We start from the raw sequence: 72,089 nt of genomic DNA, 5'->3' as shown, positions 1-72,089 counted from the left end.
CCTCGGTCCAGCTAACATGACGGAGTTGGTCGGCTAGTGACGCCGAAGTCTCCGGAGTAGGTTGATGAAGAGATGGTGAAGCCTCCGGTCCAGCCGAGATGTCGAAGCCTCGATGTCAGCCGATGAGTCGAAGTAGGTCGGCGTGACGGACACCAGCTTGAAGAAGCAATAGTGCGGCCCTGCCGATGCAGGTCGTGACGTGGTCGATGTCGGCTTGATGAAGTGACCGTGCAGCGATGCCGGTATGCCCGCTCCGTGTAATCCGTGGGGCGGCGATGTTTGTGATGATTTATCCTTCGCGATGGCGAACTCTTGTTCGGCTTGCCGAGATGATGATCCGAAGAAATTGAGCTCGGCTCAATAAAGTGACAGCGTGTCTAGCGTAGGTCGGCAGCCGTAGAGCAACGTTATCAGGCTGGTTTGACACCAGCGTGATGGTGAAGATCATATTGAAAAAATCTTCAAAATTAGCGGGATGCGTTTGGGAACAAAACACAATACCCCATACAAAACTTCCTTCAAAAAGGATGTCCGAAATCCCGTTCATAAAAAAGATGAATTCGGGTCGGATTCGTTGTCGCGCAGAAAAGAGATCCAAAAGTGATGCATTAATCGGAAGGTTCCCGGAGTTTGGACGGTCGGATCGAGCTGAAATTTTGAGGGGTGGTAGATATAGTAATTCCGCAGCCGATCAAAGGTTGGATCTTCCAAAGGACGACCGAGCTAGAATCTGGACATCACGCCCTAAACTCGTCCAGATTCCCGTCCAGATTTGACACGGCTCATAATTGCCAGAGATTCCTCCATCGGAACTCGATGAAATTTTGCATGGTCTTTGAAGACTCAATTCCGCACAATTCCACCAAAGGGATCGTCCAAGCGATGCACTAAGAGGTGGTGGCAGCGGATACAAGTTCGCTGTTTGGAAAAACATCACAGTCGCTTAAGGGCAATGTTGACGTTGAGCCCCCGAGCTCCAAGGATGATTCCTCCATGATCTTGATAGAGATCGGAGTTGATGTTTGATGAAGGCCCTTGTCCGAACATGGTGATCCGAACACGGGGCACAATTCTTGGTCGAACCAAGGTGACCAGTCGAGCTGGTGACGAAGATGCCGAAGTCGCAGTTGATCTGCAGGCGAGCCATCGATCCTTTTGTCGATCACACAGCGGAACTCTCAATGAAAGCACCAATGTCAGTGTCAAAACCGACGGATCTCTGGTAGGGGGTCCCGAACTGTGCGTCTAGGCCGGATGGTAACAGGAGGCAAGGAACACGATGTTTTACCCAGGTTCGGGCCCTCTTGATAGAGGTAAAACCCTACGTCCTGCTTGATTAATATTGATGATATGGGTACTAAAAGAGTAGATCTACCACGAGATCAAGGAGGCTAAACCCTAAAAGCTAGCCTATGGTATGATTGTTGTATGATGTCTATCGACTAGCCTGGCCCTGGTTTATATAATGCACTAGAGGCCTAGGTTAACAAGAGTCCTAGCCGAATATGCCGGTGGGGAGAAGTCCTTGTGTTGATCGCCAAGTCTTGTGGAATATTCCTTGTATGCGACAGCTGTCCGAACTGGCCCATGAGTATACGGCCACGGGGGTCCTCGGCCCAATCTATCAGATTGGGAGATGACGTGTTGAGTACCCCCTAGTCCAGGACACCGTCACCGCCTGTACCCAGCAACCCCCCGAGGGTTGTCCACTGATTAGCCCGACGACACTAGGGGTGGTGGTTAGGGAAGGTATGGTGGGCTCACTACTGCCACCCGCCAAGAAGCAAAGGAGGAGACCGGACAAGAAAGGCCCTAAAGGCGCCATAGCTGCTTCAAGCAGCCAGCCGCCTCTGAAGCCCCGGGTGGTAGACAGAATACCTTTCGAAGGTGCGTTGCCTTTCCATGTCGCTGGCGAGTCGATCCTACCCGCCAAAGCGCTAGAGCACATACTGAACAATGATCTAAGGAGACTCCATGAAGATGTGCTAGCCAGAGAGAAAAGCCTTCTGATCGCGGAAAAACCAGGATGCCCGCTTTAAGCGGCTAAGGTGCCGTCTAGGAAGTTGTACATCAAGAACTGGCCTGCGAATCAGTTCATCATGCGATTCTACTACATCTACGACATGTTCCACATGACCAAGCTAGATTTCCAGTTCATCCGCATGTATGCGCTGTATCTCAACTACTTCATCAGGATGTAGAACATAAAATATATTTGTGTCGCGGACCCGTACTATATGCGTGAGAGCTTCTTAGCAGTTTGCAAAGAGCACCATGACTATGCGAGCAAGTACCTCGGCGGATTCATGATCGCTAATAAGGACAAGGAAGTGATTCTCTTGCCTTACCATCCCACGTAAGTCATCGGCACATATCCTTTCGTAAGTGTTAATCATTCCTTTGTAAGCATGGAGGCTAATTTGAGGTGTACTTAATTTGCACAGTGGGGGGGTCCTACCACTTGAGCACTTGCGTTGGTTTTCCCTTGAAGAGGAAAGGGTGGTGCAGCAAAGTAGCGTAAGTATTTCCCTCAGTTTTTGAGAACCAAGGTATCAGTCCAGTAGGAGGCTAAGTGCGAGTCCCTCGCACCGGCACAAAGCAAATAAATCCTCGCAACCAACGCGATAAGGGGTTGTCAATCCCTACATGGTCACTTACGAGAGTGAGATCTGATAGATATGATAAGATAATATTTTTCATATTTTTGTGATAAAGATGCAAAGTAAAATAAAAGCAATGAAAATAACTAAGTATTGGAAGATTAATATGATGAAGATAGACCCAGGGGCCATAGGTTTCACTAGTGGCTTCTCTCAAGAGCATAGGTATTTTACGGTGGGTGAACAAATTACTATTGTGCAATTGACAGAATTGAGCATAGTTATGAAAATATCTAGGTATGATCATGTATATAGGAATCGCGTCCAAGACAAGTAGACCGACTCCTGCCTGCATCTAGTACTATTACTCCACACATCGACCGCTATCTAGCATGCATCTAGAGTATTAAGTTCATAAGAACAGAGTAACGACTTAAGCAAGATGACATGATGTAGAGGGATAAATTCATGCAATATGATAAAAAAACCCATCTTGTTATCCTCGATGGCCCACGAGGGTGGAGGGCGCGCCTGGGGGGTAGGCACGCCCCCCTACCTCGTGGCCTCCCTGTTGGTTGCTTGACGTAGGGTCCAAGTCTCCTGGATCATGTTCGGTGAGAAAATCACGTTCCTGAAGGATTCATTCCGTTTGGACTCCGTTTGATATTCCTTATCTTCGAATCCCTAAAGTAGGCAAAAAAACGGCAATTCTGGGCTGGGCCTCCGGTTAATAGGTTAGTCCCAAAAATAATATAAAAGTGTATAATAAAGCCCAATAATGTCCAAGACAGTAGATAATATAGCATGGAGCAATCAAAAATTATAGATACGTTGGAGATGTATCAGGGGGCGCCGTCCTCGTCGTTCTGTCCCCGGAATACTCCCATGCTATGTACTTGGACTTAGCGAAGAACCTCAGGAAAAAGGATTACAAGCACATAAAGAGTGTTCTCGATAATGCCCTGTTAACCTTCAGCCTATCTAGTGGATATATCAAGGTGAAAAAGTACAGGAATTGCGGGCTGGCTTTCGGTCATAAGACCGACTTTTGCTGCATCCAGTAACCACACACCAGTATGGCTGATGGATTCTACCTCATGCATCACCTGCTTGAGTACAGAAGGGATAATCAACGCCTTCACATGTCACCTACTACCAACGATGCCGAGATTGTCAACTGGGCCACAAGCATAGGAAGGACACCAAATCATCGAATCAGAGCTGAGTTTTATCACGTACGGTGTGAACTTGCCCAAGTGATCATGAAGCAGGTCCTCGAACCAATAGGGATGTTCTACCATGGGCCAATCACGCGAGAAGATGTCCAAGCACTGCACTCGCTCAACATCTGGACCTGAAGCCTTTCAAGAAGCTTGGGTGCTTCCTCCCTGACTATGAAGATCGGACCGCCGACATGGAGGACTGATTGTCGATGACAATGTGTCAGTACTGTCTTTCTATGGCAAAACTTCAAATTTATGCACGGCGAAACTATGTGACGTAACTAAACCGTGGTCCTGAACTAGCGTAGATCGCTCTAGTTAATTAGTTTGGGTATGAGGAACTTTGTCATTTATGTTTACTATTGGTTGCTTGTATTTTGCTAATTATGCCTCTTTGTTTTCTTAAGTACATTATGTTGCATATTATCGTTCAATTCATCAACTCATGATGCAGGTACATAGATCGAAGATGGCGAAGAACTACTATGCCGTGTACGTTGGGAGGGTTCCAGGAGTCTACGGCCACTAGCCAGCCGCTCAGGCCCAGGTGCATAGGTACCCAGGTGCTAGCCACAGAGGGTTCGACACCAGAGCCGAAGCGGAGAGTAGTTACTTGAGGTGGACACTCCAGCATGAGCAGGGGCGGGACTGTCGGTACTACATAGTCGCGCTCTTGCTCATGCTGAACGCTCTTCTCTTCTACATCATGGTTTAGATAGAGATGATGAAACTTGTGTGTGTGTGTGTGCCATGACCATGCAGTTGCACTTATTCGAGACGTGACATGATCGCACTTGTGTATCGCTATTTTTGAGATGTGATGATATTTGTGTTGAATGATGATGATTATGGTATGACGAGACTACTGTATGCCTATGATATGTGAGAATAGTGTATGTTTAGTATGATGTGATGAAACTATTGTATAGAGCCTGTATAAATACATCACAAATACGTAGAGGGGTGCAAATCTATGAAAGCAAGAGTATTAGCAGTAGCGCTGGAAAGCACCTACTAGAAGCGCTAGCTTAGCAGCAGCGCTTCATCTGAACAAGCGCTACAAATAGTTATCAGTAGCGTTGTTCGGGGAAGCGCTACTGCTAACAATACTTACCAGTAGCGTTGTCCGTACCAGCGCTACTGCTACAAACTTAGTTGTAGCATGGTAGCGCACAAACTTAGTTGTAGCATGGTAGCAGTAGCGCTGGACCCAGCGCTACTGCTATGCATATTTCAAGTGCTACTACTAGGGTTTTCCCTAGTAGTGAATGACGCATGTTACACCCATTTCCCACCCACCGCCCTCAATTTTCACCCAGTTTCCTGCCGGAGCATGCCCTTTCATGGGTAGATAAAGCAATACACCCCCTCAGGGTGCCACTAGTCACCCATTTTGGTCGTCACCACCACATCTTTTACTCACTTGTCCACCTTTTACTCAATTTTCAACCTTACATGTCTTCGGCCAACATGATTCGATGTTGGAAACAAGATCGATGGTGGATGGGCCAAAAAATCGACGTCCTTTTCAGGCAGCTCCAAGATCTTACTTGATATCGAGATCTGAAGATTTGGCATCTGCTACTCCTGGATCTGGCAAGGTGCCAAACCAGAGAAGATCATCCCTCCTCAGCAGTCTGGGGTGTACTCCATTTTGTTGAATCTTATTACCCGGACTAGAGAAAAGGCCTCGGCCTGGCCGAGGTGACCACTTGAGTTGGAGACAAGGGTGACGCTGCAGAAGACGAACAATTGGCCCTGCACGAAGATCGCAGCGGAACCGATCTGACCATTCATGTGCACTCCCCACATGCCACGACATTCACCTAGCAGGACCTACAAGGGCCACCACTGTCAGAGCTAAATCTGGCAGACTCCTCGGTAGGGTATCCTTAGTATGGTATTTGTCAAGATGGTAACAGAAATAAGGGTTTTTACAAGTTCAGGCTCTCACATTGGACATAATACCCTACATCCTTCTTTTGTTTTATTGCGCTGGGGTATATACAAAGTACAAAGTATCGAGAGATTGTCAGATGATCTACGAGAAACCCAACCCTCAGCATATATAGCATACCTAGAGTCCTCGAGTTTCCACAACTAGGTCGGCTACGTCTAAGGAGGTAGAACTCCCCAAGACTTTGTCTTCTTGTCTTGTATATCAAGCCTTTGAGGAATCACCAAGTATATCGTCATGGCCTGCCCAAAGTGGCCCAGGATGGAACCGACAAAGCGGTACTCAGACAAGCCCACCAGACCGGGAACTGATGCCATCAGAGGCCCCTTAGACAGGACATCATCACTCAGTAGTGCATGTTACTAGTTTGATATGGAATTACTCTATCAACTTGGATATATTTTTCAAGTATATACCAGCATCTTGGATGTAATGTTTATTTACTAATAATGCATGGGTGAATATACATAATTATTATGAGGATAGGATTCTCCATCCCTCACGGCATGGGTGGTCGTCTGATCTAGCCTACCTACATAATGGTGTTAAGTGTTGATTATAGAATATGCTATAAAAAACTACATCAGTTATTATAGGTTGATATGATCTCTGTTACTTTGTTCCTCCAATTATTTTGAAGATGAAAATCATATGTGAGCCCTCTTTTTTCCTTGTAAAATCACTTAGCAGACTTTATTAAGCTAAAAAGATATGTGTTTTGTGCAAAGCTATTTGGGTGAGTTTTATTTTTGAATTGTGCTAGTTTATTGATGGATATTTTTTTAATTTAGAATTTTGGTGTTAATCTATCTGATAAAAAATAGTTTCACCAGTGTACACGTTGGGTGTCATGCGCTATACATTGCCGGTAGTCGGTAGAGGCCACATGCCAAGTTTTCCTAGGGAATAGGTCGCCTTGCAAGATTCAAAAGGTATTTGCGCGCCAAGATAAATAATAATTGCCATTATGGCCTTTGAGAAGAACTTGGTGAATGTTATTAAAGTAGAAACTCGATTTCTGCTAAAATACGATACATATTCAATTCCACCTCAATGAATGTAAAGATCTTCTTGGAGGGAATTAAATGTTTATGTTGTTAGTACGATTTGAAAAATTAATGAGCATATATATCTCTTATAAGTGGATATATATATATATATATATATCTGTGTGTGTGTGTGTGTGTATGTGTGTATATATGTGTATAGTTACTGGGGTGTGTGTATATATATGTGTGTAAATATATGCTATACTAAGTGTGAGTGTAGAATAGCTTATTCTACACCCCAGTAACGATACATACAAAATGTAGTAACGCAATATATAAAATATAGTGATTTTTCTAAAAATATAGTAAAATACAAACTTGGATAGTAAAACTAATATTTTTAAAATTACTATAGATTTATCTCTATACATAGTCTGCATCTTTCGATGCTTTCGCAAAAATATATCGGCAAAGCTTTAGTTGTCAACCTGAGCTAGAGCACCAACAATGGCGAGGCATACTACCCTCCTCCTAGTGGCAATAGTAGCCATACTCGTCACTGCCACCGCCGCCACCCTGGTCAAGGCCCCAGCCCCCGCAGACAAGCCGATGGCGTACGAAATGCTAGGGCGATATGGCTTCCCACCGGGCATCCTCCCGGAGGGAGTGCATGACTACGAACTCCGACTGGACGGCTCCTTTGAGGTACACTTCTCCGATGAATGCAAATTACGTATCGACAGCCAGTACGACGTCCACTACAACACTCGGGTCACCGGGAACATAAAAAATGACACGATCAGCGGCCTCAAAGGCATTGAGGTGAAGGTCTTTATTGCGTGGGTCAGCATAAAGGAGGTCGGCCGCGATGGGGATGAGCTTAGGCTGCACGCCGGGATGATATCCAAGTCATTCCCGGTCGACGCTTTCTCCTCTAGCCCGAAGTGTAACTGAGGCTCGACTGCAAGATCGACACAAGTGTCGCCACCCGAGTCTTCCTCTTCGATCATGTTGCTTAATGTTCCCTTCTTTCTTCGTAGGATTGATGATGCATGCGGCTGTCGCTGCTTGTTTTGCAACCCCATGCCATCTTGCCAATTCATGTAGTCCCATTGTTGTATGGGTTGAGACCAAGTGATATTAAATGGTGCCTTTTGTTCGTGATTGCAAAATTCATTTGTGAGATTTCAATTAACGAGGTGCTGGACGGTGAATGCGTTATCTGATCAAAGAAGGTATAATGGTATTGTGGCACAAATGGAAACTTCACTTAATTAGCTCTCGGCATCATCTTAGATATAATTGGAATTTATTTCGATCTTGAAGATAGCTTTACGGCATTTCCCATGTGGTATCTTTTCTGCGATAAAACTTTTGATCTATTAGTGCTGCCATGTCAGCATTGGAGTGAGCCAAAGGGGCGCCGTCGTCATCGTCCCTTCCTCACCGGAGTCAGGCCAAACATGTTTTATTAGACAGTCGGAAAGTCATGGTATTAAGGCCCCACAGGATCAACGCACCAGAACAGTAAACATCGCCTATGAAAAGAACTATAGATTGAAAGGATCCAACATAAAGACACACGAACGAAGATGAACACAGACTGGATCCATGTAGATCCACCAAACACTAGCACCGATTGAAACTCATGAGATCTGCCAGAAACACACCACCACATGCCCTTTGATGATGCTAGATGCATCTGCCAAAATGGGCGCTAGGCAGGGACAAACTTATTCCATCTTCAGAGTGACACCGTCATGGTCTTTCTGAGCAAGACACAAACCTAAGCAAACTCACAAAAACACCAGATGGGGCAAGATCCCTCCCGCCGGCAAGGGCCAGGGTCCACCACTCCTTCATAAAGATATTGATAGATACTTGCATATAGAAATTGACAAACACATGTTGGTGTGTGACCTTGAAAAAATAAACATAGAATATTCTACACACTCCCTCTATTTTAAATTAATTAAAAATGTAAATTCATCCTAATTGAAAAAAAATGACCAAAAATTGTATCATCATCTACAACATGATATTCTAAATACATGTCCGTATTGCATATATTTGATGGTGCATATTTTAGCACATGTTTCTGTAGATTTTGTCAAAAGTTTAACTTGGAATATATCTAGATCTTTAATTAATTTGAAATTGGGTAAGTAATATTTAATGCTTGCATGCAGTGGCGGAGTTTTGGGATTTTTTTTCTTTAGAAGACTGTGGTAATGGGCTGATTCAATTTCATTCCTAAATATGTTGGCCAATTGGCAAGCGGTACATTTGTTCTTATTGGCTGGTGGGGCAGGTGGGCAGCCAAGACTTCTAGAATGTCTGCCACAGCTTGCATGCCTCAAAAAAATGAGTTGATGAAATTTAATTCCTCTAGAAAAATTAAATGCAATTGTGAGCCGTGTGAAGAGGGGTAAATATTTCGCATGTAAGGCTGGGTGTGTCAACCTAAACACGCATTTCCCGTTATTACATGGGCCAGCCCACTCGAGACACTGTATTGTTTCCTGCTTCCGTTGTTACGAATGTCTTGGTTTATTTGGGCTTTTCTGTTCTTCTTTCTTTCTCTCTTGCATTTTTATTTTGAATTTTTATTTTCTGTTTATTTTAGTTTTTTCTTAGAAACTTTCCTTTTTCTGTTTTTTTTGCGAGAAGAAGACGATTTCATTGATGCATTGTTCTTACAGAAAAACCCAGGAAACAAAGGAAATTACAACGAAGACCTCCTGAGCTCCAGCTTCGCCGTCGACCAGAACGAGAGAGAAACGCGCCGCTGCCTTTGCTCGTCCACACGCCAAGGATCGACGAAAGCATCCCCAAGGCACCCGGGAAGTTCCTACTCACCGCCCCCGGAGGGGTAACGCCCTGGACCAACGGCTCCGCCCCAATGCACCACGCCGCCGTCTTCAACAGCTTCGAAACCCAGATCTGCCGCACAGGATCTGGTCGGGGAAGACCGCACCGCACGGATCCACCGATCCGCGAGCGGTGAGGAAGCAGGCGCTTGACCACGGAGCTCCGTCGAGCGCCGCCGTCGAAGGGGTCGCGGACCTGCACCAAACACTTCACCGGCGACTCCACCACCTCCATGGCTCCGCCGGCTGCAAACCCTACAGATCCTACACTATATACAACCGCGAAACGGGGATCCCCCGCCCTCCCGCCTCCGGAGCGGCCGGCGGAGGGCGAGAGATCCGGCGAGACTGCGGTGGTGAGGTGGATCGGCGGGGGGATTTCAGAAATCGCCCTCTGTTACTGTGCGGGAGAGGGGAGACGTCCTTGGCTCGTCTGGTGCCGTAGCAAACAACTTTGGGAGAGGGGAGACGTCCTTTTTCTGTTTTTTATTCGTGAATACCTTTTAAATTTTAAATGCTTCAACTAAAATTGGAAATTTTGTTTCTAGTTCATGAACATTAGTTTTAATAAATTATTTAAATTCATGAACTATTTTAAATTACCTAAATTTTGAAATTTTCAATTATTTTCATATTGGTGAGCTTTGTTGAAATACCTTTTCATTAAAAAAATGTGAACATTTTAAAAAAATTAACATGTTAAATTTCTGTAATATTTTACAATTATTGAACACTTTTGTACATTGTTTTTAAAACTCAAGAACATTGTAAAAAATATCGTCACCATTTGTAAAAATTAATGTAGTTGCAAGAAGAAAAAACCAACTGAAAAAATTGTTCAGCCCATCGCTAGCATATAATAAAACTGACCGAACTAACAACCCAAAGTACGTAGAGTGGTAAATGGTCTGGTTCACAACGCCAACATGATTTTCTGTTTGGTCAACGACCCGATCCCTATGTGCGGAACGTGACGTCTCGTGAAATGTTTGACATGTGGCACAACTGAGGACCCATGGTAGTGCAACACTATTTGGCACCTGTACGTGACCACATGTACGATTTTGTGACCATTTTCATCGTCTTAGTTTCAAAGTTCTACTTCCCCTTTAAACTCCTTTACTAGCACGGACAACTATAATGTATGCAGTTTCACAAAAAATAATATAATGATTGTACTCCCTTCATTCCGAAATACTTGTCGCAGGTATGGATGTATCTAAATGTATTTTAGTTCTAGATACATCCATTTCTGCAACGAGTAATTTGGAACGGAGGGAGTAGATATTAGTGTAAACAAAGGAGCCTACTCAAAAAAGGGGGACATGAGGAAAAAATAATGGCAAAGAACTGGCGGTCTTAATGAGATCATCTGATAGCTCTAGCAAAATCAAGTCATATGTACGCCGATCACAATACTAACCGTTGTTTTTTGTTCGAGGCCCAAAATTAAGTCTTGTAGAATTGCCATAACGACCTTGGCCTCCATACTTCTTGCAGGCCGCTTCAAATCGAGCATGCGAGCCTATAAATTTGTTGACTGGAGGGGTTCTGATATGGAGCGGGCACCAAACCCAACCGCTCGCGAAGGAGTGAAGTTTGATGCCATCTTCTTCCTTCTGTATCCAGTCCTGCCAATGATGCATTCATTCGTACGTCTGCCACCTTGACTCCTGGCAATAACACAACAACTTTTGCACTGAGAAGAGCACCCATTAATGACAAATGATGTATGTTGCACCCATTTACCAACCATGACCGGCAATTCTAACCCCATTTCCTCTCGAAGCATTCCCTTTTGCGAGTATATAAACCGGCCCACCCCCTCAGGGCGCCACTACTCACCCAACTTTGTCGTCGACGCCACAACCACCCATATCTGCCATGTCGGGGAAGTGGAGCCCTCCTACAGGATCTTTCCCCTGCGAGACCGAAGAGGACCGTGTCGAGAGAAAGTTTTGTGAGAGGGCCTGGTCGTGGTCTGAGTGGGTCAAGGAGGATTGGCTCGATCAGGCTGAATCAACCCTTGGGATGGAGCGCTTCCCCGCCGCCACCGCTACCTTGCCTTCATGACACTACGGTCTTGGTAGAATGGGAATCCGCACTCGCAGGGATACAATGTTGTAGCTTAGTCCCGCAACAATGACACACATGTGTCCATAGACCGCCTGACTGCGGAAGTGGAAGAACACGAAGACCTCATCTCTGATGTCACTTCCAAATAAATGAAGAGGCCGCCCTAGATATTTACGATTCAATAAATTAGTTGTATTTTGATTTTGTTATTTGAAATCATGCTAGTAAGAATTGTGGAAATCAAGTTCAAAGCAAGCTTGAATTTCAATCAATTGTTGTTGATGAGATGCAGAAGAAAAAGTTCTTATTAGCCCACGACAAATGTGTACCACCAGCAACAAATTTTGGAAGGCTTTGTTTAGAGCATCTACAGCCGGGCCTCTCATACTTGTCTCAAACACCCGGACAACCCGTCCGGTCACTGACCGGTCAAAAAAAATCGACCCAACCAAAACCTCTCAAACCACGGACAAATGCCCGGGCTGACTAGAACCCCTCATATCCGGCCCAACTATAGGGAGGATATGGGGACGCCCGGGCATGCCCGGTGCGCCCGCCTGATAGGCCCGGCACACCAACGACCCCACAGTTGTCCCACAGAAAACCCCAATCCGGTCACCTCGCTCCAAACCCTAGCTCACCCTCTCTTGCTCCGTCCACTCCTCTCCCTTTCCGATTCCGATCCCATCCACTACGATGACCAGCTCCGGTAGCGACTCCGGCTTCGACCTCGACTACAAGGATGAGATGGTCCTCTGCATTGCACTGGAGTGGTCCAAGGTGGAGACTGGCGGAAGCTCTGGATCTGGAGCGTCACCACAGCTCCCGCCCCAGCACAGTGCGGACGCCGGAGCTGGACCCTCCCAGCCCGCACACAGCAACGCCAGGATAGGGTAGTCCGCACAACCCCTGCGCTGTCTCCTACCCCCGTCGGCCGCTCCTCCACGTGGCTAGCGGTGGGTGCTTGTGGCCACGCCGTCGGTCGCACGCGCACTCCGAAATCAAAGGTGTGCACTGCACGCCACGAGGGAGTGCACGGGAGGGACGCAGCAGAGCAGTCCACACACCGTCGCCATGGGATGGAGGCGAACCCTGATGAGGACGTTCGTCTCGTCGCATGGGTGTACCGCCGGTCCCTCGCGACGGAGGAGATGGATGCTCGCCACCTCCGACAGAAGAACGCCAAGGTGCTCCAGCTTGCTATTAAGCAGTCGGAGCGCGAGACGAAGGAGGCAGCGTGGGAAAAGGCTCGGGTCGCCAGGTGGAAGCGGGAGCAGGACAGGGTGGTCCGTCAGACGTAGGGGCTCATCGTCTGCTCCGACTCCGACGACGGCGACAACTGTACCTCCTCGTCGGACGACCAAGACCCTCCACCAGCCGCGGACGACTACAACTGCGCCGGCAACCGGAAGGGCAAAGGCCATGCGAGGAAGTGGTGACCCCCCCCCCCCCTCCTTAATGTTTATATTTTTTTTTAGTTGTAGAAGTTTAAGAACTTGCCCGATGACGAACTATGATCTTTTTAGTGTGGCGGATTTTGTTAATGTACGTTTGCAGTCGAGCTTGTGTTCCTTTGCAGCCGATCGTGTGTGTTGTATAGATATATGGTGACGGATATGAGATATGCGGATGCAGAGTGGAAAATATGAGGCGTGCCCGGTCAGCCCGCGGACGCGCCCGTCCGCTGGCGTTTGAGGGGTCGGATTTGTCCATGGCAGCTGTAGATGCTCTTATAGTGGTTCCGAGTTCGCACGTGGACTCTCGAGCCTTCAGAATTTATAGCGATCACATCCATAATGATTTTGATGATTGAAAATATGATGCATCTGCTAGAGTTGCTCTAAGCTAGCCAAGAAGAAACCAAAAGTATTCAACCAGGCTCGGAAGTAGGCTCCAACTTGTGATTCTTTTAGCCCACATCATTAAAGGTAGGATGGAGATAACTGAAATACAAAAGTTGGAAAATCTATAATATTAATTGATATGGCACATCACGAATGTTAGCTCAAAATGATGGATATGGGAAATGGATAATGAGCCGAAAATGAAAGAAAGTGAAATCTCTCCAATACTTCAAACCAACATGATTGTTCTGGATACATCCATGTTTATTCACTTTCTTTCATTTTCGACCACCTCTTTTCATGTGTAACATAGGTTGCCCATAACACCGGGGGCGCCGTTTTTTTTTGTTGGTTTAGAGGGTGCATACGTGCATGTTTATTCATCACATGATGGCACTGGTTTAGAGATCGATTGGACATAGACTGCTAAACAGAAAATATTTGAAAATAATGTCATGTGTCTCTTTTTTTCTGCTGCAGAAAATTTGGTTGTTCTGATGTCTGGTTCACAAAAGCTACTGTTTAAGGTATGCCGTACTCTCGGAAAAAAATAAAAGGCCTCCACGCCAGCGCAACGCGCGGCTCCAATCTGCCTCGAATGCCCTCGGAGGGCGGACGCGATGCCACAGAGGATGTTGTCGCCAATAAGGAGTTCCGCCCCCCCCCCCCCGGGATCTGAGCCCCCCCCCCCCCCCCCGGTCGGCGTCCTCTGCTGCCTCCGTGTCGGATCTGCGGGCTTCGGCCGTTCCTGCGTCATCCTGCTCCGCTCCGCGGCTGCCGCGCCTGTCCGAGGATCCGGGCGAGATGGTGCCGGATTTGCTGCCCCCCTCTCCGGGCCTTCATGGCGCTCTGGCCCCCGATGCCTGCATTCAAGGCGCCGAGCGCATTCAAGGCAAGGTGTCCTCGCGCCCACCGGCATCTGCGACGACCGACGCCTTCAATGTGGCCTCTCGCCTCCGATCAGCCATTATCATCCCGCCCGGCTGCGACCAGACCATCTTCGTGCCTCTAGGCTGTCCACGCGCACCGGACGACGTCCCATCCTCGCCTCGGGAGGAGGCCGGATTGACTGCTGCGCGCCGCCTGCGCCGTCCACGACGGGACGCGCCTTCAAGCCGGCCTGTTGCATCCCTTGCCCATCCCGCGTCTCGCCACCTCGAGGAGCAGCGTCGGGCGAGTCAGCTCCGCTTCAAGAAGCGCACGGAGGGCCTCCGCTCTCGTTGCCTTGCTCCGCAGCACCATCGCTCCGTTGCTTGCAGAGATCCAATCCGCTGCCTGGCCTGCAAGCTCTCCGGTCATACCGAGCGCAAGTGCCCGCTGCGCTCCAAGCCAAGGCCTCCACCACCCAGGCTCCCCCCCTTCCTCGTAGATCGCCCTCGCTCATCGCCATCTTCGCCGGGCACGAGTTCCTGGGCCGCCGTCGTAGCCGCTCCCCCCGCGCCAGCCCATCGTACTTTACGCCAGCCAGCGATGGCCCGCGCCTCTGCTGGTATTGGGGCGCCGGACGCTCGCCCGGAGGAGGACTCCTGCATCATCCTGTCCTCCTTCGACATGGACAGTGACATGCTCGATTGGAAGCAGACTGCCGCCATCGCCTGGTCAGTCAACTCGCCACGGCGCCTTGAGGCGCTTGATGTCGACCGCGCCATCCGGAAGCAGTTCAGGCTGAGTGAGGGAGTCCTGGATTAGGGGGTGTTCGGGTAGCCGGACTATACCTTCAGCCGAACTCCAGGACTATAAAGATACAAGATTGAAGACTCCGTCCCGTGTCCGGATGGGACTTTCCTTGGCGTGGAAGGCAAGCTTGGCGACGCGGATATTCAAAGATCTCCTACCATTGTAACCGACTTTGTGTAACCCTAACCCTCTCCGGTGTCTATATAAACTGGAGGGTTTTAGTCCGTAGGACAACTTCATCATACAACAATCATACCTTAGGCTAGCTTTTAGGGTTTAGCCTCCTTGATCTCGTGGTAGATCTACTCTTGTACTACCCATATCATCAATATTAATCAAGCAGGACGTAGGGTTTTACCTCCATCAAGAGGGCCCGAACCTGGGTAAAACATTGTGTCCCTTGTCTCCTATTACCATCCGGCCTAGACGCACAGTTCGGGACCCCCTACCCGAGATCCGCCGGTTTTGACACCGACATTGGTGCTTTCATTGAGAGTTCCTCTGTGTCGTCACTTTCAGGCCCGATGGCTTCTTCAATCATCAACCACGATGCAGTCCAGGGTGAGACTTTTCTCCCCGGACAGATCTTCGTCTTCGGCGGCTTCGCACTGCGGGCCAACTCGCTTGGTCACCTTGAGCAGATCGAAAGTTACGCCCCTGGCCATCAGGTTAGGTTTGCAAGCCTAAACTACACGGCTGACATCCGCGGGGACTTGATCTTCGACGGATTCGAGCCACAGCCTAGCGTGCCGCACTGTCTCAATGGGCATGATATAGCTCTGCCGCCGAACAGCGCCTTGGAGGCCGCACACGCATCGGTTCCGACCATTGATTCGGAGCCCACTGCGCCAATCAAGGATCAGCGGTTGGACGCTGCCTCAGGGGCTGCGATCTCAGAGGCGATCGAGCCGAACTCCAGCCCCGCACTCCGCATGGCCCGTGACTCCGAGGAGCCGGATTCCTCTCCGAACTCCGAGCCCCCCGCGCCCCCGCCGATCGAATCCGATTGGGCGCCGATAATGGAGTTCACCGCCGCGGACATCTTTCAGCACTCGCCCTTCGGCGACATCCTGAATTCTCTAAAGTCTCTCTCTTTATCAGGAGAGCCCTGACCGGACTACGGTCAGCAAGGTTGGGATACGGACGATGAAGAAATTCAAAACCCACCCACCACCCACTTCGTAGCCACTGTCGACGACTTAACCGACATGCTTGACTTCGACTCCGAAGACATCGACGGCATGGACGACGATGCAGGAGACGAACAAGAACCAGCACCTGTAGGGCGTTGGAAGGCCACCTCGTCATATGACATATATATGGTGGACACTCCAAAGGATGGAGATGGTGATGGAACAGCGGTGGACGATACCTCTAAGAAACAGCCCAAGCGCCGGCATCAGCGGCGCCGCTCTAAATCCCGCCAAAGCAAAAATGATGATTCCGGCACGGGAGATAATACTACTCCGGATAGCGCCGAAGAACACCCCCTCCAGCAAAATTCAGCACAGGAGAACAGAGAAGCCAGCCCTCACGAGAGGGCGGCAGACCAAGAGGTTGAGGACGATAATTATACGCCTCCCTACGAAGACGAGGCAAGCCTCGACGACGACGAGTTCGTCGTGCCAGAGGATCTTGCCGAACAAGAGCGTTTTAAACGCAGGCTCATGGCCATGGCAAGCAGCCTCAAGAAAAAGCGGCAACAGCATAGAGCTGATTAGGATTTGCTAGCTGACAGATGGACTGAAGTCCTTGCGGCCGAAGAGTACGAACTCGAACGCCCCTCCAAAAGTTACCCAAAGCGCAAGCTGCTACCCCGACTAGAAGAGGAAGCACCTACATCACCAGCGCATGACATGGCCGACCGGCCACCTCGTGGCCGCGACAGAGAGGCCTCTTGGCCCGCCACTCAAGCCATGCCCCGGCACCGCGTCAAGCATACTAAGGCACGGGAAAATGCGCCCGACCTGCTCGACATCCTGGAGGACAAGGCAAGGCAAACAAGATCGATCTACGGATCGCGCAGGCGCCCCACGGCACGTGACGGTGATCGTCACTCCGGACGCAATGAATCCGGCCGGGCCGAACTCAACAGACAAAGCTCCTTCGAGCTGCATCATGATATAGCCCAATACAGAGGCGCCGCACACCCACTATGCTTCACAGATGAAGTAATGGATCATAAAATCCCCGAGGGCTTCAAACCCGTAAACATCGAATCGTACGATGGCACAACAGATCCTGCCGTATGGATCGAGGATTATCTCCTTCATATCCACATGGCCCGCGGCGATGATCTACACGCCATCAAATACCTGCCACTCAAACTTAAGGGACCAGCCCGGCATTGGCTTAACAGCTTGCCAGCAAACTCAATCGGTTCTTGGGAGGACCTGGAAGCCGCATTCCTTGACAACTTTCAGGGCACTTATGTGCGACCACCGGACGCCGATGACCTAAGCCACATAATTCAGCAGCCAGAAGAATCGTCCAGGCAATTCTGGACACGGTTCCTAACAAAGAAAAACCAGATAGTCGACTGTCCGGACGCAGAGGCCTTAGAGGCCTTCAAGCATAATATCCGTGACGAGTGGCTGGCCCGGCACCTGGGATAGGAAAAGCCGAAATCTATGGCAGCCCTCACGACACTCATGACCCGCTTTTGCGCGGGAGAAGACAGCTGGCTAGCTCGCAGTAACAACTTAACCAAGAACACTGGTAATTCGAATACCAAGGACAAAAGTGACAGGTCGCGTCGGAACAAGCAAAAGCGTCGCGTTAACAGCGACAGCAACGAGGATACGGCAGTTAATGCCGGATTCCGAGGCTACAAATCCGGTCAACGGAAAAAACCATTCAAAAGAAAAACTCAGGGCCCGTCCAGTTTGGACCGAATACTCGACCGCTTGTGCCAGAAACATGGCACCCCCGAAAAGCCAGCCAATCACACCAACAGGGATTGTTGGGTGTTCAAGCAGGCAGGCAAGTTAAGAGCCGAAAACAAAGACAAGGGGCTGCATAGCGACGACGAGGAGGAGCCCAGGCCGCCGAACAACAGTGGACAGAAGGGATTTCCCCCGCAAGTGCAGACGGTGAACATGATATACACAACCCACATCCCCAAGATGGAGCGGAAGCGTGCGCTACAGGACGTATATGCGATGGAGCCGGTCGCCCCAAAGTTCAACCCATGGTCCTCCTACCCGATCACCTTTGATCGAAGGGACCACCCCACTAGCATCCATCACGGCGGCTTCGCCGCATTGGTTCTAGACCCAATCATTGACGGATTTCATCTCACAAGAGTCCTCATGGACGGCGGCAGCAGCCTGAACCTGCTTTACCAGGATACAGGGCGAAAGATGGGCATAGATCCCTCGAGGATCAAGCCCACCAAAACGACCTTTAAAGGCGTCATACCAGGTGTAGAAGCCAACTGTACAGGCTCAGTTACACTGGAAGTGGTCTTCGGATCTCCGGATAACTTCCGAAGCGAGGAGTTAATCTTCGACATAGTCCCGTTCTGTAGTGGCTATCACGCACTGCTCGGGCGAACCACATTCGCAAAATTCAACGCGGTACCGCACTATGCATACCTCAATCTCAAGATGCCAGGCCCTAGAGGAGTAATCACGGTCAATGGGAACACTGAACGCTCCCTCCGAACAGAGGAGCACACGGCAATGCTCGCAGCAGAAGTACAAAGCAGCCTCTCTAGGCAGTTCTCCAGTTCGGCCTTCAAAAAGCCGGACACTGTCAAGCGCGCCCGGAGTACCCTACAACAAGACCGCCTGGCACGTTCCGAGCTAGCGTAGCAATGCGGCCCCAACCCTAGCCCTCGCGATATAGCGAAACCAGTGCTTCGCGTACATAACTACGCTCTTGAAATACCATGGGCACAGGGGAAGGGGCACTATCCCGGCATGCCCCAAATACGGCTTAAACCGCACCAGGGGCTGCCGGATTCCTTCTTTTTTTTCTTACTCTCAGGACTCCATACTTCGGACGACCCGTTCGGCAATTCAACTGCCGCACAAACGATGCAAGATCCAGGGAAGCAGACAAGCCACGCCGCATTATGGAACTTCAAGGTGGTCTCTATTGCGAGCAGTATACCTGTTTTTTAATACAATTCCGCGGCCAGCCCCTGGCCAGGACATGTTAAATAGTCCAATTTATTTTGCTTATCGCACTATTTCTATCGTTCCGCTTTCATAGCAGCCTTTCTATAAACAATGCATAGCTTTTTTGTCTATTTTTTGCATTACTCTCTTTTTATATATATGTTTATTAATAACATGTTGCATCCGTACACTGTGGTACGACAAAATACGCCAGGGGCTTCAGTACCCATCAATATGGCGTGAGAAGTCTGTCCACTTTCACAAGTACGGCACACCGAACTTATAGCATTATATGCATCGGCTCCGAATCATGATTTGTGTCAATAGTTGGGTTTGCCCGGCTCCTATGTTTTGGTGCCTTACGTTCCACTATATCGGCTAAGGTAGCACTAGGAGAACCACTGCGATTGTGCCCCAGTTGAGCTGGGCCGAGCACCTCAGTGGAGAAAGCTAAAACTGACTGTCATGATGAGGCGAGAGACTGGTCGCTGTTCGAGAGGTTTTTCGAGTCCTTAAAGGCTTATGCCGCTTCGAGCGAGGAACCGGCTTTGTCCAGCCAAGGCGTGGATAGCGCCCCGAACTCGGTCTTCCGAATACTAGGGGCTTCGCCGAAATTTAAAATTATAGAGTTCTATGGCTAAGTGAGAGTGTTCAAGCATTATAGTCCGATTGCCTTGTTCGTTGTGCTGACCGCCTCCCTCGACGGACCCAATCATGGGAAAAAGAGCGCTCAGGTTTATCCCGAACACCCCAGCACTAGTGGCATGGGGGCAGAAGCCGACGACTGGCCATCTCTCAATTTTTTGATAAACGGCCGCACAGAAAGTAATATTTTAAATTCAAGCATTGCTTAGCGCATATGAACAAGTTTTCAGTGCACAGGATAACACGAGCGAGTTCATTCAAAAATTACATCCTTGGTACATTCATCCGCCACAAGGCGGGCACCAGCAAGAACATCCTTGTAATAGTTCTCGGGCTTGCGATGCTCCTTCCCCTGCGGCGGCCCGTCCTTCACAAGCTTCTCACCGTCCAGCTTACCCCAGTGCACCTTTGCACGGGCAAGGGCCCTACGGGCACCTTCAATGCAGACGGAGCGCTTGATGACCTCAAGCCTTGGACAAGCCTCCACCAGCCGCCGCACCAGTCTGAAGTAGCTCCCAGGCAGGGCCTCTCCAGGCCACAGCCGAACTATGAAGCCCTTCAGGGCCTGTTCGGCCTCCTTGTGGAGCTCGACCAGCTGCTTCAGCTGGTCGCTCAAGGGCACAGGGTGTCCGGCCTCAGCGTACTGAGACCAGAACACCTTCTCCGTCGAGCTGCCTTCCTCGGCTCGGTAGAATGTGGTGGCATCGGACACGCTGCGGGGAAGATCTGCGAATGCCCCTGGAGAGCTCCGGATTCGGGTAAGTAACAAGTAGTTTACTTTTATATGTCTGCTTTGCATATAGAATGCCTTACCCGCCGCTATCTTTTTCACCGCATCCAATTCCTGGAGGGCATTCTGGGCTTCGGCCTGGGCAGATTTGGCAGTTTTAAGGGCCGCAGCAAGCTCGGACGCTCGCGTCTTCGAGTCGAACTCCAAACTCTCATGTTTTTGAATGAGAACCTGAAGCTCTTGCCGCACCTCGCCGACCTGCGCCTCAAATTTCTCCCGCTCGGCGCGCTCCGTGCCACTTTCTTCTCGGCCTCGGACAGCGCCTGCTTGAGGGTCGCCACCTCAGTTGTGGCCCCTACAATAAGCAGTATACTCCTGTCATTTATTGCAACTGCGCCTTCTTGTAGGCATTTTTCCTATAAGGTATCTCTTACCTTCTTTCTCCTCGAGCTGCCGTTTGGCAAGGCCGAGCTCTTGCTCGGTCCGCTCGAGGCCCTGCTTCAGGGCACCCACCTCCGCAGTCAGTGCGACGGTGGCCAGCAGCGAAGCCTGCATACGTATATTGACTCCTTTTTAGTTAGACTCCTGCGATATTTAATAGATCCTCTATTCGGCTTTTCTTTCAGAACGCCAAACAGAGCATCAGGGGCTACTGTCTATACGGTAATATTTTTACATATTTTTACTTACCTCGAAGCCTGTTAGAAGGCTAGCAAGCTTCATTTAGTCCGTTTATGGCGGACCGAACCTTCTGGACCACCGTACTCATGATGGCACGGTGCTCCTCGTCGATGGAGGCGCCCTTAAGCTCCTCCAGCAGATTGTCCTGCGCCTCCGGTTGGACGGAGGACGCCGGCTCAGTAGGCTTGCTCCTCTTGGCAGGAGTTCGCCTACCGCGGTCCGGAACCGTTGATGATTCCGGCGCAATGTCTGGCTTAAAGCCGGACTTGGGGCCCAGGGGGTCTTGTCCCCTTCACTCCTGGAGTCCGGGAGGTCGCCTCGCGGCTCCTCCCGGACCACCTCCTCTCGCCCCGGAGCTGGTTGCGACGCCACTTCGGCGTCATCCGCAGCACAGGGGGAAGCAGCGGCCGGAACTGAATTCACATCCGATGAATCCAGGGAGCCACTCGACGACTCGTCGAGCCCGTCCTTGGGCGGACTGCATGTTCATATCTAACATTAGGGAAAGCTGTGTAACAAAAGGAATATCATGAGTTACTCTGGTATCCGAACACTTACGATCTCGCCGGACGCTTGGCCCTGTCCGGCCACTCCCCTTCGTCCTCATCGGCGTCGGGGACATAGTCCGGCGGAGGGGTTTTCCTCTTCTTGGACCCTTCGGCCTCCCCTACTGGGGCGTCCTCCCTCTTCTTTCCTCCCCAAGCTGGAGGGGGAGAGGTTTCTTCTTCCTCCTCCTCGCCTTCACGGGAGGAGTGCGCCTCGGACTCGTCGGATGACGAGTCCGACACCACCATATGCCGGGAACTCTTTCGAGTCCCCGTGGCCTTCTTCTTCTTGGCCTTCTTCTCTGGCACCACATAAGGTGCCGGAACCAGCAGCTACTCTAGGAGAGCAGGGGCTGGGTCTTCGGGAAAGGGAGCCGGACAGTTAATCTGTCCATACTTCTCTCGCCAATCCTGTCAAAGGTGAGGGAGTTTAGATCCCGCATAGAGTCAAACTATGAAAAAACATAACATCCTATAAAAGATGGAAATATCTTACCTCGCCAGCAGGACGCTGCAAGCTGAATCCGCGGTCTTCAGAGGAGGATGTGGGAGCCTCGGCGCCTTTGGTTAGCCCCCTCCAGACATCTTCGTACGTCATGTCGAAGAGCCTGCTCAGAGTGCGGTGCTGCGCCGGGTTGAACTCCCACAAATTGAAGTCCCGTTCTTGACACGGAAGGATCCGGCGGACGAGCATGACCTGGATTACGTTGACAAGCTTGAGTTGCTTGTTCACCAGGGACTGGATGCATTTTTGCAGTCCGGTCAACTCTTCTTCGTCGCCCCACGACAAGCTCATCTCCTTCCAGGACGTGAGCCGCGTAGGGGGTCCGGATCGGAATTCAGGGGCTGCGATCCACTTCGGATCGCGTGCCTCGGTGATGTAAAACCACCCTAACTGCCACCCCTTCAAGGTCTCCACAAAGGAGCCCTCGAGCCATAGGACATCGGCAATTTTGCCCGCCATGGCACCTCCGCACTCCGCCTGGTTGCCGCGCACCACCTTTGGCTTGACGTTGAAGGTCTTGAGCCAGAGGCCGAAATGGGGGCGAATGCAGAGGAAATCCTCGCACACGACGATAAATGCCGAGATATTGAGGATGAAGTTCGGGGCCAGATCGTGGAAATATAGGCCATAGTAGAACATGAGCCCGCAGATAAATGGGTGGAGAGGATAACCCAGTCCGCGGAGGAAGTGGGGAAGAAATACTACCCTCTCATGGGGCCTTGGGGTGGGGAGAAGCTGCCCCTCCTCGGGAAGCCGGTGCACGATGTCTTTGGACAAGTATCCGGCCTTCCTTAACATTTTGACATGGCCCTCTGTGACGGAGGAGACCATCCACTTGCCTCCCGCTCCGGACATTGTTGGAGAGGGTTGAGGTAGGAGGTGCGGGCTTGGGCGCTGGAGCTCGGGTGCGCAGAAGATGGATAGGCAAAGGAGGAAGAAGGCGTAGGTAAAAAGGTGGATCCTTATCCCCTTATATGGGCGGATGCGACTATGCGTCCCCACCAGCCTAGTAAAACTCGCTTGCCTCCCAAGAGCCGTGATAAGTGGCACGGTTGGGTTACCCATGTCCGTATTAACGAGAATCCCGTAAACAAAGGGGACACGATCTCTGCTTTGACAAGACGTGCCAAGGAAACCGCCTCGCAAAACACGCTGAGGTGGAGAAGTGAAGACGATTTGAATAAAGGCTTAGCCGTAGTGTGATGTCACGCTGCGGAATACGTCAGCGGATTAGATTGGTGTTAATATTATTCTCTCTATGGCAATACGTGGAAAATTATTTTGCAGAGCCGGACACCACTCTTGGTGTTTACAAAACTTTTATGAAGAATTTGGAGGAGGAACCCGCCTTGCAATGCCGAAGACAATCTGCGCGCCGGACTCGTCGTCATTGAAGCCTGGTTCAGGGGCTACTGAGGGAGTCCTGGATTAGGGGGTGTTCGGGTAGCCGGACTATACCTTCAGCCGAACTCCAGGACTATGAAGATACAAGATTGAAGACTCCGTCCCGTGTCTGGATGGGACTTTCCTTGGCGTGGAAGGCAAGCTTGGCGACGCGGATATTCAAAGATCTCCTACCATTGTAACCGACTTTGTGTAACCCTAACCCTCTCCGGTGTCTATATAAACCGGAGGGTTTTAGTCCGTAGGACAACTTCATCATACAACAATCATACCTTAGGCTAGCTTTTAGGGTTTAGCCTCCTTGATCTAGTGGTAGATCTACTCTTGTACTACCCATATCATCAATATTAATCAAGCAGGACGTAGGGTTTTACCTCCATCAAGAGGGCCCGAACCTGGGTAAAACATTATGTCCCTTGTCTCCTGTTACCATCCGGCCTAGACGCACAGTTCGGTACCCCCAACCCGAGATCCGCCGGTTTTGACACCGACACTGAGCCACGCGGACGTGGCCGTTACTCCGTACCACCCCGTCGAGTTCCTCGTCAAGTTCAACCACAAGGCGCATTGTGACGAGGCCCTCGCCGTGGGGCGGGTGCGCGCCGGCGGTGGCATCGTCCACATCCGCCCATGGCGGCCGCTGGAGCGGGCGCTTGGTGCGACGCTCAACTACCGGGTGCGCCTCTGCCTCGAGAATGTGCCGGACTACGCCTGGACCCCGTTCGTCACCGAACGCATCATCGGCCGATGTTGCTCCCTCGACCGTCTTGAAGACAACTCCGCGCTCAGGACCAACTCGGAGACGCTCGACCTTTGGGCGTGGACGGCAGACCCAAACCTGATCCCGAAGATCATTTGGCTCACTTTCACCACGAGGCCGTCCGACGGTCTTCAAGTCTTCGCCAACGAGGCCAGGCCGTCCGGTTGCAAGAGAGGCGCCACCTTCACTACAACAAAAATGCCACGCAGAGACGCTAAATGTAGGCGTTAAAGACGCACTAAATCATCTCTAGCTGATTTTAGAGTCGCTCATTAAAGCGTCCTAGGAGCGTCTCCTCACGCACCATCTCAAAGACAATTGAGACGTGGAGGAAGCGTGTCTACACAGAAATGAGACGTTTAAGAGCATCCTTACAAAGCGTGTCAACATGGATATGAAACGTTTTAAGAGCGTCCTAAAAACGTGTGTCAACGTGGATACGAGGTGTTTTGAGAGAATCTTTATGCCCCTAGGGATGCTTTGATAAATTCATGCTAGATGCAACTTCATATATCCTCTTTCTATTGTGTAATTTTTTAATCAACTGCGCTTAATAGAATTACTTGCTCCTATGAAATACTTGGATTCTCATTTACATATCAGAAAATATTCAAAAATTGTATGGCATGGCACAAAATAATAACATTGTATCACTGAGAGTAGTAGTAGCTTACAAACTTAATTGTAGACACATCACCTATGAACAATTACATGTCACAAAGTAGGTGAAACATATCTATATGATTTTTTGTTTCTACATGCTGATAATGGAACAATGGTTCCTTGCTTTCTCTGCTTCTCTAGTTCATCCTTGTGGCAACTGCCTTCAAAATCCGCACATAGAAGTTTTTCTGCCAAGAAAGCCCAATGAGATATACATAAATTTACTGGAACTTCTATCAGTAAGTTTTCATTTGCTGAACATACAGCCATAAGAATAGAGAAGAACGGTATTACATATACCACATGAGTAAACATGCACTTCAGAATTTCAATCTAGCCGTGTAGATTTCATGTGCCCATATGAAATATAGATACATAGGCTGCGTTCGGTTTCTCTCCACTCCTTTAACTCCGCTCCCGGAGGGGAACACACTTTAGCCTAAATTGCCGGAGTTGCCAAAACCCAGCTCCCCAACTCCGCGGAGTGGGGAAGTTCCGAACAGGGCCATAATGTATTAAGAAGAAAATGATTATGTCATCGATAGATTGGCCAAGGTGAGAATGCTTGAAGTGTATTTGTTAGAAAAATAACAATTAACTAAGTAAGTATTACCATACGAAGCACATATATTGTAAAGAAATAACAGCAGCTTAACATACAGGGACTGAATTCTAATGGTTGTTGACACTGGTAATCTCTAAGCCTTAATACTAGCTCTACTTATTAAGGGGGCGGGTTACCATAAAAAATACTGAATTCTCATGGTAGTTCATATTAATTATTTTCAGTCTAACACAATATCTACGTATTTAAGCGAGCATGATACCATTTAGCTGCTCTAGACATAGTGCAACACACGTGATTAAATCTTATCAAACATGATAATATATCCATCCACGGTGCTCTTTATCAGATAACAGGAGAAAAGTTTCTGCAGGTGAGAAACTGCATGTATGTGTTGATCTCTCCGTTTAGAGTAGAAGCCATATTAATTCTAAGAAATGTTAGAACGTGGGTGCAAAGCTCTTAATTTTAGTTATGGGAGGGGAGGAGGGTGAAGGTGATTTGATAGTTGATACACGAGCATTATTAACTGCATGAAAAAGAAAATGTGTTAAGAACACTGACCATCTTATTCTATCAGGATATTCTCAGAGGCTTTTTATCAAGAACCTGCATACGTGAGTGCCAATAATTTGGGAGCAAACAACGAAGAAAGCTATGTGTAAGGTCGACTTTAAATTGTAGTAGTCTAAATGTTTAATCAGTAAACAGACGAGAGTTCAGAAAAAAAAACCCGGCAAAGCAGCGTTGTCCTATCTTAATAGGATAATCTAAATTACAATGTCAAGATTCTCCTCCACACTTAAGTACGCATCATGGGAGCAGCTCCAATTCTTACTTGGAACGAATTGATAGAAAAACTAAAATAAAAAAGTAGATCGACTCACATATAAATGAACTTGCCGCCTTGCTGCTGGTCGACAGTGGCAAGCACGAGGTCAGCCTACCTGATGGAAACGAGCTTCACATGGCGGAGGACACTTGGAGGATTTTTTGGTTGCAAGACGTCGGGTTCTTAGAGACAGAGGATGCCGGCGAGCAAATGGAGGGCCGGGTGGGAGTCGTCACAGGAGTAACATTGATGCAGTGGGCGACCAAGTAAAATAGCAACATACCGAAAGGTGGATCTCAATCTTAGTATGAACGACAAGGACAGCGAACATACAAATAAAAGAGTGCCTAACTGATCAATACTTTTTGTCCTCCTCGTCGATCTTGTTCATCTTCTACCATGTTTCCTGTCGGGTCGTATGTCACTACGATCTCAGCAGGAGAAGGTGCGATGTCCAGTTCGGATCTGTTGCCCACTCCGCCACCTGTCATCTTCCCTTTCAGCCGGAGTGCACCGTGTGCCGGAGCTGCAGGTCGAGGCGGCCGGAGTGGGGCTGGGCCGCCGCCTGGAGGCCGGCGTCCCCGGGCCTGCTGTTGGATGCCGACGGACGAGGGGGGTGGACCTGCTACAGCGAGTCTGAGCCTCTGAGGTGAGGAGGAGCAGGATCTTGGCAGAGGCGGCGGTGTGGCATGGCGGTGCTAGGTTTAGGCTAGAGATCGCACCCTTTTACATGGTAGTTACTATTTTCTTGGGACATCTCGCACGATGGGGGATTATGGTGATGGTGGTGGAGCAAGATATTCTGAACCACCGGGATCTTTTTTTTAATTGGAATCAAGGGACGATGTCCTTTGCGCCTCATAAATCGTCCCTATGCACAAAGTGATTTTGAATAATGAGATGTATATACAAGCATCAACACGAAAACGTCCTTACATGCCTATTTTGTTGTAGTGCTTCCGCGTGCTGGTCCATCTGGATGCGGTGGAAGACCATGCCAACGCCCCACTGGATTGCTACGTCACCGACAGCCGCGCCGCCCCGTTCAGCCCGCCTCGGTCGGACCTGGTATGGAACCGGGGCTCTGTCGACAGCGTTCCCCCGCCGCTCGGGGCGACGCTGGCTGCACCCGGTATGATCATCCCCTCCCGGGCTGCTGCGCCTCACCGCCGTGGGCAGGGGACCGACGACCACCCACGCCAGCTGCATTGGCGCCGCGACGACGGAGACGACTCCGACGACGACTGGCAAGGGGGCGGTGGAAGAGATGTGCGCGGGCGCGATGGCCGTGCCCGGAAGACCCGCATGGAGGTGCATAGAGAGCGCACCCGTTCCCCCCGTTGCCGGGACGGGGCGGCCGGACGACACGGACGACGCCGGGCGGGGTCTCCTGCTGCTGCGGCGCCGGTCTCCCCGGCGTCGGGGTTGGGCTTGGGTGCCTTCTGTCAGCTTCGCCCGGCGGCCTCCGACGGCGGGCTGCAGTTCGGAGGGCAGGCTCGGGCGCTCCGGGACGAGATGGCCTTGGCGCTCGAGGCGGCACTAGCTCCGCTGCGCTCCGAGTTCTCTGCCATGCGTCACACGCTCGTCGGGCTCGTCGACAAGGCGGAGGTGCTCTTCTCCAAGTTGAGCTCGCCCGCGCGCGCCATCAGCCCGCCCCCTCGCGGTGCATGGAGGCGTTGAGGCAGACAAGGATGCGGTTCTTCCCCTTGCTGTTGGCCTAGCGGGGTTGGCGCTCGACTCACCTCGGCTCGGCTCGGGCGAGGCCACGAATGAAGCCTGGTCCGTCCAGACCACAGACACGCCTCAGCACGCCCCTCCCATCACCGGGCCGGTTCCCACGACTGCTGCGCCTCCTCCTGCTTTTGTTGAGCCACTGTTGTCTCCTCCGATGGACACCGCCTCGCCCCCGCCTGTGTCTGCTGATGGCCTGGAGCTCTAGGATCCTGCCATGGCTCCCTTGGAGGAGGCTGTCTGCGCATCGGCCGCCGCTGCTGATTTGCTACCTGCTGTTGACCTGAAGCCCGTTGCTGCTGTTGTGCTAGCCGATGAGCTCGTGGCTGCTGTTGTGTTAACTGAAGATGGCCTGGTGCCCGCTGATGTTGTTGTGCTATCTGAAGATGGCCTGGAGCCCGTGCATGGAGTTGGTCTATGGCCCGTGCATGTCAATGTGATGCCATGTGATGGCTTGGTGCATGCAAAGGTGCTGCCAACTGCCGCCTTGGCGGTTGGGTTGCTCTCTGGTGGGCCGGCGGAGGCTAGTCAGGTTACCAGCAACGAGCCGTCTGCTGCAGTTGTTCTGCTGCCCGACGACACCCACGCTGTGTTGCTCGCTAACGACCCCACTTCGCTGGCCGTCGTGGCGGCACCTGAAGACGGGCAATTTCCTTCAGCTGCCCTGGACACGTTCCTCGATTCCGTCGCCATCTGCGCCGACGCTCCGCTTATGCCCACCCCGGCTCCACGCAAGGCCAAGGCTGCTGTCTCGGTTACTCGTCGCAGCGCCCGCCTAGACAAGAAGAAGGCTCTGCTCCCGCCGGGCGCCGGCTCGGACGCGGTCCAAGAGATCATTGCCAGGGTCTGTGGCGTCCTTGATCCATCCGTTGGCTATGACGACAAGGCCAAGCAAGCGTACCTTGACTTGTTTGCCACTCCGCTAGCCGCTCCTGTGGTCCAGGCGATTGCGGGGCTTGTTTCGCATGCCAAGAACCTCATACAAAAGAAGTTAAAGAAGGGCAAGAATGCAACCGTGGAATCTCAAGTTACTGATGTGTAGGTGTCCTAGTAGTTCTAGTGGCCCTTGCGCCCGACGCTCGGCCAGGGAGGTCTCCCGTCCCAAGATATATCGCCTTCTGCTTTCTATTTTCCGTTTTAGTCTCCAGACGCTGCGCATCGCCGCGGCTCGAGGTCGCCTATCGTCTCACCCCTGGGGTGCTTCATGTTCGTCTGCTATCTTCTACAACATGTGTGTTTGCGTCAACCATCCATCTACCGGCTTCTCGGCTGTGAGAAGCCGCTCCTGCCGTGTTCACTCAAAGTTTCCTTAATGGCACAACCTAATGTCAACATCATCTATTGGAACGTTCGAGGCCTAAACTCGCGTGCACACCGGGATGCCGTTCGGGACATCGTCCGGGACTCTCATGCCTCCATTGTCTGCCTCCAAGAGACGAAACTCCAGGCTGTTGATGACGCCATCATCCGCGAGATGCTCGGCCCGAATTTCGTCGCGAACTACTATATCCTCCGGGCCAACGGCACCCGCGGGGGCTTGATTCTGGCCGCGTCGGATCGCTTCTTCACCCTATCCGGCTTCCATGCGACTCCGGGCTCCATCTCCGCCACCGTCACCATGCTCAACAAGCGCACTTCATGGACAATCACGGGTGTCTATGGCCCGCAGGGCGAGCAAGACAAGTTGGCCTTCACTGAGGAGCTTAGGACTCTCAAGACCGTGGCCAGAAGCGAGTGGCTCCTCCTAGGGGATTTCAACCTCATCACTAAAGCGGCGGATAAGAGCAACGCCAACATCAATCGACGCCTTGTGGGAAAGTTCCGTGGGGCTCTTGATTTCTTGCAGCTAAAGGAGCTTCACCTAGGCGGGCGCCGTTTCACCTGGTCAAATGCACAGGCCAACCCGGTCCTTACCAAGATTGACCACGTGTTCCACTCCGACGATTGGGACATGCTCTTCCCCAATGCGCACCTTCAGGCCATCACCACAACTTGCTCGCATCATGCTCCGTTATATCTTCAGGGGTGCGTCGACAACTCAAGAAAGCCCTCCTTTAAATTTGAGGAATTCTGGCTTCGTCTCCTGGGCTTCAATGACACCGTTTCCTTGGCTTGGAGCAAACATGTCCAGGCCCGGGATGCCATCCGCAAGATTCATATCAAGCTCTGTCGGACTGCGAAGGCCCTGCGTAACTGGCAAAAGGAAAAAGTCGGGATGCTCGGCTCCCAGATCGCGGTAGCCAAGGAGATCATCTGGCGCCTGGATGTTGCTGAGGAGGGAAGACCGCTCTTAGACTTAGAGTGGGAATTGCGTAAACAACTTAAGGCCTCGTACCTGGGCCTCCTCACCATTCAGAAAATCAAGCTGAGACAGCGTTCTTGACTCAACTGGATCCGCCTGGGGGATGCCACCACAAAGCTTTTCCATGCTCGAGCGAACGGAAGAAGGCGTAAGAACTTCATTCATACATTCACCATCACCTCGGGGCTGGCAATTACCAGACAGGACAAGGAACGGGCCCTTCTGGACCACTTTCAGGCTAACATCGGCACGCCTGCCATGCGCACCAAGTCCATTGTCTGGGAGAACATCGGGATGCAGCGCCACGACCTTTCGGCTTTGGATGCTCCATTCGACAAGGCGGAGATTAAGGAGGCGGTATTCTCCTTACCTTCGGTCAAGGCCCCGGGCCCGGATGGTTTCATCGGCGCCTTCTTCAAATCTTGGTGGGAGATCATCAAAGGGGATGTCGTGACTGCGATGATGCAGGTCGCGAACCTGAGAGGTGACTGCGCTGGCCTGATCAATTCTGCCAACATTATTCTGCTCCCGAAAAAAGCCGGCGCATCCTCCATTGGCGACTACCGCCCAATCAATTTGATACACAGCATCCCCAAGATCTTCTCCAAGCTATTGGCTAACCGTCTAGCCCCTTTGCTTCCGTCGCTGGTTTCCAAGTGCCAGAGTGCCTTTGTGCAGAAATGGTGCATCCACGATAATTTCCTTCACGTGCAAAACTTGATCAAAGAATTGCATAGCTCTTCAACGCCGGGCCTTTTCCTCAAGCTCGACATTTCCAAGGCTTTCGACTCTGTGGGTTAGGCCTACCTCCTGGAGGTGCTGCAACAATTGGGATTTGGACATCGCTGGCGGGACTGGATCTGCATGACCCTCGCTTCATCTTCCTCAAGGGTGTTGTTAAATGGGGAGCCGGGAACCCATTCATGCACGGAAAAGGCCTTCGTCAGGGTGACCCTGTCTCGCCTATGCTCTTCATTCTGGCCATTGATCCTCTGCAGCTTATGTTCCGGGCGGCTTCCCAAGCCGGGATCCTCAAGCCCATTAGGGCGCGGACGGCCTCCTACAGGGTTTCTCTCTATGCAGACGATGCTGGCATTTTCGCCAACCCGATCAAAGAAGAGATCGACGCAATCGCTAGGATCCTTGCTTGTTTTGGGGATGCATCGGGCCTCATCACAAATGTCAGCAAAACTGAGGTGTTCCCCATTCGCTGCCAGGACGTCGATCTCCCGGCAATCCTCTCGGCCTTCCTGGCCAAGCTGGCCTCGTTCCCCGGCCGACACCTTGGTCTCCCACTGCATACCAGGCGGCTCAGAAGGGTTGACCTCCAACCTCTTCTAAACAAGGCCATGGGCAGGTTGCCGGGCTGGAAGGGGAAGAACCTGGCGCGACCGGGCAGGGTCTCCCTTGCAATGTCCGTGCTATGCGCCATCGCAAATCATCACCTCACGGCTTTCGCGCTTCCCGCTTGGGCAATCCAGAAGCTCAGTAAGATCACTCGCAACTTCATCTGGTGTGGGGAAGACTCAGAAAACGCATCTAGCGGACACTCTTTGGTCAACTGGAAGACTGTCTGTCGGCCTAAGCCCATAGGGGGCCTGGGAATCACGGACCTCGAGAGATTTGGTAGGGCGCTCCGACTTCGCTGGCCTTGGCTTATGTGGACTGATCCTGGCCACCAATGGGTGGGCTTTGCGGTGCCCTGCGATGACACGGATATGGCGCTCTTCAGGGCTTCTACCACCATCTCCTTGGGCAATGGGAGAAAATCCTTATTCTGGCATGACGACTAGACAGGACGGGGCCCCTTGTCCCGGGCCTTCCCAGAGCTGTACAAAATTGCCACCAGGAAGAGGAGAACTGTGATGAAGGAGCTCTAGGAGGAGAACTGGATCAGATCGGTGGCCCGTCTTTCGTCGCCTACCCACCTATAGGAATTCATTGCCCTCGCATCAGTTATCTCCCAGGTTGTGTTGAACCCGGACCAGGAGGACTCCATCACTTGGCGGTGGACCCCCAATGGCATATACTCTGCTGCTTCGGCCTACGCGGCCCAGTTCTCTGCATCCTACCCCAGGTTCTCCCAGCCAAGATTTCGGAGGCACACGCTGAGCCAAAATGCAAGTTCTTCGCCTGGCTTGTGCTCCACGGAAAAATCCTCACGGCCGACATGCTTGCCGTTCGTGGATGGCCGCACGACCCTCACTGCCCCCTTTGCCTGGGGGCACCGGAGACGGCCACTCATCTCTGCAAGGACTGCCCGTTTGCCGCCGCAGTTTGGTCTCACGTCCAGGTGTGGACAGGAGAGGACTTTGGGGCAACGCCCATGTTGCCCCCTTCGATGGGGATTTCGGACTGGTGGGATTCGTTCACTACCAATTTGCCCAAGGATGACAGAAGAAGGCGGAGCGGGCGTTTCCTTTACACCATCTGGAACATCTGGAAGGAGCGAAACCGACGCATCTTCAATGAAACTCGCCTCACGCACCTTGAGGTAGCAGCTATTTCCTTCGACGACATCAAGCAAAGGACTTTGGCCTTTGGCCATGCACAGGTGGCAACCGGTATCGGTTGATTAGTGCCATCGTGTTGTTTTTTTCTAGGGGGTTTTGTCCGGTTCCTCTCAAAAAAACGGATCTCTGTTGTATATAAACTATCTTCTTCTTCTTATATGAAAAGGCAGTGCTCCTGCCGGTTCCTCAAAAAAAAAGGAGTTCCGCTCGGATTGTGATGGGTCACTTTGTGGGTCGACGACACTGGGTCGTCGTGATGGACGGTGCCGCTGCCCGACGAGACGCCGCCGAGCCGAATGTCCTGCCACGAACCGAAGCACAGGGAAGGCGAGGTGCACGAGTTTTGCTAGCCACGAACTTTCATAAAACATGATATTGTTTTGCTATTTCATAAAAGTGTTTTTGATGGTTGCGCTAATTTCAAAACTTATTTCACTCGTTTAAAAAGAACTAATTTCACTTCTCTTAAGCATTGATTTCACTGATTCTAAAACAGATATTTCACTCATTTTCAAATGAAGAATTTATGCTAATCAAAAGTGAAATCAGTTGTGTCAAATGAGTGAAAATTATTTCACTTATTTTAGAAAACTGATTTCACTCATTTGATACAATTGATTTCACTAATTTGACACACTGATTTCAGTCGTTTCAACTAAAAGAAAAACATGTTTCATAAAACTAACTTCACTATTTTTGAATAACTCATTTTACTTGTTTCCAAAAACTGATTTCACTCAATTAAAAAATTATCAATTCAGAAAATCATCTCGGTTCATAAAACAGATTTCGCTCGTTTCAAAAATTATATTTCACTCACTCAAACAATCATTTAACTCAGCACAAATATCAGTTTCAAACATTTAAAAAACCTATTTCACTTCTTTCGGAAAAAAATTGAAATGTATTTCACTCAGCACAAATATCAGTTTCAAACATTGAAAAGGATGTTTCACACCAAAAAAATATATTTCATTTTTTCAAATAGCTTATTTCACTCATTTCAGAAAATACATTACAGTCGGGCAATTGAAATATTATATTTCACTTGTTCCAAAAAACTGATTACACTCATTAAAAAATAGATTTCACTAGTTTCAGAAAAACACATTACAGTCACTCCTTTGGAGAAACAGTTTAACAAGCTGGAATATGAAACTCACAAAGAAAACTATATTCAGAAAAGTGGTTTCAATCATATCAATAACTGATATCAAATTTTAGAAAATTGTAATTTGAAATTAGTGAAATTAATATTTTGATATGATTGAAATAATAAAAATTAACCCTCCAAAAAAGAAATAGTAAACTAGTTTAAATATATTCAAGATTGGTCTTCTTCTAAAGATATTATGCCCAGGAATTTGAATATTTGAAATTTTTAAATAATAGAACATTACTGTAAAAAATATTGGCCTTCCAAAAATGTAAACAAAAATAAAATGCATGGATTTGTTTGAGAGAGAGAGAGAGGAGAGATGCCCCATGCATGCGTACATCTCACTGTAAAAAGTACTGCATTTCCTGCCATGGGACCTATTGATCTGACATAGATTTACCTATATACAAAAGATTACCTGACACAATACATGATTATATATATGAGTGGGGCCTACTTAGACACAGATCATAAAGCAGTTGAACGGTGGATGCTATACCGGTACATCCCGGCTCCGGTAAAAAGGTGTTTGCGAGGAAGGCCCCCACGCCATGGAGGTCGTAGTCGACATCGGTGACATCGAACGGTCGGAGGCTGACTTTGTCCGCGCTCTCCGATGTTCTGGTTTGCTGGATCTCAGGTTCTCTTGCATATTTGCGTAAGTCCATAGTCTCCAGCTCTCTTTTCACTCCTCGCTTCCATCCATGGGCACCACCAGATTTCGGGCCTCTAGTTTGTGTTTTTCAATTGCGCCAGGGATCCGCGTTGCAACTGCTATTGGCAAATCTCCAGTCTCGGCTGATTGGTGCAGTCCTTCAGTTTGTGCTCGTGCCAGAATCGTGGTGTTTCGACGGCTGCTACCGGCAAAATCTCCAGTGCCGACTAATTAGTGCAGCCCACGGCGTGTCTAGCTTCCTGGAGGTTCACGCGCTTACAGCAGTGCCATTAGATTAATTTATATGATAATCCCCATGGTTTTGTAGGTTCATACGCAAGGTGTCGCAGTTGGTAGATCTGTGGATATGTCAACGTTCAGTGACTATGATAAACTCATAGTTGAGTTAGACAAGATGCTAGAGTTTGACAGTGAATTAATGTCTTCAGACTGAGGCAGATTGTGTATACTGATAATTAGGGTGACATGATGCTGGTGGGAGCTGATCCGTGGGAGTAAGCCATCTACCTTGGTGCTTGCTTTGATATGTATCAAGCAAAAATCCCATTCCTGTTAATTACTACTTCCTTTGTAAACTTCTATAGGACGTTTTAGCTTACACTATATTGTGAGCAGAGAATTCTACAGCATAGTGAGGATTTTCATTTACACCAAGAAGAAGATCCAGGAGATGAGACGTAGAAGGAAATCTGGCAAGACCAACGTCGACAATGGTGGCACTTTCGTGTATAATTCTATTCCCTTCAAATCGCAGTGTGCATTCTTGACTGACAGTTTGGCTATATGTTTCCCTGAAGAAAAGGACTATACGATTGTGTGAATCGAGTTGCTGGTCATTGCTGTAGATTAAAATTTCTTACATCAAGATTCTTTGCCTGATGCTAGAGAAAAAATATATGTACTGTAACACGATTCGTGACCAAATATGTCTCTCTCATTGTAATAAATTTACTCTGCTATACTTCATTATCAAGCTCATATATTGCATGAGACCTACTGATGCCACCTGCTGTTGCCACGTCAATTTCATATAGACTGACAAGCTTATCATGCATAACAGGTAGATGTTGAAAAAGCAATGACAGAAAACAGCACCTTTGCTTCTCAAGCTCATAGAAGACTTATTTTAATGACTAGCTTGATTCAGTGTCTCCTTCCTGTTCTGCCAACAAGACTTCTTGCACTAAAAGTAACTGATTCTGTGAAACCATTGTGTACGGCATTTGTAAACAGGTGCTTAGTGGTATGTTTGACCCACCTCATGTATATCTTTTGTCAGTGACACTAATGACTTCTTGCAAAGTGAAGACAACCATATTTTGGTTTTAATGTTCCCTATATAACATACCAGCCACCTCCTATACTTTTTGGTGCATTGGGGGTGGGTTATGCAGAAATCTAGCGGAAGAAATCTTAGTTCAGTCAGAGTTCTATATCCCTGCCATAAATAACAATTTATTTCTCCTGGTTTCTACGAAGCGTTAGCATGACTCCCATCTTGCATTGACCATGTAAATCTTCAGCTCGTGATTTTTGTCTAGGCCACTGACTGAAACAAACACCTCTAGAAAGGATGACCATAAAACTTATTCAAGGTTCTGGAGACCTTTGACACAATATGAAATTTCTGTTACAAATCCAAGCAATTTTTTTAGAAATGAAGGAGGACCCCCGACCTCTGCATCTGGACGATGCATGCAGTCACTTTATTAATTATTCACATAAGACCTTACAAAGTCATATAACAGTAAGACTAAAGCCACCGTCTAGCAGTACTGCCGTCTAGGCAACATCTGTCGCTACTCCTATCCAGTTGATATAGGGATGCTGATAGTCTGGGCCTAATACCAAACAGACCTCGCAGCCAAACCTAACATCTAAGACTTAAGGTCCAAGCAGGACGCCTGCCGGGTATGAGTCACCCACCAGTCCGGTGCATTCCTCAACCAGGACGCCTGCCGGGTATGAGGCCGCCGCAGCCACCTGCCACCAATCCATTTTTAGTGTTGTACTGCTGCATCTACCTTGCCCGGTCTAGCTGCCATCGACGCCATCACGACGCCAGACAACGCCAGCATCCTATGCTCGTCCATCATCACACGCCCACCGGCGAGACCTCGTTGCTCCATGTCATTGAGACCCGCCGTTGTCGACGTGCCAGATGCCACGCCGCTCCTCCGACGCGAAACACCACCTGCTGCCTCTGGTCCCATCCCCTCCGCATGCAGTTCCTCAAACCGAGCACCCAAACGCCCTAGACGGCGCCTCCAAGAAGAGCACGACACACCCAGTGCCGCCGCCGCCAAATCTAAGGAGATTTAGGGTTTTCACCAAGCAATACCTCTACATAATCCTAAGTCCCAAAATTGCATTTTATGTAGGTTATTACTATTAAAAAATTCATGTTTTTACGCCCACCCTCATGTGTTTCAGAATTGGAGAAGTCACCCACTCACTGCAGAGACTTACGGCGAGGCCGGATGGGCCGTGGCCTGCCCAGGCACTGAAGCAAAAAATGTTATATATGAAGCCCATCCAACAACAATGCATTGATTTTTAGTTTGATAGCACATTTTGCAGTCTAAAAGCTTCTTGGTTCCGTGGTCCTGAAACGGGCCGGGAGAAGGAAGTGGAACAAGAGGAGGCCGAGGGAGAGGCCGTGTAGGAAGAGGACGAGGCCGTGCAAACCCAAGTGATCCGTTTCATGAACACAATTATGAGTTCTCAGCTCAGGAGAAGGATACAGCCATGGATGATGGAGCAAATAACAGGAAGAGGGGATCGTCTACGCCGGGCGTTCCAATATCCAACCAGCAACATCCAACAGCCATAGCACAAGGGAGGCAGCCGTTGATGCTACTTCCTGCAGAGTTGCCGTCTAGTCCCCCGCCGAAGCATGATCCAAAGAGAAACAAACCAAGCCCACCGACCCCGAACAAGGATGTTGCTTCTGCAAAACCTACTGATGCGCATTTGGCGGGCCCCCATGAGGGGTCGCGCCTAGCGCAATGAGTATACTTAGCTGGAACTGTCGCGCGGCTGGCAAACCCGTGACGGTTCGAGAGCTTCGTGAGCTCACGAAGCAACATGCCCCCTCAATGCTTTGTATTGTAGAAACTCAAATTGAGGGAAGTAGAGTCAAAAATCTAGCTGGTTCTCTAGGGTTTGACAAGAGCTATGCTGTTAGTAGTGTAGGAAGGAGTGGAGGTATTGGAATTTTTTGGAATGATTCAATAAAAATTGAAATAATTGGTTATTCTGAGTATCATATTGATGTGGTAGTGGACGACTTGGTTGAAACAAGAAACAGAGTGACTTTTGTCTATGGGGAGGCCCAAGTTTCAGAGAGATATAAAACATGGAACATGTTAAGAGGTATAGCAAGCACTAGCACTCTTCCCTGGGCAGCCATAGGAGATTTTGATGAGGTGCTACGCCAGGACGAGCATGATGGAGTTGGCGAACGAAGCCAAGCCCAAATGGATGCGTTTAGGGATGCGATTGACACATGCAGCCTCCTGGATATTGGATATACGGGGAAGCCTTGGACTTTTGAACGGAAAGTGGCTGGTGGTTCTTTCACACGGGTAAGGCTGGATAGATGTTTAGCTACACCGGAGTGGTGCGGTGTTTTCCCTGAGGCTGTGCTGGAACACCATGCGGCAGCTTCATCCGATCACGAGCCGATCTTGCTTAGGTTTGGAACCGACGGGCATGCATGCAACAGGGCCCCACGCTCTTTTAAATATGAAGTCATGTGGGAGCGGCACCCGGAACTGATGAATGTAGTGGGAGAAGGATGGTTAAAGAATCCGGCGGACACGGTGACCGAGTTGCAGGCAAAGCTACAGAACCTGTCCACTGATTTGACTGTGTGGGACCGGACCCAGTTTGGGAATGTTCGCGCTGAGATCCAGAAGCTGAAAAGCGAACTTCAATCATTGCGTGCGATCCCAGGAAGATATGCGCCGACGCATGCTGAGGTAAAAATAGCAGACAGGCTAGTAGAGCATTTTCACAGAGAGGAAATATTGTGGAGGCAAAGAACAAGATTAGAGTGGCTTGCTCATGGTGATAAAAATACATATTTCTTCCACCTTAGAGCAAGCCGACGTCGAAGGAAAAATCAGATAAAATCATTGCAATTACCTGATGGAACAATAACAGAAAATACAGCGGAACTTGACGAGATGACAACCAGTTTTTACTCTGACTTGTACACTTCCGAAGGAGTACAAAACATGGAAGAGGTTTTAAACACAGTCCCTCGCCGAGTGACACAGGAAATGAATGATAGTTTAAATGCACCGTACATACAGGAGGAAGTGAAGAAAGGATTGTTTCAGATGTTTCCCGTTAAAGCACCAGGCCCAGACGGTTTCCCTGCTTATTTCTTCCAACGGCACTGGGATGTGTGTGGAGAGGAAGTCACCAAAGTTGTTCTGAGAATAGTGAACGGTACAGAATCGGCTGAGTGTATTAACAACACCTTGCTGGTGTTGATCCCAAAGGTAAAAAATCCCACATTACTGTCTCAGTTCAGACCAATCAGTCTTTGCAATGTTCTTTACAAGATAGCCTCGAAGGTGATATCTAACCGTCTGAAACTAGTCCTTCCTGAGATCATATCGAGCGAGCAATCCGCTTTTGTTCCAGGTAGACTGATCACAGATAATATTATCGCTGCTTATGAGTGTTTGCATTTTATGAAAAGGAACAAGGCAAAGAAAAACCAACATTGCGCTTTAAAGCTTGACATGATAAAAGCTTACAATAGAGTAGAATGGGATTATCTGAAGGCAATTATGATCAAGTTGGGCTTCATGGAAAGGTGGGTTAGAATTGTGATGAATCTTATAAACTCTGTCACCTTTTCGGTTTTGTTCAATGGAAAGAAATTAAAGGAGTTCAAGCCATCAAGGGGTATTCGCCAAGGGGACCCAATCTCTCCATATTTGTTCTTGATAGCAGCAGAGGGCCTTTCGTGCCTATTAAAATCCAAAGATGAGTCATCTAATTTGGGTGGATTGCAAGTGGCTCCTACGGCGCCACGAGTAAACCATCTTCTATTCGCTGATGACAGCCTGCTGTTTTTTAAGGCTAATAGTATGGGAGCATTGGAGGTGCACCAGGTTCTGGATACCTATTGTCAGGCAACTGGGCAAAGGATAAACTATGATAAATCATCTATCATTTTCAGCAAAGGAGTTCCGGAGAGTGTAAGGGATGAGATCAAGGGACTACTTCATGTGCCCAATGAGACACTAAATGAGAAATATCTGGGTATGCCTTCGGATGTTGGATCATCAAAAAATGGCGCGTTTAAATATTTGAAGGACCGCTTGTGGAGCAGAATCAAGGGATGGATTGAGAGAACAATGTCTTCGGCGGGGAAAGAAGTTCTGGTCAAAGCAGTAGCCCAAGCTATACCTGTCTTTTCTATGTCCTGTTTCAAACTGCCCAGAGGACTTTGTGAAAGTCTTAACATGATGATTAGAAAGTTCTGGTGGGGTAGCAAGAATGGTCAACGAAAACCGTACTGGGTGTCTTGGAAGGATATGACTCAGCCAAAAGCAATGGGTGGCCTGGGGTTTAAGGATTTTGAGTTGTTTAATTTGTCTTTGCTTGCTAAACAAGCATGGAGGATCTTGCAGAACCCTGATACACTAAGTGCGTGCATTCTAAAGAGTGTATATTTCCCGACATTTACAATTCTTAAAGCAAGTCTGGGATCACATCCGAGCCAGGTGTGGAGAGCAATCCTAGAAGGCCGTGATGTCCTAAACCTGGGCCTTATTCGAAGGATTGGTAATGGGACAGAAACGAGTATCTGGGAGGAAAACTGGATTCCTAGAGATGAAATGATGAGGCCGTACGGCTGCCTGATACAAAACCCACTGTCACTAGTGTCGGAACTCATAGATGCTACGTCTGCAAGGTGGAATGTTCAGCGCCTTCAAGAAGTTTTTCTCCACATTGACGTTCAGCCAATCTTGAGCATCCCAATTTGTACGAGAAATATACAAGATAGTTGGGCATGGAATTTTGAGAAGAAGGGTATGTTCACTGTCAGGTCCGCATATAACATGTTGATCTCGATCAGGAAGAGGAGGGAAGCATGGTTGGAAGGAAACACAGGATCGTCAACAACGAGCAAAGAGAGTGGGGATTGGAAGAAACTTTGGCACACTCCGGTACCAGGGAAGGTTCGGATGTTCCTGTGGCGACTTGCAAAACAATCATTGCCGACGAATGACGTTCGGGCCCATCGCAACATGGCGTAGTCGAGTGTCTGTGGGATGTGCGGAGTACAGGATTCATGGCGCCAGTCGTTGCTGGAATGCACAACGTCACGGTGCACTTGGGCGTTGTCTGAAGAAGAAATCGGGCAGAAAATCACGGGCACGACCGAACCATCAGCGAAACAGTGGCTATTCACAATGATGAATCTATTATCTGATGCGCAATTTGTGAAGATGGCTGTAACGCTCTGGGCGATTTGGTCAGCAAGGAGGAACGCGATCCACGAAGGGATATTTCAAAGTCCGCATGCTACTCATTTTTTCGTTGAGAGGTTCATCTCTGAACTGGATATGATCAAGGGCCCTACATCAACTCAACCCAGTACGCGTAGAAGAACGGTGGGAAGCTCGCGACCTAAGGCGCCGCCGCCGGGCTTTGCAAAAATCATGTAGATGCTGCTGTTGCTCGATCCAGGGGAACGGCAGCGGCGATATGCAGAGATGATCAAGGACAGTATTAGGGTAGTTCTTCTCTGCTAATTTATGGCATGCAGGATCCGGCCACACTAGAGATCATTGCGTGTCGGGAGGCATTGGCGCTGGCTGAGGACCTGGGAGTTCAGAATATTGTCATCTCGTCAGATGCAAAACAAGCAGTACAAGATCTGAACAAAGCAAGCAGAGGCCGGGATGGGGCTATCATCGAGGAGATACACGCTAGAGCTTCTAATTTTACTTGCTCTTTTATGTTTGAAAGTCGGTCAGTCAATGTAGAGGCACACAAACTTGCTAGATTTTCTCTTTCTCTTGATCAGGGGCGTTATCTTTGGCTTGTCCAACCCCATGATTCGAATTGTATCCCACACGTTGTGGTTTATGATCAATAAAGCTTTTGCTTTACCGCTCAAAAAAAAAAATTGCAGTCTTTGCCTACCTTGTTTTATGGTAGCTCTGCCACTGCACCCACTTTCCAAGATTTTGCGACGGAGCTACACGACATTAAGCAGTGGTACATGCTCCATCATTCTATAAGGTTGAGCAAATACACGAGAGTACATGTGGGAGACAATTCGGGTTGTAATAGGCATCGCTGCAGTTTAACCATCTGGAAGCATGCCGGAGATTCTTCCATGCAAGTTTGGCGCTGAAACGTATCCGGTGTCGCTTACTAAGTAGTTGCTCGCTTGCCCCGAAGAAAATGCTGAATTACTCGGTAACTTGAGGAGGATACATAGCCATTCTGATGACTACGAGACTCACGATTACATGATTAGAATAGCATATAGTCTATCCGAATTCGGACTGAGATTAGACTACCCTGCAAAAAATGAGATATCGGACTGAGATTGATAGGACCTGAACAGTTTGTGGAGTCTGAGCTTTATTGGTAGTCTATTGCCTGCGCGCTGCAGGCAATACCTTTTCTTTTATAGTATCAAAATTTTGGATTATTGTTTATGTAAAGCATTTTCATGCATTATTCAATATATTAATGCATTCTTTTATATGATAATATTATTTGATTTTAGTGAGCTAGGAACATGGAAAGAATTATTTGTTCTCCTGTTGTAACGCACAAAAAATGCTGACGCTGTAAAGGTTCTTGAGCAGAGGTATTAGCAGTTGGATGCTCCGTGCTGCCACTTCGGTTAACTGCTTGCTATTGGATGGAATACTGTAAGATTGAGAGGGAATTACAGTGAAAGATGAAGATAAGGTCTCTTTTGCTAGGTGAGTAATAACTATACAGGGAATATCACCATCTTTTTCATATTTCTAAGCACATACTCCCTCTGTAAAGTAATATAAGATCTTTTAGATTAGCAATGATCACTAATCTAAAAGATCTTATATTAGTTTACGGAGGGATTATTTATTTAATTTGTCTCCATTGCCATGCATGAAATTTTTCGATAGTGCATATAATAAGTGTAGATGAGACGGGGGTGGCATTCACCATCATCGCAAGTTTGTGAAATTAAGTCGGTGCAGGCAGAACCTCGCGAAGTGGAATGCTAGAGGGTGATGAACAAGCTCATCACCTTGAGATTGATCATGTTCTCCGTCTCCGTGAATAGGTGGCCCTACTGATCAACAGCAACGAAGAGGGCACGTGGCAACATGGATGGATCACTAGCAGTGTGAATTTGTTTCTTCCATTGCTCACTAGCAGTGTGGATTTGTTTTTCCCGGTCGCAACGCACGGGCATTTTTGCTAGTAATTATTATGAGGATAGGATTCTCCATCCCTCGACGCATGGGTGGTCGTCCGATTTGGCCTACCTACAGAATGGTTTTGAGTGTTGATTATAGAATATGCTATCAAAAACTACATCAATTATTATAGGTTGATATGATCTCTATTAATTTGTTCCTCCAATTATTTTGTAGTTGAAAATCGTTTGTGCGCCCTCTTTTTTCCTTGTAAAATCACTTAACAGACTTTATTAAGCTAAAAAGATTTGTGTTCTATTCAAAGCAATTTGGGTTTTATTTTTGAATTGTGGTAGTTTATTGATGGATATTTTTAAATTTAGAATTTAGGTGTTGATCTATCTGTTAAAAAGTAGCTTGACCAGTGTACACGTTGGGTGTCATGGCCTATACATTGCCGGTAGAGGTGTTGAGTGTCGCCTTGAATGGTTTAAAAGGTATTGCGGGCCGAGATAAATAATAATGGACCTCGGCGCCTTTGAGAAGAACTTGGTGAATGTTATTAAAGTAGAAAATTAATTTCCGCTAAAATAAGAGACATATTTAATTCCACCTCAATGAATGTACAGTAAAGATTATTTTTTGAGGGAATTAAATGTTTATTTTGCTGCTATGATTTGAAAAATTAATGAGCATATATATCTTATATTTATCTAATTTATATGAGAATATTTTTAGTAGGGGTATATTTCCAATTAACTTTGGTGAGTACTGAATACACATTTATTGTATACCAAATATTTATAAATTTATCTCTCTATATATAGCCTGCATCTTTTTGTGCTGACACACAAATATATTTGCAAAGCTTTAGTTGTCAGCCTGAGCTAGAGCACCAACAATGGCGAAGCACACTACCCTCCTCCTCGTGGCAATAGTAGACATCCTTCTCACTGCCACCGCCGCCACCATGGCCAAGGCCCTAGCCCCCGCAGCCAAGCCGACGGCGTACGAAATGCTAGGGCGATATGGCTTCCCACAGGGCATCCTCCCGCAGGGAGTGCATGCCTACAAGCTCCGACCGGATGGCTCCTTTGAGGTACACTTCTCCGATGAATGCAAATTGTGTGTCGACGGCCAGTACAACATCCACTATAGCACTCGGGTCGCCGGGAACATAAAAATGACACGATCAGCACTCTTGAAGGCATTAAGGTGAAGGTCTTTGTTGCGTGGGTCAGCATAAAGGAGGTTGGCCGTGATGGGGATGAGCTTAGGCTGCACGCCGGGATGATATCCAAGTCATTCCCGGTAGATGTTTTCTCCTCTAGCCCTAAGTGTAACTGAGACTCGACTGCAAGATCGACACAAGTGTCGCCACACTAGTAGAAAAAGGGTCAAACGTGAAGCACATTAGTGCCGGTTTGAATTAGAACCGGCACTAATGTGTACATTAGTGCCGGTTCGTGGCGGCGATCAATAGTACCGGTTCATGGCGAACCTTTAGTACCGGTTCATGCCACGAACCGGTACTAAAGAGGCTGCATCAGCCTGCGGTCAGGCTATGGCCCCACCATCACCATTTAGTGCCGGTTCTTACCACGAACCGGTACTAATGAGTTTATGGCAAGCTGTTTTTAGTCCCACCTCGCCAAGAGAGAGGCAGTATGAGCGGTTTATAAGCCATGAGTGCACAGACAATGATGAAGAGTTGCAATGCCCACCTACATGTTGATTAGCTTCAAGCCTTGCGGAATAGCAGAGATTGCACTGAGCTATGTGCAGTGCAGTCTACACTATTCCGAATGGCTTGAAGCAAATTAACCACCATTGCACCTCTTTTTTATTTTTAATAACTTATTTAAACTCCGGACTTCTTTTGTGTTCAGTATGCAGCATTTAAAGCGACGTCATCAATTTCCAACATGTTCTGACATCATTTGTTGTTTTTCGGTCATTTACCTAATTGTTTAGAGAGCTAAATGACCGTGAAATTGAAAATCACTACAAAATGAATCCTGAAAATGTTGAAACTTGGCATGGTATCATCATATCACTCGCATAGCATGTGCGAAAGAGTAGAGAGGGTCACGGCAAAAACTGGACGCACTTCGTGTACAAACTGGACAAACTCTTTCCGAGTATCAGGGTTTCGGAGTCCGGAGTGGGTACTAATGTGCATCCCACCAATCAGGAAGAATCACACAGATCGTGTGTTTCTTTCTAACTCTTGCGAGTCGTTGGATCAAGGGTGTGTTTCTTCCTAGCTCATGTGAGTCGTTGGATCGAAACTACCACAATCACTTTGTGAGCCAGACGACCCTATATATAGCTAGCCCACCTCTCGTCTTCCCTGCATAAGTCTTTCAGTTCATCGACTACATACATCTACCAGTTCATCGACTGCATACATCTACCAGTTCATCGACTGAATACAAATCATTCAGATTCGCCATCATACGTCCAACCATGCATTTGATATGCATATATATGCATCACGAGCCACGGTTGGGCTGTATGATGGCGATACCGATTGGTTTGTTCTAGATCCGACATAAAAGGTTTGATACAACTTCTTTTTTGTGACATAAGAGCTATCTCTCCTCCTACCTATTTTAGTTACACAACTACCTATTTGTGCCAAATTTTCACTTTTGCTGTTGCTCTTGCATCATAAGCATCCATGTTAACTGGACTTACAAGTAATACAATTTAACCAAACTATCTTGTGATCTTCGCCAAGAGAGAGGCAGTATGAGCGGTTTATAACCCGTGAGTGCACAGACAATGACGAAGAGTTGTAATGCTCACCTACATGTTGATTAGCTTTAAGCCTTGCGGAATAGCATAGATTGCACTGAGCTATGTGTAGTGCAGTCTACACTATTCCGAATGGCTTGAAGCAAATTAACCAGCATTGCACCTCTTTTTTATTTTTAATAACTTATTTAAACTCCGGACTTCTTTTGTGTTCAGTATGCAGCATTTAAAGCGGCGTCATCAATTTCGAACATGTTCTGACATCATTTGTTGTTTTTCGGTCATTTACCTAATTGTTTAGAGAGCTAAATGACCGTGAAATTGAAAATCACTACAAAATGAATCCTGAAAATGTTGAAACTTGGCATGGTATCATCATATCACCCGCATAGCATGCGCGAAAGAGTAGAGAGGGTCATGGCAAAAACTGAACGCACTTCGTGTACAAATTGGACAAACTCTTTCCGGGTATCAGGGTTTCGGACTATACAAAAATAAATAATGCAGAAAATAAAAAAACCATACAAAAATATTACTCAAAAATAAATAGAAGAGAACAAATAATGCAAAAAAGAAAAAACTATATAAAAACTACTCAAAAATAAATAAAAGAAAATAAGTAATGCAGAAAAGAAAAAACTATATAGCAAAATTGTTGGCACACTGCCCTGTGGGTCTACCAGACCTAGGGTGTGCAAATGCAGGCCCAGGAGGGCCAGCAGACCCATAGGGCAGCGTGCCTAATTAATTAGGCCCAGAAGCCTGCTATATAGAGGAGTTCGAAGAGGTAGCCGCGGTTGGGTTTATAAATCAGTGCGGCTGCCCTTCGCCGGGCGAGGTGGGACTAAACTTTGGGGTGGCAGCGCAAGGCCTTTAGTACCGGTTGGTGGCTCCAACCGGTACTAAAGGCCCTCCCTTTAGTACCGGTTGGAACCACCAACCGGTACTAAAGGTCTGCTCTTCCCGCCTCTTTGCCTGGCCAAAGTAGGCCTTTAGTACCGGTTGGTGGCTCCAACCGGTACTAAAGGCTCACCCTATATATACAGCACTTACGAAATTTCAGTTACATCTCCCCACTTCTTTCGTCAACCTCTCGCGCGCCGCTCCCGGCGTCGCCGCCCGTCGCCCGTCGCCCGTCGTCGTCGTCCCCGCCGCCGCCCCGAACGCCGCGCGCCGCTCCCGTCGTCGCCGCCCGTCGCCCGTCGTCGTCGTCGTCCCCGCCGCCGCCCCGAACGCCGCGCGCCGCCGTCCGTCGTCGTCCCGCGCCGCCGTCCGTACGTATCTCGCTCTCTCCTCGCGCGTACCCGGCCGCCGCGCCGCGCGCCGTCCGCCCCGAACGCTGCGCGCCACCGTCCGTCCCCGCCGCCGCCCCGAACGCCGGCGCCCCCACCCCGTACGCCGGCGCCCCCGCTCGTACGTACGGGGCGGCGCGCATGCACACACACACATGCATATACCACACACGCATACACACACATACACACATACGCACACACATATACGTATACACACACATACACACACATTTTTTTTCTTATTTTCTGTTTTTCAGAAAAGTTAATTAGATGATCGAATGTTAGATTAATGTCGAATGTTAGATGAATTAGCTAGATAGAAAAATTGTCGAACTAGAGATTAGAACTAGTTGAATAATTAATATAACTAGTTTATTTTTAGTAAGAAAATTTAGGTATATGAGATTAGAACTAGTTGAATAATTAATATAACTAGTTTATTTTTAGTAAGAAAATTTAGGTATATGAGATTTGAACTAGTTGAATAATTAATATAACTAGTTTATTTTTAGTAAGAAAATTTAGGTATATGAGATTTGAACTAGTTCAATAATTAATATAACTAGTTTATTTTTAGTAAGAAAAATTTAGGTATATGAGATTTGAACTAGTTCAATAATTAATATAACTAGTTTATTTTTAGTAAGAAAAATTTAGGTATATGAGATTTGAACTAGTTCAATAATTAATATAACTAGTTTATTTTTAGTAAGAAAAATTTAGGTATCTGAGATTTGATGATCTAATTAAAATATTATTTATTAATGAGTTTTTCTGTTTATTTAATTTTTTATATATTTTGATTTTATATAAATGTTAGATTAATGTCGAATGTTAGATGAATTAGATACAAAAGTTAAATATATAGTAATGTCAATTGAATATATAGTTAGATATATTAATGTCAAATGTTAGGTGAATATATATTTGGCTAGATATAGGTGTTTAATGTTTCACCTATATGAACATAGGAAATGTCATCTGACGACGAAAAAGATTTTATTTTGTGCGAACACTGTGAAGACCAACGCGGCCTGTGCGACCAAAATTTCCTTGTTGATGGTAGGCGCTTCAGCATCAAGCTGGATGAGACATTCGAAGTTGATACAGTAAGTCACTTTGTCAATTATCAGTTGAATGCAAAACTTATGCTTCATTTGCTTCAACTTATAATTTTAAATTTTCACTATTCTACTATAGCGCATCCCCTGCCATGCAAGAATTTTTGTCTTGGATAAGATAGGTTTTAGTGCTATAGATGATATGGAGGTAAAGAGAGTTTACTTGAAGACGGAGCATGGGTATACTTTCAACGTCAAATTATATAATGGAGACACATACACCCATTTTGAATGCAAAACTTGGCAAGCACTATGCAAGGCTTATGCATTTGAGCCTGATATGGTTATCACCTTTGATATTCGTCCGGAAGATGATATTGAAGGTAATATAGACATCTGAGTCGATGTGCAAACGCCTCCAGTTCTACCATTTGGTGAGTTTTTCTCAACCATGCATGCATATGTTTATGTCTTTCATATAGTTTATTCAAAAATAGTTGACAACTAATTTGTATTGTCAACTTATTTCGGTTCAAGCAAACATGTCCGGCGCTTGGTAGACAGGACCTACTACTGCCCCGGGGCTCAACTAAACTACGAGGAGATAAGTCATTATGTTTCATGGCTTGAGGATCTTAATACTGTCAAGACAAATTTTTTTCCTAAACTTAGAAATGTTAGTACTCAAAACGTGCGACCAATGGTGATCGTATTGAACTACGGTCACATCTATAATCAAAAGATGGTAAGATTTTAAATATTTGTCCTTAATTAGTGCATCTTTTGCATACATTATTTTTGAAGCTAAACTTTCATTGCTTAGTTTATTAATTACTATACGATGTTGTTCAACATGGACTTCCGATGACAGTTGTGCCTCAGTGGATCGAGACAAAAGGTCGCATGTCAATGGTTAGCTTACGACCAAGATTTCCTACATTGCACATGAGTGCATTCAGGATTTCTGAAAGCGAAGAATGCTTAATAGTGAAAGATTGGAGCAAAATTGTTAACGATCGCAGAGAAGTACTAGGGGGCAGTAAGGTGAAGCGCAACCCAAGATTAGAAGACAGATTCATCTGCATGCTCCAGTATGATGAATCAGGAGAGCTATACATGTTCTATGCTATTCTACCTGAGAGGGAGCAGCAGGATCAGTAGCTACTAGTTCATGCTCTTAATTAGTACTTGTCTCATGTCCGTGTCCTGAACTTCGATCTTGGTGACGATTATGTTGAACTTGATGATATCTTTGCTTCTGTTACAAAGTGAATGTTTCCCCTTTAAGCTAGCCAGCGTTGATGATGATTAGATAGCTAGCGCGGTAATGACTATGATGATTAAATAGTGGTAATTAGACGACTATGATGATTTTTAGCTAGCTAGAGTTTATTTATTTATTAATATGCGATGATGATGATGATGATGATGACGACTACAACTCACTATAACGTAAAACAATCCTAAATTAAATTGATAACACAAATTTAATTGAAAAATACAAAATAAAACAAAAACACACAACCATTTAGTACCGGTTGGTTACGAACCGGTACTAAAGGGCTCCCGGCCCCCGGAGCCGGCTCGTGCCACGTGGTTCCCATTTAGCACCGGTTCGTGCTGAACCGGTACTAAAGGGGGGGGCCTTTAGTGCCGAAACGTTAGTGCCAGTTCCATAATCGGCACTAAAGGCCCTTACAAACCGGTGCTAATGGCCCGTTTTCTACTAGTGCCATCCCAGTCTGCCTCTTCGATCACGTCGCTTGACGTTTCCTTCTTTCTTCGTAGAATTGATTATGCACGTTGGTGCTTGTTTTGCAACCCCTTACCATCTTACCAATTCATGTACTCCCATTTTAGTAGTATGGGCTGAGATTGAATGATATAAAAAAGTGCCTTTTGTTCGTGATTGCAAAATTTATTTGTGAGATTTCAATTAACGAGGTGCTGGACGGTGAATGCGTTATCTAATTAGAGAAGGCATAATGGTATTGTGGCACAAAAGGAAACTTTCACTTAATTAGCTCTCAACGTCGTCTTAGATATAATTAGAATTTTTTTATCTTAAAGATAGCTTACCACATTTCCCATCTGGTATCTTTTTTTGCGAGGAAACTTTTGATCATTTAATCAAGCCACGTCAGCATTGGAGCGAGCCAAAGACGCGCCTCGTCATCGCCCCTCCCTCACCGGAGTCAGGCCAAACTTGTTGTATTAGATAGTCAGAAACTCATCATGCTAAGGCCCCACAAGATCAGTGCACCAGGACAGTAAACCTTGCCTATGAAGAAAAATATAGATCGAAAGGATCCAACATGAAGACACACGACAAAGATGAACACAGACTGGATCCATGTAGATCCACCAAACACTAGCACCGGCTGAATCTCATGAGTCTGCCACACACCACCACATGCCCTTCGATGATGCTAGATGCATCACCAAGACGGGCGCTAGGCGGGGTGAACCTTATTCCATCTTTAGAGTGATACCATCGCATGGTCTTCCTGAGCAAGACACAAACCCTACACAAACTCACAGAAACAACTGATGGAGGCAAGATCCCTCCCGCCGGCAAGGGTCAGGGTCCACCACTCCTTCATAAAGATATTGATAGATACTTGCATATAGATATTGACAAACACATGTTGGTGTGTTACCTTGAAAAAATAAATGTAGCAATGTAATATTCTACACACTCCCTCTATTTTAAATTAATTAAAATTTTAAATCCGTCCTAATTGAAAAAAAATGACCAAAAATTTTATCAACATCTACAACATGAATTTCTAAATATATGTACATACTGTATATATATTTGATGGTGTATATTTTAGCACAAGTTTCTGTAGACTTTGTAAAAAGTTTAACTTGGAATATATCTAGATCTTTAATTAATTTGAAATTGGGTAAGTAATATTTAATGGTTACGTGCAGTGGTGGAGCTTGGCGAATTTTTTTTCTTTAAAAATCGGTGTGGTAATGGGCTGATTCAATTTCATTTCTTATGTGCTGGTGGGGTAGCCAAGATTTTTCTAGAATGTCCGCCACAGCTTGCATGCCTCAAAGAAATAAGTTGATTAAATTTAATTCCTCTAAAAAATTAAATGCAATTGAGAGCCGTGCGGAGAGGGGTAAATATTCCGCGTGTAAGGCTGGGTGTGTCAACCTAAACACGCATGTTACTAAAAAAAAACCTAAAAACGCATTTCCGGTGATTATATGGGCTATGCCACTCGAGTCACTGTATTGTTTCCTGCTTCTGTTGTTACGAATATCCTGATTTACTTGGGCTTTTCCGTTCTTCTTTCTTTTTCTCTTGCATTTCATTTTTGAATTTTTTTTCTGTTTATTTTAATTTTTTATTAGAAAATTTACCTTTTCTATTTTTTATTCGTCAACACCTTTTAAATTTTAAATGCTTCAACTAAAATTGGAGATTTTCTTTTTAGTTCATTAACATTAGTTTTTATTTAAAAAATCCTGAACTAATTTAAATTGAAACGTTTTGAAATTTGCAAATATTTTCTTATTTGCAAGCTTTTGTGAAATTGATTTTCATTACAAAAAGAAATGTGAACTTTTTAAAAATTCTTTAACATGTTAAATTTCTGTAATATTTTAAAATATTTTACAATTATTGAACATTTGTGTTCATTTTTTTAAAACTCAAGAACATTGTATAAAATATCGTCACCATTTATAAAAATTAATGTAGTTGCAAGAAGAAAAAAAACAACTGAAAAAACTGTTCAGTCCATCGCTAGCATATAATAAAACTGACCGAAGAAACAACCAAAAGTACGTAGAATGGTAAATGGTCAATGACCCGATTTTGTGTTTGGTCAATGACCCGATTCCTATGTGCGGAACATGAAGTCTTGTGAAATGTTTGATATCTGGCACAACTAAGGACCTATGGTAGTGCAACACTATTTGGCACCTGTACGTGACTACATGTACGATTTTGTGACCATTTTCATTGTCTTAGTTTCAAAGTTCTACTTCCCCGTTGAACTCCTTTACTAGCGGCCGTAGCGGGGACAACTATAATGTATGCAGTTTCACAACCAAATAGAATATAATGCTTGTAGATATTAGTGTAAACAAAGGAGCCTACTCAGAAAAGGGGGACATGAGAAGAAATAATGGCAAAGAACTGGCGGTCTTAATGAGATCATCTGATAGCTCTACCAAAGTCAAGTCACATGTACGCCGATCACCATACTAACCGTAGTTTTTTGTTCAAGGCCCAAAATTAGGTCTTGTAGAGTCGCCATAACGACCTTGGCCTCCATACTTCTTGCAGGCAGCTTCAAATTGATCATGCGAGCCTATAAATTTGTAGGCCGGAGGGGTTTTGATATGGAGCGGGCACCAAACCAAATCGCTCGCCAAGGAGTGAAGTTTGATGCCATCTTCTTCCTTCTATATACAGTCCCGCCAATGATGCAGTCATCCGTATGTCCGCCACCTTGACTCCTGGCAATAGCGCAACCACTTTTGCATCGAGAAGAGCACCCATTAATGACAAATGACGTGTGTCGCACCCATTTACCTACCACGACCGTCAATTCTAACCACGTTTCCCGTCGAAGCATTCCCTTTTGCAGGTATATAAACCGGCCCGCCTCCTCGGGGCGCCACTACTCACCCATCTTTGTTGTCGGCACCACAACCACCCACATCTGCCATGTCGGGGCAGTGGAGCCCTCCTATCCCCCTGCGAGACAAAAGAGGACCGTGCCGAGAGAAATTCTGTGAAAGGGCCTCATCGTGGTCTCCGTGGTTCAAGGAGGATTGGCTCGATCAGGCTGAATCAACCCTTGGGATGGAGCACTTCCCCGCCACCCAGCACTACCTTGCGTTCATGTCAACTACTGCCTTGGCAGCGTTGTAGCTTAGTCCCGCAATGAAGACACACATGTGCTCATAGACCTCCTGATTGCGGAAGTGGAAGAACCTGAAGAATCTCGTCTCTGAGGTCACTTCCAAATATAGGAAGAGGCCGTAATAGATATTTATGATTCAATAAATTAGTTATATTTTGATTTCGTTAGCGGAAATCGTGCTAGTAAGCATTGTGGAAATCAAGTTCAAAACCAGCTTGAGTTTTCATCAATTTTTGTTGATGAGATGGGGAAGAAAAAGTTCTTATTAGCCCATGAAAAATGGGTCCCATCAGCAACAAATTTTGGAAGGCTTTGTTTAGAGCATCTACAGCCGGGCCTCTCATACCCGTCTCAAACGCCCGGGCAGGTCATCCGGTCACTGAATGGTCAAAAAAATCGACCCAGCCGGACCTCTCAAACCACGGACAAACGCCTAGGCTGGCTGGTGCAGGAAATATGCCCTAGAGACAATAATAAAGTTATTATTTATTTCCTTATATCATGATAAATGTTTATTATTTATGCTAGAATTGTATTACCCGGAAACATAATACATGTGTGAATATATAGACAAACAGATTGTCACTAGTATGCCTCTACTTGACTAGCTCGTTGATCAAAGATGGTTATGTTTCCTAACCATAGACATGAGTTGTCATTTGATTAACGGGGTCACATCATTAGGAGAACGATATGATTGACATGACCCATTCCGTTAGCTTAGCACCCGATTGTTTAGTATGTTGCTATTGCTTTCTTCATGACTTATACATGTTCCTATGACTATGAGATTATGCAACTCCCGTTTACCGGAGGAACACTTTGTGTGCTACCAAACGTCACAACGTAACTGGGTGATTACAAAGGTGCTCTACAGGTGTCTCCGAAGGTACTTGTTGGGTTGGCATATTTCGAGATTAGGATTTGTCACTCCGATTGTCGGAGAGGTATCTCTGGGCCCTCTCGGTAATGCACATCACTTAAGCCTTGCAAGCATTGCAACTAATGAGTTAGTTGCGGGATGATGTATTACGGAACGAGTAAAGAGACTTGCTGGTAACGAGATTGAACTAGGTATTGAGATATCAACGATCGAATCTCGGGCAAGTAACATACCGATGACAAAGGGAACAACGTATGTTGTCATGCGGTTTGACCGATAAAGATCTTCTTAGAATATGTGGGAGCCCATATGAACATCCAGGTTCCGCTACTGGTTATTGACCGGAGACATGTCTCGGTCATGTCTACATAGTTCTCGAACCCATAGGGTCCGCACGCTTAAAGTTTCGATGACGGTTATATTATGAGTTTATATGTTTTGATGTACCGAAGGTTGTTTGGAGTCCTGGATGTGATCCCGGACATGACGAGGAGTCTCAAAATAGTCGAGACATGAAGATTGATATATTGGAAGCCTATGTTTGGATATCGGAAGTGTTCCGGGTGAAATCGGGATTTTACCGGAGTACCGGGAGGTTACCGGAACCCCCCGGGGACTTAATGGGCCTTAGTGGGCCTAGGTGGAAGAGAGGAGAGGTGGCTAGGGCTGGGCCGCGGGCCCCTCCCCCCCAGTCCGAATAGGACAAGGAGAGGGGGGCGGCGCCCCCCCTTCCTTCTTCTCCTCCACTCCTTCCCCCTCCCAAGTCCTAATCCAACTAGGAAAGGGGGGGAGTCCTACTCCCGGTGGGAGTAGGACTCCTCCTGGAGCGCCTCCTCCCTGGCCGGCCGCACCCCCCTTGCTTCTTTATATACAGGGGTAGGGGGCACCCCATAGACACAACAATTGATCGTTTGATCTTTTAGCCGTGTGCGGTTCCCCACTCCACCATAGTCCACCTCGATATTGCTGTAGCGGTGATTATGCGAAGCCCTGCGCCGGTAGAACATCAACATCGTCACCACCCCGTCGTGCTGACGAAACTCTCCCTCAACACTCGGCTGGATCGGAGTTCGAGGGACGTCATTGGGCTGAACGTGTGCTGAACTCGGAGGTGTTGTACGTTCGGTACTTGATCGGTCAGATCGTGAAGACGTACGACTACATCAACCGCGTTGTGCTAACGCTTCCGCTTTCGGTCTACGAGGGTACGTGGACAACACTCTCTCCTCTCGTTGCTGTGCATCACCATGATCTTGCGTGTGCATAGGAATTTTTTTGAAATTACTACGTTCCCCAACAGTGGCATCTGAGCCTGGTTTTATGCGTAGATGTCATATGCACGAGTAGAACACAAGTGAGTTGTGGGCGATATAAGTCATACTGCTTACCAGCATGTCATACTTTGGTTTGGTGGTACTGTTGGATGAAGCGGCCCGGACCGACATTACGCGTACGCTTACGCGAGACTGGTTCTACCGACGTGCTTTGCACACAGGTGGTTGGCGGGTGTCAGTTTCTCCAACTTTAGTTGAACCGAGTGTGGCTACGCCCGGTCCTTGCGAAGGTTAAAACAATACCAACTTCACAAACTATCATTGTGGTTTTGATGCGTAGGTAAGACGTGTTCTTGCTAAGCCCGTAGCATCCACGTAAAACTTGCAACAACAAAGTAGAGGACGTCTAACTTGTTTTTGCAGGGCGTGTTGTGATGTGATATGGTCAAGACATGATGCTAAATTTTATTGTATGAGATGATCATGTTTTGTAACCGAGTTATCGGCAACTGGCAGGAGCCATATGGTTGTCGCTTTATTGTATGCAATGCAATCGCCCTGTAATGCTTTACTTTATCACTAAGCGGTAGCGATAGTCGTGGAAGCATAAGATTGGCGAGACGACAAAACGATGCTACGATGAAGATCAAGGTGTCGCGCCGGTGACAATGGTGATCATGACGGTGCTTCAGAGATGGAGATCACAAGCACAATATAATGATGGCCATACCATATCACTTATATTGATTGCATGTGATGTTTATCTTTTATGCATCTTATCTTGCTTTGATTGACAGTAGCATTATAAGATGATCTCTCACTAAATTTCAAGATAAAAAGTGTTCTCCCTGAGTATGCACCGTTGCCAAAGTTCGTCGTGCCCAGACACCACGTGATGATCGGGTGTGATAAGCTTTACGTCCATGTACAACGGGTGCAAGCCAGTTTTGCACACGCAGAATATTCATGTTAAACTTGACGAGCCTAGCATATGCAGATATGGCCTCGGAACACTGAGACCGAAAGGTCGAGCGTGAATCATATAGTAGATATGATGAACATAGTGATGTTCACCATTGAAAACTACTCCATTTCACGTGATGATCGGTTATGGTTTAGTTGATTTGGATCACGTGATCACTTAGAAGATTAGAGGGATGTCTTTCTAAGTGGGAGTTCTTAAGTAATATGATTAATTGAACTTAAATTTATCATGAACTTAGTACCTAATAGTATCTTGCTTGTCTATGTTTGATTGTAGATAGATGGCCCGTGCTGTTGTTCCGTTGAATTTTAATGTGTTGCTTGAGAAAGCAAATTTGAAAGATGATGGTAGCAATTACACGGATTGGGTCCGTAACTTGAGGATTATGCTCATTGCTGCTCCGAGGAATTACGTCCTGGAAGCACCGCTGAGTGCCAGGCCTGCTGCTGATGCAACTAACGACGTTAAGAATGTATGGCAGAGCAAGCTGATGACTACTCGATAGTTCAGTGTGACATGCTTTACGGCTTAGAACCGGGACTTCAACAATGTTTTGAACGTCATGGAGCATATGAGATGTTCCAAGAATTAAAATTAATATTTCAAGCAAATGCCCGGATTGAGAGATATGAAGTCTCCAATAAAATTCTACAGCTGCAAGATGGAGGAGAATAGTTCTGTCAGTGACCATATACACAGAATGTCTGGGTACCATAATCACTTGACTCGGCTGGGAGTTAATCTTCCGATTGATAGTGTCATTGACAGAGTTCTGCAATCACTGCCACCAAGCTACAAGAGCTTCGTGATGAACTATAATATGCAAGGGATGGATAAGACAATTCCCGAGCTCTTCGTAATGCTAAAGGCTACGGAAGTAGAAATCAAAAAGGAGCATCAAGTGTTGATGGTCAGTAAGACCACCAGTTTCAAGAAGGGCAAAGGGAAGAAGAAGGGGAACTTCAAGAAGAACAGCAAGCAAGTTCCTGCTCAGGAGAAGAAACCCAAGTCTGGACCTAAGCCTGAGACTGAGTGCTTCTACTGCAAGCAGACTGGTCACTGGAAGCGGAACTACCCCAAGTATTCGGCGGATAAGAAGGATGGCAAGGTGAACAAAGGTATATGTGATATACATGTTATTGATGTGTACCTTACTAGAGCTCGTAGTAGCACCTGGGTATTTGATACTAGTTCTGTTGCTAATATTTGCAACTCGAAACAGGGACTATGGATTAAGCGAACACTGGAAAAGGATGAGGTGACGATGCGCGTGGGAAATGGTTCCAAAGTCGATGTGATCGCAGTCGGCACGCTACCTCTACATCTACCTTCGGGATTAGTATTTGGCCTAAATAATTGTTATATGGTGCCAGCGTTGAGCATGAACATTATATCTGGATCTTGTTTAATGCGAGACGGTTATTCATTTAAATCAGAGAATAATGGTTGTTATATTTATATGAGTAATATCTTTTATGGTCATGCACCCTTGAAGAGTTGTTATTTTTGATGAATCTCGATAGTAGTGATACACATATTCATAATGTTGAAGCCAAAAGATGCAGAGTTCCTAATGATAGTGCAACTTATTTGTGGCACTGCCGTTTAGGTCATATCGGTGTAAAGCGCATGAAGAAACTCCACACTGATGGACTTTTGGAGCCACTTGATTATGAATCACTTGGTACTTGCGAACTGTGCCTCATGGGCAAGATGACTAAAACGCCATTCTCCGGAACTATGGAGAGAGCAACAGATTTGTTGGAAATCATACATACAGATGTATGTGGTCCGATGAATGTTGAGGCTCGTGGTGGATATCGTTATTTTCTCACCTTCACAGATAATTTAAGCAGATATGGGTATATCTACTTGATGAAGCATAAGTCTGAAACATTTGAAAAGTTCAAAGAAATTCAGAGTGAAGTTGAAAATCATCGTAACAAGAAAATAAAGTTTCTACGATCTGATCGTGGAGGAAAATATTTGAGTTACGAGTTTGGTCTACATTTGAAACAATGCGGAATAGTTTCGCAACTCACGCCACCTGGAACACCACAACGTAATGGTGTGTCCGAACTTCGTAATCGTACTTTACTAGATATGGTGCAATCTATGATGTCTCTTATAGATTTACTGCTATCATTTTGGGGATATGCTTTAGAGACGGCTGCATTCACGTTAAATAGGGCACCATCGAAATCCGTTGAGATGACGCCTTATGAACTGTGGTTTGGCAAGAAACCAAAGTTGTCGTTTCTGAAAGTTTGGGGCTGCGATGCTTATGTGAAAAAGCTTCAACCTAATAAGCTCGAACCCAAATCGGAGAAATGTGTCTTCATAGGATACCCAAGGGAGACTATTGAGTACACCTTCTATCATAGATCCGAAGGCAAGACATTCGTTGCTAAGAATGGATCCTTTCTAGAGAAGGAGTTTCTCTCGAAAGAAGTGAGTGGGAGGAAAGTGGAACTTGATGAGGTAACTGTACCTGCTCCTCTATTGGAAAGTAGTTCATCACAGAAACCGGTTTCTGTGACGCCTACACCAACTAGTGAGGAAGTTAATGATGATGATCCTGGAACTTCAGATCAAGTTACTACTGAACCTCGTAGGTCAACCAGATTAAGATCCGCACCAGAGTGGTACGGTAATCCTGTTCTGGAAGTCATGCTACTAGATCATGATGAACCTACGAACTATGAAAAAGCGATGGTGAGCCCAGATTCCGCAAAATGGGTTGAGGCCATGAAATCTGAGATGGGATCCATGTATGAGAACAAACTGTGGACTTTGGTTGGCTTGCCCGATGATCGGCAAGCAATTGAGAATAAATGGATCTTCAAGAAGAAGACTGACTATGACGCCCGGGTAATTAAGCTACAGTGATCCTCTGCTAATGGTGCCACGTCACCTCGTTTATAGTTGCTAATCTCGAGTTAGTTCGAAACCGATTCAAATTCAAATTCAAAAATAGGCAAACAATAAAAGTTTTCAAATATTAAAACTAAAATGTTCGGAGTCAACCAAATATTGCATAGATAATTATGGTGGAGAAACCACACTTTTATAAAATGTTTAAATACTTTTAAATGAATAAAAGAGTAGCAAAAACAATTATTTTAATGCTTTAAAAATAATAAACATTTTCAAAACTAAATTGTTATAAGTATTAAACTATTGTGGCAGTGGCATAATTTGTAAAATCCTATTTAGGTGCCACTTTGGTAATTTACTAAAACTAAAATAAAAGGAAACTAAAAGAAAGCAAAGTATAAAAAAACAGAAAACAAAACTAACAAAAAAAGGGAAATAGAAGAACCCCCCCCCCCCCACTGGGCCACGGCCCAGCTGGCCTCTGGACCCACTAGGCCGGTCCAGTCGGCCCAGCCGCCATCCGACCTAACCCTAGACGACCGACGCCCCCACTCCCCTCGTTCCCCACTCCCCCCTCTCATTTCCCCGCACGCCTCCCTCTTCTTCCTCGATCTGGATTGGGGGCAACGACCCCGACCCCGATCCCGCATCGCCCCGCTCGTCCCTCGACACCGCCGCTCGCCCTGCACCCGCCCGATACCGTCCGTCGTCACCCGGAGCCTGCGTCGACCGCGCCAATCCGCCTCCTCGCCGGAGATGGACGGATCCCGGAGGCCCCGTCGCGGATCCGGCCTCCCCTCGCCTTGCTCCGCCACTCGTCCCCGTCGACCTCCCCGACCTCCACCAAGCCCGTTGCCCCGTCCCTACTCCGCCCCGTGAGCTTCCCCCTCTCCTCCCCTGTCTTCCACGCGCACGCTGCCGCGCACCGCGACTCCCGCCCGCTGCCATCGACCGCAGCGCTGCTGCCGCTGCCCCCCACGGCCTCGCCCCGGCGCGCGCCTCCTCCCCTGCTGCTGCAGCTGCTTGCCCGCGCCGTCGCCTGGGCCGTGCCGCCACCGCCACCGCCGCGCCGCGCCGCGCGTGCCCTGCAGCGCCCCCCGCCACCGTTGTTGCTTCGCTGCGCCGACCGCCCCCTCCTCGCCGGCCCCGCTGCTCGCCCGCCTGCGCCGCCGCGCGCCTCCAGCAGCCCCCGTGCTAAGCCCGCCGCCCTGACCTCTGGCCTCGCCCCGCCGCTCCCTGCGGGCGAGCGCTCGCACAGGCGCCCGTAGCGCCCGCTAACCCGCAACGGCCCCCAGGGCCAATGACACATGGGGCCCAGCCCCAGAACGTTTAATAATAATAAAAAAGATTTAAAAAAACTAAATAAAAATAAAAACATTAATTAATTAATTAATTAACTGAATTAATCCTAATTAGATTAGCCTAATTAACTCGTTTCACCTAATTAACTTTGATTAATTAATTAAAAGTGAATGACATGCGGGACCCACACGTCAGTTGACCCAGTCAACGCCCTGTTGACTGCTGGCGTCATGCTGACGTCAGCATGCACTATTCTGGATAATGTTGTTTTAAAATAATTAATTAAATTCCAAAAATTAGTAAAATCTTTAGAAAATCATATCTTTTAATCCGTAACTCGGATTAAATTATTTTCAACATGAAAGTTGCTCAGAACGACGAGACGAATCCGAATACGCAGCCCGTTCGCCCGCCACGCATCCCTAGCATAGCGAACATGCAACTTTCCCCCTTCGTTTCATCTGTCCGAAAACGCGAAACACCGGGGATACTTTCCCGGATGTTTCCCCGCTTCACCGGTATCACCTCATACCGCGATAGGGCACCCCTAGCACCGATACTTGTCATGTCATGCATCGCTATGCATCTGTTTGCTTAAATATTTATTGCTAGACACCGAGACCGACGCCGCTGCTACCCAGTACGACTACGGTGTTGACGACCCCTCTCTCTTGCCAGAGCAACCAGGCAAGCCCCCCCTTTGATCACCAGATATCGCCTACTCTTCTCTATACTGGTTGCATTAGAGTAGTGTAGCATGTTACTGCTTTCCGTTATTCCTATCCTGATGCATAGCCTGTCCTTGCTACTACTGTTGTTACCATTACCTGCTATCCTACTGCTTAGTATAGGATGCTAGTGTTCCATCAGTGGCTCTACACTCTTGTCCGTCTGCCATGCTATACTACTGGGCCGTGATCACTTCGGGAGGTGATCACGGGCATATACTATATACTTTACACAGTTACATTACTTATGATACTGTTCGGAGATGGGGGCTGAAGGGGCAGGTGGCTCCATCCCGGTAGAGGTGGGCCTGGGTTCCCGACGGCCCCCGACTGTTACTTTGAAGCGGAGCGACAGGGCAGGTTGAGACCACCTAGGAGAGAGGTGGGCCTGGCCTTGGTCGGCGTCCGTGGTTATTTCAGAATAACACGTTTAACGAGATCTTGGTATTTGATCTGAGTCTGGCTACTGGCCTATACGCACTAACCATCTACGCGGGGACAGTTATGGGCACTCGACGTTGTGGTATCAGCCGAAGCCTTCATGACGTCAGCGACTGAGTGGCGCACGCCGGATTGGACCGTAAGCCTGCTCTTGTATTAAGGGGGCTAGTTCTGCTTCCGGCCGCATTCGCAACGTGCAGGTGTGCAAAGGGCGATGGGCCCAGACCCCTGCGCCATAGGATTTAGACCGGCGTGCTGACCTCTCTGTTGTGCCTAGGTAGGGCTGCGATGTGTTGATCTTCCGAGGCTGGGCATGACCCAAAAAAGTGTGTCCGGCCAAATGGGATCGAGCGTGTTGGGTTATGTGGTGAACCCCTGCAGGGAAGTTAATATATTTGAATAGCCGTGATCTTCGGTAACAGGACGACTTGGAGTTGTACCTTGACCTTATGACAAATAGAACCGGATACTTAATAAAACACACCCTTCCAAGTGCCATATACAACCGGTGATCGCTCTCTCACAGGGCGATGAGGGGAGGATCATCGGTTAGGGTTATGCTATGCGATGCTACTTGGAGGACTTCAGTCTACTCTCTTCTACATGCTGCAAGATGGAGGTGGCCAGAAGCGTAGTCTTCGACAGGATTAACTATCCCCCTCTTATTCTGGCTTTCTGCAGTTCAGTCCACTGATATGGCCCTTTACACATTTACCCATGCATATGTAGTGTAGCTCCTTGCTTGCGAGTACTTTGGATGAGTACTCAAGATTGCTTTCTCCTTCCTTTCCCTCTATCCCTTCTACCTGGTTGTCGCAACCAGATGTTGGAGACCAGGAGAACTTGTTTAACTTATGTCTGTACTCAGATATTGTTGCTTCCGCTGACTCGTCTATGATCGAGCTCTTGTATTCGAGCCCTCGAGGCCCCTGGCTTGTAATACGATGCTTGTATGACTTATTTTATTTGTAGAGTTGTGTTGTGATATCTTCCCGTGAGTCCCTGATCTTGATCGTACACGTTTGCGTGTATGATTAGTGTATGATTGAATCGGGGGCGTCACAAGTTGGTATCAGAGCCGACTGCCTGTAGGAATCCCCCTTCCACGCTCCTTGGCCGAAGTTGAGTCTAGACATTACAAAAACTTTTACTAACATGGCTGTGCGGCCCATGGGACCACGTCGCCATTGGGTGGTATTAGGATCTTTTATTCCTCGTCTATACTCTGGGACTCTGATCTCTCTTCTATTCGGGTTAAATGATTTTGCTAAAATCTAACTTTAGGTTCTCGAAAATACTTCCTCCCGAAGAGCCCCATTCAGGCCAGATAATCGCCTGCTGCACCAGAAGATTTCGTAGTTACTCTCTGCTACTCTTTCGAGACTTTGTGCCCATCGCCTTTGCAAATTCCCTACCAGTGTTATATCATTATGGATAACTACATCCACTTGCCCTTTCAAATCCCATTGACTTGTTATTACAAGATACACCGAAAATTCTCTGTATTGTTTCGAGAATATTTTGTGCCTACTGACTTGCAGTTCCTCGCCACCTGAATACCCCTACGGATAATATCTCGCCCTTATAGAGTATCTACTCATCCCTAGTTGTTCATGTGTTTCACAATGGTCATCGAAATACTATTCGATCCTCCAAAAAAAATCCTTGGTAGCTTATTGCTCTGCAATACTTGTCTGCTTGCATGATGGGTGCTTTCCATATGTCTGGCAATATTCGTTAGTATCCTTAGGCACCGTCATTTTGATCCCTTTGATTCAACATGAGTGCGAATGCACGCAATCATCAGTTGATCCTTTTAAATTATCTTTCCGGCTCAGACGTCATTTTGAACATGGGCTGGTTCTCAACAAATCCAATTGCCGTCGATTGTACCCCTAAGGCTATTCAACTTATCCATCCCTAATCAGAACATTGCTTTTGATCCCTTGATTTGAAAATCATAATTCCTTTGCACTTGAGCTCTGGATTAGTCAGTTGTTTCCATAATCCAATGCCTTTGCATTCTTTCTTCTTCTGGTAGAGTACCGATACTCACATCAGCTCCATTGTGTATCGTCAGATCCATTGTTTGATTTCATCCGACATCGTCCTTAATGTTCAATAACCTTGTGAGCCTTTCCACAGGTATATAATGCCTTTGGTAAACTGTATCCTCTGCCTTGTCATCCATGCTCTACTTTTGAGCTTGTGTTATTTACTCCTGAAGTTTGTGATATATGTTCCTAAGATACCCGATGGTTTGAACTAATGCCTTCCCTAATCTGTGCAAACCTGGAAGATTTCACGGGTCATACTTATCTGGTATTGCACCAGGTAAAACTTTCAACAACTAATGTCATTTTCAAAATACAGGAGGTGCATGAAAGGTTATGCGTTGAACAAGTGGGAGTCGACCTTGAACCCTGTGTTCATGCCCATGGACACGATGTATACCTGATCATGGAAGCTTCTCTTAAAATAATTATCCCCTTGTTACAAGATCATCTTGTATCCTTGGATGTGGTTTCGACCAAAATTTCTTCCTTTGATCCATTTCTTGGACAAGTTAAAGTACTTGTCTTCTGCAGTTCATTATACCTGTCCAATCCTTACTATGATCCACCTTCGAGTATTACCCTCTGGTGTCTCGAGAATAACACGGAACTACATAACTTCTTATGAGTTCGTCATCAACTATTATTCTTGTCGATTCCATTTTTCCGACGGGTTCTGAGTTGTTAGAACCCCTCAAGGACACCGACAAGTGAATCAATTCCGCACTCTGACTCAATAAGTTAATCTCCGTTGCTTATGAGTTTAATAATCCTTCAAGTCACTCCTAGCCTGATCGGCTATATCATTACCATGTTAATTTTTAACTGTGCTACCCGGTCCTTCTTCCTGTAGCACAATTATTTGACAATGAGCTAAGCTTACGTCGATCACAACAAGCTTGATTTCGAGTTGTGCCGTACCCATGGTTCCAATAACCTTTCGCTTCATCATTCCTTTGAATTGATGTCGTCGCTGGTTGATTACATCTTCATGAAACCTCTCCACAAAAGTGTCGTGATCATCATCAACATTCTGAGTGTTTCCAGGATATCAATTGAATTCTTGATGAGAAATAGCATCCTTTGCCCTCGATGATTTGGGTTATCATCGACAACATTATTGCATTCCCTCCAACACAAAACTTGTTCCTGATTTGTGTTGTACCTTGAGTTCCTTGCTATCCGACTTATGATATGTTCTACCGCGGAGTATTACCATATTTAATGTCAAGAAGGTTGTGAGGATTGCTCCAGCTCTTAAGAATTCTTGCTATAATGATACTTCTCACCATCACCATTCTTTCTTGGTCCTCGTGTTGATTCCAACCGGGGTACCCACAAGTGAACAGTGGGGTATGGATTCTGCACTTCTAGCAACCTTATTGCTTTGAAGTTAATGATCGAAATTTCATTCTTAGACTATCGGTTGCTGAACCACCGTTCTAACATTGATCATTCTACATAACCCCATAATTCAGGTGCACCTTTCAACAAATGTTTAATTGTGTATGTTTTCCTCAAGCATACCTCCTTATGTCATCTGATCTGAGAAATGTTATCTCCTTATTCACATAGTTGCGGAAATCCATCCTTTTGGAAATCTCGAGGAATTGACGCTAAGTCCATCAGCCACCTCCTCGTCCTCTCATTGGTTAAATGATGAACTCTTGTTTTGGAACTCGCTTCCATAGTTCATTTCCAAGGATCTTACATTATCATCTAGTCAATGTGTGTTACACCTTTTCTTCTCAGGCACCCCGAGTCTGAGGTATCCTAACACCGACCAGATCTGAATCCCGGTCAGATATGATGGTTGGAATATATTTCCAAGGGTAATAACAATGTTCTTTTATGACCCGGTAAGGTGATGTCTTGCCCAGTACACCTGGCCGGAGGACCTATTGTTAATGTTTCCTTTTTAACAAGGTTATCCATTCTTCCCTGAGGAAATTGTAAGACTTATTCTACAAGTTATTCCTGATGGATCCTTTGTGTTTCCAAAGTCTGATCTTCACCTGATGACCATGTCAATGCTATCTCGAAGCATGCCAATGGTACTCCGATTTTCAACAGGAACATTTGAAGCACGATGCTAAATTTTATTTATCATTTATCCTAACACCGTTGTATGGGTAATATCATGACATTCCTCCCCCCTTACCTAAAAGGTTTTCTACTTTATATCCTGTCTTGGATATCATCCTCTGCTTGACTTTGGGGAGGATATACCCCTGATATATGTGTTTAAACACATTTTCCATTCCATTGTTCTGATTAATTTGATAGTCATATTATCCTTTCCATTGTTTGGTTTAACCTTTCTTGAGGTTTATATGATCTAAGCAGTAATATTTTCCTGCTTACGAAAACACCTCGGTGTACCACCTTATCAGTCAGACCCTGTTACTATTGTTGATGACATTTCGGTAGCCACCGATGGACGGGAATCTTGCCTATTGGTCCGCCTCGTTCAACGAGCAGGAAAATGGTTCTCTTCGTCCCTCGCCCTTGGTACCAACGTTGTTGCCGACCTAGCTGACATGGTACTCCCTGACATGCCTTGCTATCATGACCGTGCAAGATGTCACTGCTCCTATTAAAAAAAGAACCACATGGTGGGCCCATAACCCACAGTTTCACAAGATCGAAACCTGACTCTCCTATACACCCTGTTGCCAAAGTTATTCCTAGAGCTTGACTTCGTATGTAATTTGCGAGCCACCTTCCTAGTGATCAATTCTGGTATCGGACACAATACTTATTCCCGTTGCTCTGAACCCCATTCACACTCTGTTTCAGGCAATGAACGATTGCCTATCCGCTTGAAACTTCTTATTGCACCGTCTTACTTTGCTCTCGATGTGTTTCATTTGTTCAACTCGAGAGATACTCATATGTTCATACTTGGGAAACCCCCAGAAGATTTTCCCTTGTAACATCCTATCGTTGTAGAGCTGCCCCTTACCTATTCGTAAGTACGATGGAGATCCCGAAGAAAGGATGACAAATTGATCATGGTGACTTGAAGCAGTGAAATGAAGACATCAACGAAAGGGATCAACCTCTTCGAAAGGGCAGCCAAGACCGAGAAGACTCGTTAGGTTTTTCGCTACCAACACCTTCGCCCCTTACTCCACCGCTTAAATCTCGGGACGAGATTTCTTGTAGTGGAGGAGAATTGTGACGCCCGGGTAATTAAGCTACAGTGATCCTCTGCTAATGGTGCCACGTCACCTCATTTATAGTTGCTAATCTCGAGTTAGTTCGAAACCGATTCAAATTCAAATTCAAAAATAGGCAAACAATAAAAGTTTTCAAATATTAAAACTAAAATGTTCGGAGTGAACAAAATATTGCATAGATAATTATGGTGGAGAAACCACACTTTTATAAAATGTTTAAATACTCTTAAATGAATAAAAGAGTAGCAAAAACAATTATTTTAATGCTTTAAAAATAATAAACATTTTCAAAACTAAATTGTTATAAGTATTAAACTATTGTGGCAGTGGCATAATTTGTAAAATCCTATTTAGGTGCCACTTTGGTAATTTACTAAAACTAAAATAAAAGGAAACTAAAAGAAAGCAAAGTATAAAAAAACAGAAAACAAAACTAACAAAAAAGGGAAATAGAAGAACCCCCCCCCCCACTGGGCCATGGCCCAGCTGGCCTCTGGACCCACTAGGCCGGTCCAGTCGGCCCAGCCGCCGTCCGACCTAACCCTAGACGACCGACGCCCCCACTCCCCTCGTTCCCCACTCCCCCCTCTCATTTCCCCGCACGCCTCCCTCTGCTTCCTCGATCTGGATCGGGGGCAACGACCCCAACCCCGATCCCGCATCGCCCCGCTCGTCCCTCGACACCGCCGCTCGCCCTGCACCCGCCCGATGCCGTCCGTCGTCGCCCGGAGCCCGCGTCGACCGCGCCAAGCCGCCTCCTCGCCGGAGATGGACGGATCCCGGAGGCCCCGTCGCGGATCCGGCCTCCCCTCGCCTTGCTCCGCCACTCGTCCCCGTCGACCTCCCCGACCTCCACCGAGCCCGTTGCCCCGTCCGTACTCCGCCCCGTGAGCTTCCCCCTCTCCTCCCCTGTCTTCCACGCGCACGCTGCCGCGCACCGTGACTCCCGCCCGCTGCCATCGACCACAGCGCTGCTGCCGCTGCCCCCCACGGCCTCGCCCCGGCACGCGCCTCCTCCCCTGCTGCTGCAGCTGCTTGCCCGCGCCGTCGCCTGGGCCGTGCCGCCACCGCCACTGCCGCACCGCGCCGCGCGTGCCCTGCAGCGCCCCCGCCCACCGTTGTTGCTTCGCTGCGCCGACCGCCCCCTCCTCGCCGGCCCCGCTGCTCGCCCGCCTGCGCCGCCGCGCGCCTCCAGCAGCCCCCGTGCTAAGCCCGCCGCCCTGACCTCTGGCCTCGCCCCGCCACTCCCTGCGGGCGAGCGCTCACACAGGCGCCCGTAGCGCCCGCTAACCCGCAACGGCCCCCAGGGCCAATGACACATGGGGCCCAGCCCCAGAACGTTTAATAATAAAAAAAGATTTAAAAAACTAAATAAAAATAAAACATTATTTAATTAATTAACTTAATTAATCCTAATTAACTTTGATTAATTAACTAACAGTGAATGACATGCGGGACCCACACGTCAGTTGACCCAGTCAACGCCATGTTGACTGCTGGCGTCATGCTGATGACGTCAGCATGCACTATTCTAGATAATGTTGTTTTAAAATAATTAATTAAATTCCAGAAGTTAGTAAAATCTTTAGAAAATCATATCTTTTAATCCGTAACTCGGATTAAATTATTTTCAACATGAAAGTTGCTCAGAACGACAAGACGGATCCGTATACGCAGCCCGTTCGCCCGCCACGCATCCCTAGCATAGCGAACACACAACTTTCCCCCTCCGTTTCATTTGTCCGAAAACGCGAAACACCGGGGATACTTTCCCGGATGTTTCCCCCCTTCACCGGTATCACCTCATACCGCGATAGAGCACCCCTAGCACCGATACTTGTCATGTCATGCATCGCTATGCATCTGTTTTCTTAAATATTTATTGTTTCTCCCCCCTCTTCTCTCGCTAGACACCGAGACCGACGCCGCTGCTACCCAGTACGACTACGGTGTTGACAACCCCTCTCTCTTGCCAGAGCAACCAGGCAAGCCCCCCCTTTGATCACCAGATATCGCCTACTCTTCTCTATACTGCTTGCATTAGAGTAGTGTAGCATGTTACTGCTTTCCGTTATTCCTATCCTGATGCATAGCCTGTCGTTGCTACTACTGTTGTTACCATTACCTGCTATCCTACTGCTTAGTATAGGATGCTAGTGTTCCATCAGTGGCTCTACACTCTTGTCCGTCTGCCATGCTATACTACTGGGCCCTGATCACTTCGGGAGGTGATCACGGGCATATACTATATACTTTACACAGTTACATTACTTATGATACTATTCGGAGATGGGGGCTGAAGGGGCAGGTGGCTCCATCCCGGTAGAGGTGGGCCTGGGTTCCCGACGGCCCCCGACTGTTACTTTGAGGCGGAGCGACAGGGAAGGTTGAGACCACCTAGGAGAGAGGTGGGCCTGGCCCTGGTCGGCGTCCGTGGTTATTTCAGAATAACACGTTTAACGAGATCTTGGTATTTGATCTGAGTCTGGCTACTGGCCTATACGCACTAACCATCTACGCGGGGACAGTTATGGGCACTCGACGCCGTGGTATCAGCCGAAGCCTTAATGACGTCAGCGACTGAGTGGCGCGCGCCGGATTGGACCGTAAGCCTGCTCTTGTATTAAGGGGGCTAGTTCTGCTTCCAGCCGCGTTCGCAATGTGCAGGTGTGCAAAGGGCGATGGGCCCAGACCCCTGCGCCATAGGATTTAGACCGGCGTGCTGACCTTTCTGTTGTGCCTAGGTAGGGCTGCGACGTGTTGATCTTCCGAGGCCGGGCATGACCCAGAAAAGTGTGTCCGGCCAAATGGGATCGAGCGTGTTGAGTTATGTGGTGCACCCCTGCAGGGAAGTTAATCTATTCGAATAGCCGTGATCTTCGGTAACAGGACGACTTGGAGTTATACCTTGACCTTATGACAACTAGAACCGGATACTTAATAAAACACACCCTTCCACGTGCCAGATACAACAGGTGATCGCTCTCTCACAGGGCGACGAGGGGAGGATCATCGGTTAGGGTTATGCTATGCGATGCTACTTGGAGGACTTCAGTCTATTCTCTTCTACATGCTGCAAGATGGAGGTGGCCAGAAGCGTAGTCTTCGACAGGATTAGCTATCCCCCTCTTATTCTGGCTTTCTGCAGTTCAGTCCACCGATATGGCCCTTTACACATTTACCCATGCATATGTAGTGTAGCTCCTTGCTTGCGAGTACTTTGGATGAGTACTCATGGTTGCTTTCTCCTTCCTTTCCCTCTATCCCTTCTACCTGGTTGTCGCAACCAGATGTTGGAGACTAGGAGCCAGACGCCACCGGAGGTTCATACCGGAGGTGCCTACTACTACGTGCTGCCCGCTGACGACGACCAGGAGTAGTTTAGGAGGATCCCAGGCAGGAGGCCTGCGCCTCTTTCGATCTGTATCCCAGTTTGTGCTAGCCTTCTTAAGGCAAACTTGTTTAACTTATGTCTGTACTCAGATATTGTTGCTTCCGCTGACTCGTCTATGATCGAGCTCTTGTATTCGAGCCCTCGAGGCCCCTGGCTTGTAATATGATGCTTGTATGACTTATTTTATTTGTAGAGTTGTGTTGTGATATCTTCCCGTGAGTCCCTGATCTTGATCGTACATGTTTGCGTGTATGATTAGTGTACGATTGAATCAGGGGCGTCAATCTAATTAGGATTAATTAAGTTAATTAATTAATGTTTTTATTTTTATTTAGTTTTTTTTAAATCTTTTTTTATTAAACGTTCTGGGGCTGGGCCCCATGTGTCATTGGCCCTGGGGGCCGTTGCGGGTTAGCGGGTGCTACGGGCGCCTGTGCGAGCGCTCGCCCGCAGGGAGTGGCGGGGCGAGGCCAGAGGTCAGGGCAGCGGGCTTAGAACGGGGGCTGCTGGAGGCGCGCGGCGGCGCAGGCGGGCGAGCAGCGGGGCCGGCGAGGAGGGGGAGGTCGGCGCAGCGAAGCAACAACGGTGGCGGGGGGCACTGCAGGGCACGCGCGGCGCGGCGCGACGGTGGCGGCACGGCCTAGGCGACGGCGCGGGCAAGCAGCTGCAGCAGCAGGGGAGGAGGCGCGCACCGGGGCGAGGCCGTGGGGGGCAGTGACAGCAGAGCTGCGGTCGATGGCAGCGGGCGGGAGTCGCGGTGCGCGGCAGCATGCGCGTGGAAGACAGGGGAGGAGAGGGGGAAGCTCACGGGGCGGAGTAGGGATGGGGCAACGGGCTCGGTGGAGGTCGGGGAGGTCGACGGGGACGAGTGGCGGAGCAAGGCGAGGGGAGGCCGGATCCGCGACGGGGCCTCCGGGATCCGTCCATCTCCGACGAGGAAGCGGCTTGGCGCGGTCGACGCGGGCTCCGGGCGACGACGGACGGCATCGGGCGGGTGCAGGGCGAGCGGCGGTGTCGAGGGACGAGCGGGGCGATGCGGGATCGGGGTCGGGGTCGTTGCCCCCGATCCAGATCGAGGAAGCAGAGGGAGGCGTGCGGGAAAACGAGAGGGGGGAGTGGGGAACGAGGGGAGTGGGGGCGTCGGTCGTCTAGGGTTAGGTCGGACGGCGGCTAGGCCGACTGGACCGGCCTAGTGGGTCCAGAGGCCAGCTGGGCCGTGGCCCAGTGGGGGGGGGGTTCTTCTATTTCCCTTTTTTTTGTTAGTTTTGTTTTCTGTTTTTTATACTTTGCTTTCTTTTAGTTTCCTTTTATTTTAGTTTTAGTAAATTACCAAAGTGGTACCTAAATAGGATTTTACAAATTATGCCACTGCCACAATAGTTTAATACTTATAACAATTTAGTTTTGAAAATGCTTATTATTTTTAAAGCATTAAAATAATTTTTTTTGCTACTCTTTTATTCATTTAAGAGTATTTAAACATTTTATAAAAGT

The 72,089-nt window shown here is 47.5% G+C and overlaps 2 protein-coding genes and 2 pseudogenes across 2 annotated transcripts; all 4 read left to right on the top strand.

Annotated features, from left to right (window-relative positions):
• Positions 1-7,276: 7,276 nt before the first annotated feature.
• On the top strand, positions 7,277-7,723 carry LOC147981720 (uncharacterized). Its single transcript, XM_087517194.1, has one exon. The coding sequence runs from the start codon at positions 7,277-7,279 to the stop codon at positions 7,721-7,723; it is 447 nt and encodes a 148-aa protein (XP_087373320.1).
• Positions 7,724-15,029: 7,306 nt separating this feature from the next.
• LOC125547226 (uncharacterized) lies at positions 15,030-27,828 on the top strand (annotated as a pseudogene).
• A 1,905-nt stretch (positions 27,829-29,733) lies between these two features.
• LOC147981719 (uncharacterized) lies at positions 29,734-30,804 on the top strand. The gene has a single exon (XM_087516069.1). The coding sequence runs from the start codon at positions 29,734-29,736 to the stop codon at positions 30,802-30,804; it is 1,071 nt and encodes a 356-aa protein (XP_087372195.1).
• A 13,522-nt stretch (positions 30,805-44,326) lies between these two features.
• Positions 44,327-44,814, top strand: LOC147981718 (uncharacterized protein At5g01610-like; annotated as a pseudogene).
• The last annotated feature ends 27,275 nt before the right edge of the window (positions 44,815-72,089 follow it).

This window comes from Triticum urartu, chromosome 3A, assembly GCF_056163025.1.
Source record: "Triticum urartu cultivar PI428250 chromosome 3A, HENAU_Tu73, whole genome shotgun sequence".
NCBI lineage: Eukaryota > Viridiplantae > Streptophyta > Magnoliopsida > Poales > Poaceae > Triticum > Triticum urartu.
The sequence above is the reverse complement of the archived record's forward strand: the minus strand, read 5'-3'. Positions and strand labels throughout refer to the sequence as shown.

Coding starts and splice junctions, on each gene's coding strand:
- LOC147981719 (XM_087516069.1), top strand. CDS start 29,734: ATGGCACAACCTAATGTCAACATCATCTATTGGAACGTTCGAGGCCTA.
- LOC147981720 (XM_087517194.1), top strand. CDS start 7,277: ATGGCGAGGCATACTACCCTCCTCCTAGTGGCAATAGTAGCCATACTC.